The sequence below is a fragment of the Phaethon aethereus genome, assembly GCF_964289735.1.
Source record: "Phaethon aethereus genome assembly, chromosome: 2".
NCBI lineage: Eukaryota > Metazoa > Chordata > Aves > Phaethontiformes > Phaethontidae > Phaethon > Phaethon aethereus.
The window spans coordinates 120,967,590-121,028,625 of record NC_138582.1 but is presented as its reverse complement, the minus strand read 5'-3'; the positions used below and the strand labels follow the sequence as shown (position 1 = coordinate 121,028,625).

Here is a 61,036-nt window from a genome sequence, read left to right as displayed (position 1 = left end):
CAGATATACAGCCAAGAGTAGCAGCTCCCACATGTGTTTTTTCTGTTTGGATTCACTGTTCACAGTTGCTACTCTAAGCTCCATGTTTCCTTACTTTAGGGGAAAGGAAGCATCCAGCTGGATTTCCAGATTTTTGACAACTCATAGGCCATGACAACTGTTGGGTGATTGCTCTACATGTAATTGGAGATTACAGTGACTCCTCTAAGCAGTTATTAGGATTGCAATTATTCCTTCCAGCTCATCACTACTGCTTGCTTCTTAGTTCCCAACTGTAGATTCCCTTAAGGTCTGTACCCTGAAGTCATATTCAGCCTCTTAATCACCCTTAAAACTGTTTTGCATTACCCCAGCCTCACAAGAAAAGCATGCCTGAGAAAAGTCCCTCTTTTTATTTTCCTTGCTTTTCTTTAGCACCACAATTCTATCCATCTTCTGACTGTGTGGATTTTAGGGTAGTCCCTCCTTGAAAGTGTGCTCAATGTATTTCTGATTGACAGAATTGCACCCAATTCACCCAGACCTCAGAACTGGCCTGTGTAAAACAAAAGAGACACAAAAGGCATCTTACTAAAATGAAAAAAGATACCCAGCCTATTCAGTCAACTCTTCTGCTTGTCTTCTGTTCATGCTTTCTCTCTGTCAAAGCTTGCCTGCAGTTTGGGGAGGTCTCTGGGCAGCTCTCTTGTTCACCAGCAGCTGTCAGCCGTGAGCTGTCCTGACAGAGTCCTGCACCAACCACTCAGCATCACCATTGCTTACAACGGACACTCCAAGACATTACGTTAACAGGTTCCTAAAAATAATAATTAAAACAATTAAAAAATATATGTCTCTAGGTATTAAGACTGCTGATACAGAATGACGTGTATCTACCCACCTTTATAGAAGGTTGACTCCAAATACGCTGCCTAGTGGCTGAGAGGAGACTCTAATAAGCAGGGCAGATCTCGAGGAGATGAACTGCAAGACAGGGACTAGAGGAGCAAAATCCCTCCCACTGTAAGAGAAGATCAGGTTCGAGACCACCTGAGAAACCTGAACATGCACAAGTCTATGGGACCTAATGAGATGCATCCCAGAGTCCTGGGGGAATAGGCTGATGTAGTTGCCAAGCCACTCTCCATGATACTTGAAAAGCCACTGCAGTCAGGTGAAGTCCCCAGTGACTGGAAAAAGGGAAACATTGCACACATTTTTAAGAAGGGTCTAAAGGAGGACCCTGGGAACTACAGACCTGTCAGCCTCACCTCTGTGCCTGGGAAGATGATGGAACAGATCCTCCTAGAAGCTAATCTAAGGCACATGGAGGGCGGGGAGGTGATTAGAGACAGCCAGCATGGCTTCACCAGGGGCAAGTCCTGCCTGACCGACCTAGTGGCCGTCTGTGATGGAGTGACCACACCAGTGGACAAGGGAAAAGCTGCCGATGTCGTCTATCTGGACTTCTGTAAGGCCTCTGACATGGTCACCCACGACATCCTTCTCTCTCAATTGGAGAGAGATGGATTTGATGGGTAGACTGTTGGGTGGATGAGGCATTGGTTGGATGGTCGCATCCAGAGGGTAGTGGTCAATGGCTCAATGTCCAGATGGAGACTGGTGACAAGTGGTGTCCCTCAGGGGTCCATGCTGGGACCAGTACTGTTTAATATCTTCAGTGACAGACAGTGGGATTGAGTGCACCCTGAGCACATTTGCAGACAACACCAAGCTGAGTGGTGCAGTTAACACACGTGAGGAATGGGATGCCATCCAGAGGGACCTCAACAAACTCAAGGAATGGGCCCATGTGAGGTTCAACAAGGCCAAGTGCAGGGTCCTGCATCTTGGTCAAGGCAACCCCTGGTATCAGTACAGGCTGGGGTATAAAGGGATAGAGAGCAGCCCTGACGAGAAGGACTTGGGGGTACTGGTGGATGAAAAGCTGGACATGATACAGCAATGTGCGCTCGCAGCCCCCAAGGCCAAATGTATCCTGGGCTGCATCAAAAGAAGCGTGGCCAGCAGATCAAGGGAGGTGATTCTGCCCCTCTGCTCCACTCTGGTGAGACTCCACCTGGAGTACTGCATCCAGCTCAGGAGTCCTCAGCACAGGAAAGACATGGACCTGTTGGAACAGGTCCAGAGGAGGGCCACAAAAATGATCAGAGGGATGGAACACCTCTCCTGTGAGGACAGGCTGAGACAGTTGGGGTTGTTCAGCCTGCAGAAGAGAAGGCTCTGGGGAGACCTTCTTGCAGCCTTCCAGTACTTAAAGGGGGCTTCTAAGAAAGATGGGGAGAGACTTTTTAGCAGGGCATATAGTGATAGGACAAGGGGTAACGGTTTTAAACTAAAAGAGGGTAGATTTAGACTAGATATAAGGGAGAAATTTTTCACCATGAAGGTGGTGAAACACTGTCACAGGTTGCCCAGAGAGGTGGTAGATGCCCCATCCCTGGAAACACTCAAGGTCAGGTTGGACGGGGCTCTGAGCAACCATCTAGTTGAAGATGTCCCTGCTCATTGCAGTGGGGTTGGACTAGGTGACCTTTGAAGGTCCCTTTCAACCCAAAGATTCTATGATTCTATGATCTAGGTGCCTATGGAGAGTCTGTAGGCAGCCAGAGCAGGGCAGGAATTCTGGGCCAATGCTCTCACTGGGACATTGTCAAAATTAACAGTCATAGGGTAACTCCTGTGGGCACATTCTCTGCTCAAAGCCAGTTAGAAACTTTCAAAATAATAACTACAATAACAATTCTTACCTGCTCACATACAAACTTACCTTCAAATTACATTAAATTGTTTTTTAAGGTGTTTTAAAAGGTATATCCTCCTAGATCAGATCAAACTTTTTAAGCTTGATTCGTTCAGCCACGTGACACCCCAAGGTGATTCACATTTGCTTCCTGATGCAGTAAGAATTATTTCACTGTGGTGTGACAGCATTTGGTATCACGCAGAAGCCAAGAGACATCCTTGATAATGTCAGAAGAGGGAAATCAAACTGAGGAATCTTAAGAACATTTTGGCTGGATTGAAATGTAAGTGCCTGGCAGATGACTACAGGTTTCCCAAAAGCAAGGTATGTGGGAAATGTCCAAATTCCAGCTGTCCTTACATCAGTCTATCAAATAAAGAGGAGCACTTGCAGTTTAAGTGTTAATATATATTAGTATTCATCCTAGGACATTTAAAAACCAGCTATTATTCACAAGAGAAAAACAGATTAAGCAGTACTCCGGTAATATACTGTCTCATTAAGATGGTGGCATGCAGCACCGCTGAACTCAAGTCATGGTTAGAGTATAGGGTTGTTTGTGAGCTGTCAGAGTCAACATTAGTGAAGCTGAGCTGCCTAGATTTTCATTCCCATAGGAAATATTCTTCAGTCTGCAAGCAAAAAGAAACCCACCCATCTTGAAAGAGATTGGATTCCTGCAGATCAGCCATTTATAGAGAAATTTTCTTTTTAAACGTTCCCTTCAGGCATAACTAGGGAATTAACAGCTGAAGTGGAAGAAATGGATGATGTCTTATTTGAGCAGTATAATGAACTTCTGAAGAACAATGGCTGGTAAAAGCAGTACTAGAATTTACACCTCAGGGAAAGAAGTGAAATTTTAGAAACATCAGACGCTGTCAGGAGAGGTTCAGATGTCATCTCCATCTTCAAAATATTGTACCTATCTCAACAAAAAGAGAATCACTACTACGGTATTATGCTCCAGGTCTTCTTTGACAGGTATGCCATCTTTGACAGATGATGTATTTTTCATCAAGAGCTCCACATAAGACCTTTACTTAGCCATTGTTCAACGCAAACCAATGAGAGCATCACGCTGATCTCATACTCACGAAACTGGCAATCTGCAAGACAGGTAATCAAAGTCTGTGTTCCAATTTTGCCCTGCACAATTCTCTACAAGACTTGCCTTACTCATTTGAGGGCATAACAAGGTCTCTAATCACTCTTGCCTACAGCCAACTTATTTCATTGAGACCTATCCATGTACTGAAGTTGATGGTGTACTTTCTTGATGAGATGGTTTCCAAGCAGATAATGCAGGCCTATCACAGAGTCAATATTCTAGCTAAGTCAACAGCCAAAGATTTATCAGAAAAGAGAAGACCAGCAGAAGTCAGGAGATTCTCTGCCTTTCTTCACCCTTTATCTGCCATTTTAGAAATAGTAACTGATCTTGTTAAAATGAGTTTTATTACAAAGAAAAACACAATAACCACTGAGACAAGTACTCCTGTTGGTGTCAACATAATTGCTCTGAGCAAACACAGGCCACAAAGGTCTTATATCTTAAATACATCCCTATTAAGAACTTGACATTTTAGTGACTGTACAAGGGGCAAATAACACATTTTATGAATTTGACACTCCATGAGAAGTACGTCACCCCATAAAGCCCTACTACTGTGCTACAGCAATAATATCACGCTACAGACACAGGACTTTATCCCAAACCAATCTTGCTTAACCAGCGTGGGAAAAAGGACAACAAAAGAACTTATGGACTGCAAGCATAGGGCAGATTTGACTGGGGCATCACTGCTTGGGTAATTTTAACAGCTTTACCCATCTGAGAAAGAATGAGGAAAAATGATCCATTTCAGTTCAAGCAGCTCCTGAGACAAGCACTGTTAAATGCCAGTTTCTGTAACAGACACACACCAGCCTTTTCCCAGCCCTGCCACTGGTCCGCTTTTTTACAGCTGTTTGATGTGGTCTGGCTTTGAGCATGAATCTTTAATTTACATGTTCGCATTTCTAGCAAGATTCTTTACTGATCTGCCACTCCTTTCTACAGGTACTAAAAAAAGAGCTATACAAAACACTCCTATAAAAAACCCAGCTCCTTAAGGATTAAATGTTTGAAAACATAATGGTTTTATTTGGGGTAAAATACAACATACAGATGAACACGGACAGACGAAGAAGCAGAATGCACTATTAAGAGGCTGAGGACTACAAGTAGAAGACTTGAGAGAAATAAGCTGTTTTCTAGTGAGGTTACATTAAGAAAGGAGATGAAAACATCTGAAATAAGTTATTTCCCAAGAAAGTTGCTCCATTAGCAACTTCCCTGTGTGTTTTCGGATTATCATCTTAATGTTAAGAATACTGACAAAATCAGAATCTGTCTTCTGATGTTCAAATTTGTTTTAAATAAATTCAAGTGAAAAAGCATAACTTCAGTTAGTGGCTTTATTTGAAAGGGTCCAGCACTTCTGCTATAAAGCGTATGTACCTCACTCTCTAATGAACACCCTCTATCAAAATGTTACTGACCAGATTTTGCTGAGGTATGACATATCCAGTGCGAAATAATGTTACAGAAGCAGTGTGTTTCATTTTTTTCCTCCTACTTTTTACTTCCACTGATGGAATTTTCACATAGAATGCCACTTCATGGCTACATTAACAATACAAAAGTAACAACTGGAGTTTCCACCTCAGAGACATCAAAAAACCCTAATGCTTATTTTTTTCTTTTTTTTGTTTTTCTTAACAAAAATAAACTCCTTTCTTTGTAGGGAATTATCTCAGTTCTTCAATAAGCTCCTGTTCGCTATTTCTCAAGGAATGTTGATGGTTATCAATTGAAAACATAACTACAGAAACTAATACCTATAAATTGTAGGTTTACAAGGAAGTCAGGCAGGAGTTTCAGCGTGTTATCAGTATTAATAAAAAGTACTAGAAGCAAAAAATGTACCATTCAAAACCAAAATTATTGAAAAATAATACCAGTCTACATTTTCTTTCTATGGCAGCTTTCTGAGAGATTGGATGTTTTTGGTATTTTAGTCCTCCGGCTCATATCTGAGGATTTAAAAAAAAAAAGAATCATTAAAACAGAGTAGAAAATACCCAACAGATGTTTTGTTGTAAAATAAAAGAAAATAAGGGAAATACGCAACCCAAGTAATAAATTACTCCCACTAGTGACGCATTGTCCTTTTGACGTTCACTGTATGACTTAGGGCACAGACAAATGTATACACTTTTTAGACTATTTTCTCCTTTTAAAATTGGCCAGTTTATCAAATTGTAGAATGAGGGAATGACCAGGAATACAGGCAGAAATTTAAACAGAAGTCTGAAGTTCTACCTCCGTCCTCCTACAGCATAGGTCTAAGGCATCCATGGTGCCAAAGTTCACTTGACATTTGCAGAATGATAGTCTTCTACGCAATATAATGGCCAGGGTGCATCTTTACTCAATACAGGCCTAACTCTGTTTACATACCATGGACTCCTCATTCCCATAAACAAGTGTGGAAGAAATAAGATAATGCCAAAGCATCTGGTACATCTCCCACCTGTATCTCTGTGTGTAGCACCTGGCATCTTATCTACCACACCCATGAATATTTGCATCCTCTCCACACTAAATTCTCTCAATTCCTTGCTACACGGTAGCTGCTGTTGCACACATCAGTCCTATTTGCCTAGCATCCATTAAAAGGATTGGCTTGTCAAAAAATCAGGGAACAGCCTACTAGAAATTCGTTTTAAGGGAAAATTGATAGTCTGTTTTAGAGACAGCTTCAGATTTATAAAACCAAAATGGGAGCAGAACATGGATCCAGAACAAGGATCCTGTCTGGACAGACAGAACAGCACCACTTACTTGGAAAGCTTTTTACGTAGCTCCTTTATCTGTTCATTCTTCTTAGTGAGAATCTCTTTCATGTTGCGATAGGCAGCTGTTTGCTGAAATTTCTTCTCCAACTCCTACATAATAATAATATCAATATATTATTTACATATTATGAAAACCAGGCTAATATGCTTTTTAAAAAAAGATGACTTGCTTTTACACCTCAAGTTTCACAATAGTAGTTTCTCTAATTTACTTAAATTTAGATAAAGTCAGCTAGTATATTTAAATGAGATTACTGGGAGAGACAGGGAAACACAAATTGTATTTTCTAATGAAAACAGGCTAAAAGTCTTCTGAAGACTGGGAATACACTTCTCATGCAAAAATTTCTATGCAGACAAATGGGCAATTTTACAGCATTCCTCTAGTTATAATCACACAGTTGTGGTTTTGCTGTTTTACATGTAGCAGGTGTTTTTGCACTGAAATAACAAAAATACACAGGCAGAAGTGTGACACAGTAAACGCTGCATGTATGCTTGTTAAATTACTTATCAGTTAAAATGTGAGTAAGGATCTCATCTTTACATCACAATAAAATGTTAACCTTTTCAGCTGTGGATAGCTGATCCTGAACCTTGAGCAAGTCATGTTTTGTTGTCACCAAGTTCTCTTCCAAGAATTTTTGGTTTGCAGTAGAATCATTCAAAGTCTTCTCAAACTGGCATTTCAAAGCTGCCACTTTATTCTCCAGTTCAGTGATGTCCTGGTTTGCATCAGTCTTCAACAGAAGAAATATTTAAATGTCAAATGCAAGAGAAGAAATATTTAAAATATCAAGTGCAAAATTCCACATAAAGGTGGAATCTTAATTTTTAATGATTACGTTCACGTTATTCCTGTAAAGTCTAATTTAGAAGTGGTTTAACGAAAAAAAATAAAAATAGAAAACTAACTAATTTATAACTTTAAAAAACTGTTACTAAATGCATTTTAAAGATGGCTGGAATGTCTTCTCTGCCAAGTTTAGATTTCAAGTTCTTGTACTTCACTTGTTTAGGAATTAGGTGAAGCCAGTTTACAGTTTAAGATCTGAATGTCTATATCATAATGTATTTTTAAAGAGGGTAAAATATCACAGGCATTTCAAAAGCCGTTAGTGTAATACAGGTAGCAAAGGATGGAAGTGTTAAGGCTCATATTATCAATCAGGTACCAATATTGCACTGTTCTCAGATGCATTACAAAAAGAGCCTCCACAGTTGCTACGCAGCAACTTTCCTGTTTCCTTGTGAGAAGAAACAACACAAACTCTTCTGGCCATCAGTTCTGGGTCACAAAAATTATATTCATGTAACTGTTCTACAGATTTCCATTTAAAAAAAAACCTCTCAGATTTAAAAGCTCAACTTCAAACTCTCAAAAGACTCAGGATAAGACCAAACCAGCAGCACTTTAAAAAGAAGAAAAATCTAAAACCAAGGAAGCTCTGCTCCTTTTTCTATGTGGAAGGTAAGATTTGAGCATGGGAAGCCACTTGGTAATATTACGTGTACAGAAGAAAAACTTATTTTGAGATATTTTGAGAAATTTTGAGGTAGAGTCCAACGCCGCAATGTGGAAAAGCACTACACTTGTATAATGTTTCAGGTCAGAATAGACAGTGATCATTTTTCTAAACTGTGACATAAGTCAATTATGTAAAAATTCTAAATCCTCAAGTTAAACTGATCTAAGAGAGCAGTTACTCCCAAACCATCGTTCATACTTGGTGTGTGGAATCACATTAACTATTTATAAAAAAGGAAAAAAAAGAAAAAAAGGTAGAAATCTGCTGAGCTAGGAGTTGGTCCTTAAGAACCATTGTGGTTTGGCAGTCATTTGCCCAAAGAGTTTGAAAACTACTGCTTTAATGAGCAACTGGGTTCATATGATTTTATTGACACCCATCCTATTTAAATATGGAATGAAACCAGATAAAAATCAGCATTTTTTCCAAACAACTAATACTTTAATTGATTAAATAGAGTAGTACATTTCAGCACTATATCTACTAGCTAGTTTCAACAACATATATATGTCTGTAAATAGAAAATGTAAGAGTTGGAGAAGAAAGTGACATATTATAGAGAGCAAATTAGGACACGGAAGCTGAAGATACTTAGCAGCCCTGACACTGAGGCCAATTCATGTTTAACCAGAAAAGTAGCATGAGATTTGGTCCCAATCTTTTAAAACTACAAACACTATTATCCAGGATTTAATAAACCCCTTTAATATTTTAAACCTTTAATAATTTAAGGCTTAACAAAACAGATAAAGAAAATATTTGCCATGACTGATAAATCAAGTTCCCTATTAAATAACATTATTGAATACAGATTTTTAAAGTTACGGGATAAAATTATAACATATTAAGAAAGCCAAGTACATACCATAAACCAGTTAGAAAGCAAAATAAAAAAGAAACCAGATTAAAATATGAAAATTAAAGTGGAAATGTTTTAAGATATTGAACTTCGCTTCCAAATCTGTAAATATTGTAAGAATTTTAAAAAGTCAGTTTCTCAAAATAATGGGATTAAAGTGTTCCAATTTTGTTAAAAGTTTGGACTGAAATGTTTTAAATTTAAGAAATCACACATGAACAAACTTTAGAAAATTCTAATTATTGAGAAAATAAAGGTACAAACTTAAAAAAAAAATACTAAGTTGATCTGAACAGATTTATCTGTGTCAACCTGCATGACTTCTAGCTTCTCATGTTTTTCTTCTGCAGCAGCAACTCACCATGTTTGAATCCTCATTTACAAAAAAGATTAAGAACCTCAAGTAGTAAAAATAAACAGTGAACCATTTTTGACAGTACGCTGATATGGGCAGAACTACATAAAATCAAACATTTGCCATCTGACCGACGATCACTGACATTTATAGCAAAACTTCAATTGATGTTTAAGAACACAGGGCACTGGACACTTACATATAAGCGCTTAGGTTTTTAAAGTCTGAAGTGCAAAGCAGCAAGTCTGGCTTGTCCATGTCAATATCAAGTGTGACAAATGCTTAGTGTTTTATTGTTGCTATAAAACCAGGTCAGATATCATTCTTTCATTAGTAAACAGGAAGAAACAAAGAGAAGTAAATTTGTATCTGTTAATACAAATATCACCCCTAGAATATATGAACTCTGGAATACTACTTCCTGATAGCACCTGGAATAATACTGTCTGCTAATAATTTTTCATGGTCTATGTGACACAAAAGACATGTCATAACAGCAGCTAGCATTCTGGATTATCTGCTGACTGACAGACCAGCAGGAACAGATAATTTCAGCAGGAACAAGACAATACTAACTTGACCTTTGTATTTGCCAGAAAAGAAACACACCATAAAGACCAACTTTTGATGTACAGACAACCGTTGTGTTAAACGGGGCGGGTGGGGGTGGAAAGCTTAATTATATTTACCTTTTGATCTCCTTGGATCATTTGTAAATCCTTCAGTGACTTCTCTAACTTGGACTTCTCATCTAGTGCAGCTGTAGCCTGTGATACATTAAAAATGTAAAACCTCAGAAACATATTTCAATTAAAAACCTAAGAATAATAACCATGGAATTCTTATTTAGATATTTTTTAATATGTAAACAGCATTAAGTATCCAAGGTTACAGGGAATTTACCTGTGTTTCTATGGTCTTCAGTCTGGTCTTTAACTTTTCATTTTCTTCTTGGAGACAAGCAACTGTCTTTGGGTTAATGAATGAGAAAAAGTTTGTGAACACCCTTGTGCTATTTTGAATTTTCCAAATATTTCAGGTAAGGAAATATGCTCCATAGCTTAGGAAAGCAAACAAGCTTCTAAATGCTTATAAAAATGGCTTTCATAAGAAATCCATAATCCATTTATTTACTGTGTTTTCTGCCTCATTTGGCAAGAAATTTAAGTCTCTAATTCTCCTGTAATATATAGGACTGTTCACTTAAATTTGTCACATGCTTTACTAAATTGAGATTAGCGAACTTGGCATCTTGTTAGTATAAAGATTCATGATACAGAAAATTGCATGTTCAGAGATGCAGATCTCATTGCTGTTCATCATTTGTATTTTCAATCAACAGGAAAATAAGAATTTATTCATAGTTCCTATTTAAAAGAGACAAATACCAGGTTACTACCTATTACGTTCTGTGTCACAGAAAACAACCATGTTTTATCAGTCAGAGTAAATTCACCATATAAGCTTTAAATTATATTTGAGGAAAAAAAAAGATATCAAATGCACATATTCAACAAAAACTGTTATGAAACAGATTTCAAATTATTTTTGAAAGAGAACTACATTGTTCTATAAGTAAAATACAAGTCTGAATTCTTGAATGCTCTAATTATGTTAATGGGTAACAACAATTTGATTCAGACACTGTACTTGACAGATCATTTTGGTAATGCAGAAGACGACAGAAAACGCAACTCCTTGCTTAATATCTTGACTGCCCATAACGTAAAAGTGTATTGTAAGAAGCATGGCATTTTAAAAAGTTCAACTGAACTAAATGAGTTCAATACCTAATAAAAAACATTGATAGCATTAAATACTAGAATGTGTTTTGTAATTCTGAAAATCTTTGGCAAGTGGGAAATCAGATGCTTTCAAAACTAGTAAACTCCAAATTCTTTAAGTGCCTGTTTCTTTAGGAGGAATTTAACCAACTAACAAAAGACAAAAGACTGAATGTAGTAAGATTGACTTTGAATGATACTGAAAATGTCTGATAACCTAATCATTTCAGGCAGCTGCATATTTTAATTTACTTCCTTGTTGGAAAACCAGCCAGCTGCACGGAACAAACTGAATACTGCTTTCTACTAATTTACCCCATTAAATGGAAAAATAAATAATTACAGAGGCCAAAATGTCTTTGCAAAAGGAAAGTTAATACTGCACTACATGTTAGAGACCATAACACACAATAAATTTAAGATGCTTTACAATGTTTATTAATTTATTAGCATTTTACTTTACATTTCTGGGGTATATTACCTTGATGTCTATATAGTGACAGGCACATTTTACAAATGTTACTGTACAACTATCCAGTTCAGTTGAATAAGCAGAATGGTCATTGACCACAACTGCACGAACAGACAAGTTCTTACCTTGTTTAGCAGCTCTGACCCACCTTCATTTAATGGAGCCAGTTTTGGTTTAATGAGATCTGCACTAGGCTAAAGAAATAATAAAGATTAAAAAATTAAATTATTCTGATTTCTAGGAGGAAGAAAAATATTCCTTTAGTCTGTAAAATAATTGTTGACAGTCAATTCAGCTTTCTTTTGTGAAGCAAATGAACGACCTTTTATTTTAAGTTCATTTTTTACTGGTACCTTGGCTCCTAAGTTATATACTTCACTTTCAGTTAAAGTTAAACAAAAATACTGCATAGAGACATAAAAGGATTGCAAACTTGAATGCACAAAAGACTACCAATGCTGCAGCAACCAAAAGACAAAGGAGTAAGGAAAACAGAAAAAAAATATTTGAGTGATTGTAAGAGTAAAAAGTGTTTACACAGCTCCAAATAATTTTCTTATTTTAAGTATTCAAATGTAATATGTGTTAACTAAATATACCTTTACAGTACAAACCAAGTAAGGTGCAACCATAATCATACAAGATAAGCTAGAGTAATATCTGTATTATGGAACCTTCTCAGCTCTTGCCTCCATGTTGGGACAAGCGAATGTCCCAGTCCTACCCCAGTTTCCAGGGGGAAGGGAACCCAGGAGCAGACGCTCCAACACATCCCTGATCTGGCTGACTTTGGAACGAGGATTATGAAGTATGACCCGGATGTGCAGAATTTGCAATCAGGAAACAGCCAAGGCAATTCAGTGTGAGCCCTGGTGCCAAACTGCAAAATGCTACTTTTTGGAGACTTTCAAAGACTGTTTTGAAAAAGAGTGGGTTTTTTGTTTTGTTTTTCTCTCTTAAGCACAACGAGTCAGTACTAAGTATTTTAAATGTCTGTCATGACTCCACATGACATTTGATTATGATTTGATTAAAATAAAACTCTACCTTCTTGTTCGAAGATGTAAATTCTGACTTTTCAAACTCAGCAACCTGTTCCAACAATTCTCTTGAAAAGAAAAATAAAGGGAGACATTTATTTACTAAACTGTTATGCTATGAAACCCATTTTACCAGGCTGATGCTATGTTCTTTATCACATGTAAGATTCTCGTAGAAGTACAGAATGAAGTCCTGTGCAAATACAATGAATGCAACAGATCATGTCATGCAGTGGCATAGTATATGCATTAGAACTGTAAGATTTAGCATGCTTGATTAAAATATAATCTACTCCGACAACAAAGGCTTTTTAATCAAATCCTATCACCTGTTCTTAATTGATTAGTTCAAGTAAGAACATTACCAATAAAAACATCTTCCTGACAAATCTGAAGTATCAATTTATAACAAATCTGTGTATCTTGCTACTTTATAGATGGAAGACTTGAAACTAACCTATCATCAATACAATAGTAAAAGAATAGGCTTCTATGGTTAGGAAAAGAATGCAAATAGTCAACATTTTGACGTTTTCTTATAACTGAAAGGCATTCTGTATAGTCCAATATATGTTACCGATTCTCCAATTCAGAGACGTCTGTCTGTAACTTAAGGTACCATTTCTCAGCCTGCGAAAAGAGCTGCCGCAGAAGTAAAACATTGGTGTAAGTTGTATTTATGAGCTCTGACTCCACTTCACTGTGTACAACAGTCCGCAGTCCATCCAGCATGTCTGCCACCTCATCGACTGTGAAGGTCTCCTCAACCAGTCTAAACAGAACAGTCAAGATGAGTCATGTATGATAAAGGTTAACAATTTTGCATTGTTATGAGACCTCACTACAGGTATCACTCTTCTACAATGCAATGTCCTTCTGAAAACATCCACTGTCAGTAGTTATTAGATGACCATAGCATTACTAATTGGTTATTGGATTTAAATTTTCTCTTAGAAACATTACAATCACAAATATTACTTCAGCTACAGTCTTGCATCAAATTTAGACATCAGAAGCAAGATATAAAGCAATGTCATGCTGTCAATATCTATGTTAATTCCTAAGAATTTGAACAACTTAGTTTTAAAAGGACGTGACTTGTAATGTTTGGAAAATTATTGGGTCTTTCTTCCTCACTAAGAACTTAACAAATGTAAAGGGAGAAAAGTCGCCCCATCAAGCATTTAAACCTGTGATTGTTGCTAGCATATTTTGCTTTATTCTTGCTCAGAACTGCCCCTCACGGTACCTGCTGTCCTTAAGGTCCTGAAAACAAGAATCCACTGTTTTGAGACACAGGCCACGCTTGAAACGAGCAAAGCGCATGTAGTTGATCACTTCATTCTGGTGGTGCTCATTAAGGCCTAGCTCTGCCTGCAGATAAGGATATAAGCACAAAGACAAATATACACTGAAATAAGTAAAAAGGAGCCTAAGTATTGTGAAGGCTTGCCTTCTGACTAGTTTCTGTGCTTGCTTCATTGGGTTATCATGTTAACTAGTATGTTAAAAAACAACCATATTTTCACATGTGTAATCCCTGTATACCTCACAGAAGTGTTCCCCCTTTAAAAGCACCAGTACTTGGAATTAAATCCGCAAGTGAACAGTACCCTCAGAAAAGTCATGCGAAATCAGAGACAATCAGAGGATCAGAACCAGAAGGACTGTAGGGGAGAGGAAGCTCTTGGATAAATTTGTCTTTGCATTATATGTACATGTGTATAATGTAGCTGAATGATGTATCTTTTATAGCTGTACAAGCAAAAATACACAGGAAAGTATGTTATGCTTCTTTTACATATAAACTAACAAATTTTGAGTAATAACCTGAATTTGTTTCTCAACAGCCTATTGCCCAGAAACAAATATTCCCAGGGCAAATCAAGAAGGAAGCATTTTTACATCTGGCTAACTAGCCCTTCTATGTATGCCTCCATTTCAGAAGATTGACATGGCCAAGTACATTACAATAAATCTTGCTCATGCAGGTAGCACAAGTCACAAGGAGGCACAAGAAGGCACGAATGGGAGCTTAATCACAGTCCCTGGAGAGCTGACACAACCAAAGGTGAAGTCCATTTCATTTACTCCAACATATTGAGTTAGTAGTGCTGGTCTTGGAGACAGCAATGTAGCAACTCGGACAAAACAGTTAATCTGATCACCTTGTCCTTATTAATCCAACTGCACAGCATAGCTCCTGCAAAAATACAGTACTTCAACACCTGGATGAACAATACTGAAAATGTGAGCACAGATCTCGACTACCTGGAAATTAAAGGCAGTCTAGGAAACCGCAACAGCAGTAAATAAAACAAGCTCTCATAATGTGGTTGAAAGTCCAATGTCTCCCACAAAGTCCCACATCTTGCAAATCAGAGAACATACTGAAAGCTCGATTAACATTCTCTTCGCTGTTGCTAGGTTTTCTTTAGGTGAAATTATCTGTAACATCTGTATTCGTTACAGATAGAAAAGAAGACCTATGCCAGTGCCAGTGCTGAAATCTCACGGTCCAGACAGCAGCTACAAAAGGACAGTAAACTAATAAATATAGAAGCTCAGGCCAAAGCCACTCATGATCTCCAAGCGCGGCTAAGCAGCCAGGGCATCGGATCCTGCAAAAACCCCAACGTCCACTAGTCTCCGCAGAGTTCCAACAGGGGTGGCACAGATGCCCAGGACGGCAGGCGGCAACAGCAGTCCCCGGGAGCGGCCCCCGCATGACGAAGGGCCGCCTCCCTGCCCAGCCTCGGGGCCGGCCCACAGCAACGGCCGGCCGACGCGGAGAGCCTCCTCACGGCTACGGCACTACTCTGCCCCGCGGTGGGGAGCAAGGCCGGCCAGACGGCGACACCACCCTCCGCCCAGAAGAGCTGACGGCCGGAGGCGGCTCCACTACTCACCATGGCAGCCCTTTCGCCGGCGCTCGGACGGCGGCCGAGCTCAGGGCTGACTACGGGCTAACGGTTGCCATAGAGAACGAAGCCTCGCGAGTGCCCTCGCTGCGCTCCTATTGGCGGCGGCTCGCTCACGTGACTGACACTGCCCGCCCCCCCCCCCCCCCCCGCCCCGGACCCGGACGTGGCGCGCCCGTGTCCCCGGTGTCCCTCCCTCTCGGCGGCCGTTGGCCGTTTCCCGAGGCAATCGCCGTTGCCCCCCGCCAGCTCGCATCGTGTTCCGCCCCTACGGCACCAGCATCTGCGCATGCGCCCCCCATCCCGACCCGCCGCCTAGCCAGCCCAGCGTCCTGTCAGCGCGAAGTGCGGCGAGGCGCGCGTTTGGGGCTCCTCGGTGGGGCTGCGGGGCGCCGTCCTTCCCGCCCCTTCCCCGGGGCGGCCTGCAGCCCCAGGGCCTGCCGCCGGGCGTGGAGGGCAGGGCTGCCGGGCCTCGGTTTGCAGCCGCTCCGGGCTCGGCCGGTTTCGGTCCGCTCTTCCTTCACCCCGGGGGAAAGGGGGGCGGGAGCAAGCAGGTGGGAAGCTGTGTAAGGGGTTTTTTCAAAATCTGTTTTGTTTTTTTTTGGGGGGGGGGGAGGAGTGCGTGTTTGTTTTTATTGACGCCCTCATGAAATAAAGAGTTGTTCAGCTTTTGGGATTCTTTGCTTCTCTCGCTGTTCATGTACGAATGAATGAGTGAGTGAGTCTCCTGGGGACGGAAGTTCTGGCAGTTGGATGGAGGTGAGCGAAATTAATGGGAACCTCTTAAAATTATAATAAAACGGTAAGTGTGTATGCATTGATGGGCTTCGTAATCGGTAAACCAGTTTAGTTTAGGAGCTCTATTCTGTACTGAGATTTTTGAATTCGGCGTTGCCACAGGACACACAGTTACAAATTTGATCTGTTCTGGTTCATATGACCGCGGTACTCCTGTTGACACCCTGTTGACACACCTCTGGTTCTGTAGCCCGGCACTCCGGTACTACTCTGGTGTAAGGGAGGGAACACAGATCACACAGCCACAGGCTGGCTGAGGGTGGCGGGGGCCTCGGCGTTCCGCTGGCTCAACACCCCTGTTGTTGCGAGTTCGCTCCTGGTTTGCAATGACCCACCTCACATCCCGAGACGAGACACTGATTTGTTAGAGTTATGCAAGGCTGGGTGCTACATGAAACTAGCACACCTCAGTTAACACAAGGAAAATATTTATACACTTCGAGCAACAGTTATCAGTGTTTTAAAAAGTTGGCTTCCTTACCCTTGTGCCCATGGGTTCTCGCAAGCCTCGTCTCCACTGAAAGCCACAGTCCTTTTTTATTGCGCATGCTCAGTGAGGGAGGGGCTTTTGCGACTAGTGGGCTTTCCCCGCCCAGAGGCGGGTTTCTATTAGGCCGATTAGATGTTAATTAGATGTTAATAGGGATAGTTCACTCACGGTGCAGTTTTTAGGCAATTCTTCATTGCCAAGTTTAACCCATGGGGCACATACATGTGGCTAATTGGTTACAATATTTTACAGCTAATCACCCCTGACAGTTTCCAAAACCATGCTCAAGGCTCTCAAAGGCTACATGACTGGCTTAAATTCTAAGTACAGGATAAGATTCCTTATGTTCCCCTTCAAAGTTCACTTGACACTTAATTGCAGTTTGAAGACAACACCCCTGCTCAAGCAGGGCCACCCAGAGCCAGTTGTCCAGGTCCGCGTCCAGACCGCTTTGGAGTATCTCCAAGGATGGAAGCTCCACCACCGCCCTGAGCAACCTGTGCCAGCGCTTGGTCCCTTTCACAGTGAGGAAGCGTTTCCTGATGTTCCGGGGAAACCTCCTGTGTTTCAGGTGGTGCCCATCACCTCTGGTCCTGTCACTGGCACCACTGGAAAGAGCCTGCCTCCATCCTCTGTGCGCCCTCCCTTCAGGCATTTGTACATGGTGATGAGGTCCCCCCCTGAGTCTTCTCTTCCCCTGGTGAACAGTCCCAGCTCTCTCAGCCTCTCCTCATAGGAGAGGCTTTCTGGTCCCTTCATCATCTGGCCCTTTGCTGGACTCTTTCCAGTAGCTCCATCTCTTTTTTTCTACTGGGGAGCCCAGAACTGGTCCCAGCACTCCAGTGATCTGGAGTCTCTTCTTAGGGAAGCCACAGCAAATTATTGGCTCAGACAAGATTCTTAGCTTTTAAATATGGATTAATAGCACCTACTTGACTATAACGTTTTACTGTTGGACGGATACATACATTATGGTTAGTGCTTAATAAAACTGAAACCTGGACACAGGATCCTGAGTTTGGTCTTGTTTGTGCTCAATAAAGCAAACAACCAAAACCAAAGCATAAACCAGAAATCACAGTGAGAATTATCTTTAAAAACAGATGGATGATACAACGAAATAAAGGAGTATGAAAAGACCTTTCTAATTCCAGCTAAAAGTGGAGAAAAATGCTGCCCTTAGTATGCAATTAGTAAAGGCTAAGCCAGCACTCACACAGTGCCTGGCACTCCAGACGGCGTGAAGGACAGAGCTGTGTGATTGATGTGGGGCGGGGGGAGGAGGAATCAGAGGGAGAAGGAGAGGTTTGTGATGTCTTCTGTATGGAGTGACTGCAAGGCACTTGGGATGAGATATCCAAACACAATCTGGCCAGAGGCGAAGAGGGGAGGACAAGTGAAAAGAATAGGGAAAAAAAGAGAAAAGAATGGGGTGAAAATGGAGAAGAAAGGGGAAGAGGAAGGAAAAGGGGAAGAGGAAATGGTTGTTGAAGCAGGAAGACAGCCAAGTAACACCTGGACTTCCAGAAAAATATCCACCTACCTTGCCTTAGAGATGTGACCTGTCTTTTTTGATGTAGCTGTCAACAGAATTATCAATAATTTGATACTTCCAGTCGGGACTGTTGCTGGATACAGCGGTATATGGGAATGCAATCAGTAGAGCTAGAGCTCGTTATTTCAGCATGTGCTATTTCAGCATCCCTTTGCCTTGCAGGGCCCTCTGCAAGAGCAGAGCACGCTCTTAAAATGCACTGGCTACCGGTTCCTTTTGAAGCCTGACTCAAAACACAGGTTTCCGCTGCTACAGTAGGTATTGTCCGAAGTCCTTGCTCCTGACAGACGATCTTCTTCCTAACAGCCCTCTGGACATGGGGCTCTCCTGGCGAGGGAATTCGGCACGAGCCTCACTCTGCCTGCTGATCCATCGGAGCCCTGTCTGGACACGCGTCTCTTCACACGTTGGAGCTGGCATCAAATCCTTGAGAGCCTTCCAATGAATCGACATCATCTGGCAGCTTTCTGCACGTGTTGCACCAGTTTTGCAGAGTGACGAATTAGCAAGCGTGTGCTAGAGGATTGCTTTTCATCATTTCTTTTCTGAATTTAACAGAAAAAACAAGGTTCCTTTGCGCCTTCATCACCTCAGGAGTGATTTCATCCCACCGCCATTCCCAGGTGCTTTCATCTGTGCCCAGTGCATGGCCACAAGGGCAGCGACAGCCCCCCGGGCCTCCTGGGCATGGGGACTGCCTTGGGGCCAGCACCCCAAAGGCCCTCCTCTCAACAGCAGACCTTCCTTTCCGAGAGCAGCACACCTTCCTGTAGAAGAGCAACAAAGCTGGGGAAGGGCCTAGAGCACAAGGCTTATGAGGAGAAGCTGAGGGAACCGGGGTTCTTTAGCCTGCAGAAAAAGAGGCCTAGGGGAGACCTGCTCGCTCTCTACAACTACCTGAAAGGAGGCTGCAGCGAGGAGGGTGTCGGTCTCTTCTCCCACGGAGCGAGCGACAGGACGAGAGGGAATGGCCTCAAGTTGTGCCAGGGGAGGTTTAGATTGGATATTGGGAAAAACTGCATCAAAGAAAGGCTTCTCAAGCATTGGAACAGGCTGCCCAGAGAAGGGCTTGAGTCACCATCCCTGGAGGTATTTAGCTCCCCTGCCCCAGCACCACTTTCCCCACCACCGACTTTCCCCTTCAGCTCAAATGAAATGACAAACACCTCATTAGTCGACCCAGAAAATGCCTTCTTTCATACCTCTCTGCTTCTGATACCACGACTGGCCTAAGGAGAAAGGAACAGCAAACACAGCCCTTCCTCATGGGCAGTTCCTCATCCTCTTCCCCATGCGTGGAAAACACATGGTTTTGCTGTGCTAGGACTTTCTGCACGCTTCTCGGCTTCTACAGGACACAAGGGAATTGCCACCTATCATGGAAACTCCCTTCCCTAACTCTTGTAGCCACTTGGCTTCATCCTGGGAAAGAGCATTAACTTTGTTAAGGCCTCCTGGCTCAAAGTATACCCTGCAATGTAGCAAGGGAGTGGAACCTTACTGGAGACTTTGGTGTTCTTCATGCTGAAGTAAAACAAACAAAAGGACAGCCCGGCCCCGGAAAGAAGGACTTGGCTTTCTAGAAGCTCAGCGCTGCCCATGAAGGACAAAAGACACCCCTGGGCAACCAAAATCACACCACCATCCTCACCCCTCTAGCCCATCTCTGAAACTCTCTCAGCATCCTCGGGTGTCATAAGTAAGGAACCCTTGCCAGACTGACTCCAGGGACACCCGGATCGAGAGACAGGCAGCAAGAATGCTGCAGAAAGAGAGTTGCTTTGCAAAGTTTTACTGCGAGGGGTAATCTGTAGTATGGGGGTGGGTGATTACTCAAATTGTCTTGCACCTGAACGTGCCCAGGCTGTAAGAACCCAGCGTCAAATGACATTTGGGGTGCTCCAATTTTGCTGGGATCCTCATGCGCATGAGTAACTAGTTACCCTTGCAATTGTATACTTGTCTCCCAGCCTCGCTCCTCGGGTGACACGGACCACTTGCACATTGTCAAAACAGCCCGACGGAGGAGAGCTTCGCTTGCCTGAAAGAAATTCTGCAACTGGCTTCACTATGACCACACACAAAAAAGTGCTAGCATAATTAAGTGTGTCTTCTTAGCCTTTTATGACTGTCTCTAGCCCTTTAACTTAAACATAAAGAACATGGCGGGAAAGTGAGGCGATTATTTAAGAATTCAGTAAAGATGAAATGCAACACTACAAACATCGACGCAAGCACACAATAAAATCCAGAGCCAGAAATGGTGAGGTTAGTTAACAACTGAGCCAAAAAAATGCTCACGGGCATAACATGTCTGATGACCTCCCTCAGAATGCCCTGCATCCTTCTCTGATGAAAACATGTGCTATAAATGGGCCAGGAAATTAGAGTGTGAGCAGAGGGAAATGTGGGGAAGTGATCTGAGTGTGAGGAAAATTATTCAACTCAGTCGTGAAAGCATCTGCACACAAACTGATACTAGAGAAGCCGGCCACAAAAACGCAGGAAAAACCTGAGGGCGAGAGAGTTACGCACAAGTCCCTGCCAGTCCCCGGGCTGGTTGCTGAGGAAGGAGGTGCACTCTTTACTACTGTACTGCCTGCCCTGGCACAAGAATATATATATGCAAAAGTATAGCACTGAATACATAGGCTTTATTATTTTTTATTATTACTATTATTATTGACATATGGTGAAGAGGCAGGCAAATTCAGCTCTCACTTCCAGTGTTACCAATGGGATTCTAAAGTCAGAGATCCCCCTGGTATTTCTGCTGTATCTTCCTCTCCTTCATTCCTGACCATTCCAACCCGGTTTCGTATGCAGGAAGAAGTTCATGAAGAGCCAAAGTTAACTCACTCAAATAGCAGTTGTCCTGAGCGATTTATTAAATAGCTTGACTCAAGAAAAATTACCCATGTCTTTGAAAAAACAGGTAACCTATAACTGTACCCCAGAAAAGAAGAAATAATGCCATCTGATGAAAAAGGAAGGATGTTTGTAGTGTTGCATTTCATCTTTACTGAATTCTTAAATAATCGCCTCACTTTCCCGCCATGTTCTTTATGTTTAAGTTAAAGGGCTAGAGACAGTCATAAAAGGCTAAGAAGACACACTTAATTATGCTAGCACTTTTTTGTGTGTGGTCATAGTGAAAATCTGATCATCTATCAGCTATATCAAGCTGAGACAGACAGACAGACACGCCCTTGAGTTCATCTCCTCCAGGCAGTCACACTTGCACTGGGCTAAGTATTCACAAGCACGGTCATACCAGAACGTTCTCCTCTAAAGATAACTTGCCAATCAACTCGGGCAAAGGAAATGTCCTAGAGACCATCTGCCCTCTGACCGTTCTCAGCTAAACCTATCTCCTAGTTTATTCCTGCTCATGTGGCATCATGGCAACGAGTACGGTATCAACACAGAAAAGGTGTCCTGAGATCTCCATCATGCCGAATGGTTTTCCTGACATGAAAATGACGCTGCTTGTCATCACCTCCTCTCCACCTGCACAATCTCTCTCTCTCAACGAAAAGCTAGTAACAACCTAACCCAAAGAACAGACCAACAATCCTCAAAAGACAGCGGCCTTGACAAAAAAGCACGAGCCAAAGCAAGAAAGGAAACTAGTAAACAGCAGAGAGATGACACCTTCCCCCACGATACCAGTGGGGAGCTGAAAAGTCGGTATTGCCTTCCATATCTAGACAAGCCAAGAAAGCAGAGGACTGGAACATCACAGAAAAAAGGGACCCCTCGGGATCTGCTGTCACCACAGCAGCACAGGCACAGCAAGCCGTCACCAGAAACACCTTCACAGCCAGCTTAGGTTTACTTCTTTCAACCACAGTCAGCCAAGATTCCCGTTTGTACACTCTTTGGCATTTAGTCACTGTGCAGGACAGAAGAACACCTCCCTTTCCTCCTTCACTGGTGAGGTGCTCTCAACAGCTTTTACACTGCTTCAGGTACACGGGAATCGACTGATGGGGGAGAATTACCTACACACCCTCCACCCTAAGCACTCCCCAGAAGAGCCCGTAGCCAAGATCAAATCACTCCTGCCTGCTTGTCTGGAGCCACAGCTGATCTGCAGCTATTCTTTGTGCAACACCAGGGCAGCTCTGGCTTCATCTTCAACCACCCGTTAGGTAGCCAAGGCAAGAACCAGCTGGGGACAGCAACCCCCACAGGCCTCCCCACCCGCAGGCTGAACAGTGCACCTCCAGGCCCCAAGCACCTCGCTGGCCCTACAACGGAGTCCTCCCGCCGGCCCTGCATAGCAGCCCAGAGGATGCCAGGCCCTCTCCTCCCCTCTGCCCCTCTCTGCTACTGTCGGGTGCGGGGACCATGCCACTCGCAGGGAGCTGAGCGCTCGGGGGGTCAGGGAGACTCCCCAACCCTCCTGGGACACCGTGGCCACTCTCCCCTTGAGGGGACCTGGCACGAGGAGGGGGCCCGAGCCCAGGGCACGCAAGGGGAGCTGGAGGGCAGTCGTGCTGCCCCAGGGCAGCCTTTCTCCCTGGACAGCAAAATGGGCCCTGGAATGGGGCCTTCAGGGCCCCATGGGCCACCGTCCCAGCCACAGCAACGTCCATTGGTGACATCACCAGCCTTCCATTAGACCAGCAGGCGCCCCTGCAGCTGGCCCACAGCTCCCTGAGCAGCTACAGACTCGGACACCCAGTGGGCTTGGTCGAGGCGGGCCGGGCGAAGCCAGGCGAGTGCCCACATTGAGTGGGATGAGCAACAAGAGGTTCCTGGAACCACGGAGGCTGCTGCCTCTGCAGCCCAAAAACCGGATGGGGGCTGACTGGAGCAGCAGCACCTATGGCAGCTGCGTTGAGCCCATGGAGGCCGACCCGCCACAGGACGGCGATGAGCCCATGGAGGTGGATCCACCTGCAGAGGAGGAAGAGCCAATGGAGGTGGATCCCTCTCTTGCAGGCCTGGTGGGGCACTACGCCACCATGGCCGGGCTGCCTCCAACACCATGGTGCCCAAACCGCTGCAGGACCCGCGGGGGCGCTCAGAGACCCTCCAAACAGCCAGCTGCCATCAAGCGGCGCCACCCCAGCGGCCGAAGCCAGCCCTAAGTGCACCACCCACACCGACCCCCGGCAGGCTCATCAAGGCAGCCCCCGGCTGCCAAGCTGCAGATGAGACCTGCTTTCCCACCCCCAGCCCCGCCCCTCATGAAGGGGGCCATCTCCTCTGCCCTGAGCCCTGGGGAAGAGGAGAGGACAGGGGCCGACATCTTCTGCATGGCAGCGCCATAGCCCCAGGAGGAGTCCCTTAGAGCCCGCTGGAGACCACTGGACAACGCTGGAGACCATCGGAGACCGCTGAGGACCCCCGGAGACCGTCGGAGACCGCTGAGGACCCCCGGAGACCACCGGACAACGCTGGAGACCACTGGAGACCACTGGAGACCACTGGAGACCACCGGACAATGCTGGAGACCACCGGAGACCGCCAAGGACTGCCAGAGACTACTGGACACTGCTGGAGACCATCGGACACCGCCAGCGACCGCCGGCGACAACTGGAGACCACTGGAGACCGCCAAGGACTGCCAGAGACTACTGGACACTGTTGGAGACCATCGGACACCGCCGGCGACCGCCGGCGACAACTGGAGACCACTGGAGACCGCTGGAGACCACTGGAGACCGCTGAGGAATACTGGAGGCCAATAGTCACTGCTGGAGACCATTGGACACCGCCGAGGACCACTGGAGACCATCGGAGAGCGCCAGACACCACCGGACACCACCGGAGACTGTTGGACTCCCCTGCAGTGCCACTCAGGTTATTGGGGCCTGGAGGTGGCATTTCTTCCATCCGAGGATGAGAAAGCCAGTGGGGGGGTGGCTGTTCTCAGGTAGCTCTCGCCTCAGCTACTGAATGGGTGGGCATTTTGGCAAGACGGGCAAACAAACAATTAAAAAAGCTCAATAAAATCTGATAGAAAAACACTTTAAAAAAAAATGCTCTCCTTCCTCATTTGGCACTTTTGAGGCTGTATGTGGACCACTCGGACCCCTGCATCCCAGTCCCATCTCCCCAGGACAGGAAAGACACCGACATACACGGTGTGGGCCCAGCCCGGTGCCTTCGAGATGGTGAGGGGCCGGGGCACATGGCACACGAGAGCAGGCTGAGGCAACTGCCGCTGTGCAGCTGGGAGAAGAGAAGCCTCAGGGCTGGGTCTCACTGCTGCTCTTCCCAAACACTGGAATTCTTTTCCTGACCCAACACCCCATAGAAAATCATCCTCTATCTCCCACACGCACTTCACCACTGCTAGTTCTGGTATCCAGAACATAAAAAGTCTCGAGACAAAAAGAGAGAGCGAGCACCATGTCCCCCAGCTTGCATCCCCACTCCCTTTGGTAGGATACAAGCCACAGGCTCATCTCCCCTACCTGCTTCCTCAGACTGAGTGATCAAACAAGAAGTATGAGAGCATTCAAATGCGAGTGCTCTTTGCCAGTGCCCACTGAAGCAGCAGCGCAGCTCTGCTTCATGAGATGCCCAAGGAAAAAGCTTCACCTTAATGGTACCAACACAACATGGAAGTGGAGCTTTGCTGTGAAAACGGCAAACCAGGGAATGCACTCAACCGACAGTCTTGGTCCACATCAAGGACTTCATATCAAGTTTGCTCTGCACAGAAGAAAAAACACTGAGGCTATAAAAGGAAGTAAAATAACTGGGCTTATTTGGGTTTTTGTTTTTTTTCTTTTTATCTGTTGCATCATCTCTCCCCCTCTTGGAGTAAAAAAAATCCAAACTATTCTATCACTTAATCATGCATTTTCATGTCCTTCCAGTTCTCTTTTTTAACACTGGCCTAGCTTTATTGTGCCCAGAGACTGACTATGAAACCCCATTCATAGTGGGGGTGCACCGTAGCACCATGGGCTAGAATGAAATAGCACCCTGCATTCACAGGTGAGTTGCAGCTACATTCCCAACAGGCCAAGAAGCAGCAAGGTGGAAAAAGGCAGTTCTGATCATACCCAGGCAGGAGGGCTGCTGCACTTGGGCAGCTGTTGCCATCCAGCCACCTTTTGGAGCAGACTAGCCCCAAGTGAAAACTGCCCTTCTTCAACGCTATGGGGAGAAAAGGGGGATCCATTTGCTTACCATTATAATGCAATCCGCATTGCTCAACACTGTGTTCTTCTTACTGACTACAGCCTTTAGGTCATTTTCATTAACTAATGGCCCTAAAAGGAGCAGTGACCAATTCACAATCTCGTGGCAGGGTTTGAGTAGGCATCTGTAGTAGTTGCCTATTAAATCTGACCTCACTCCTATTGACTTCAGACACAATCAGGAGCAACTGACACAACTTGAGTCACAATCGAGCAGCAAGGACCAGGTCTTGAGGCAGGGAGGGCCCCGCTCCTTCCAAATACGTCTCTGGTAAACCTTGCAATTCACAGGTGCAGTCTACATTCAACACAGGAGTCTTGGGACAGGTTTATGGGAGGCACTGGAGCATGTTACTCCTCAGGGAAGAGCATCCAGGTCTGGCCTCAGAACTGAAAGCAACATTGCTGTACCAGTTCAGGGAATGCAGGAAGGCAGACCCTATGCGCACAAGGCTGTTTCCAAGCGTAAGCAGCTCTACAGTTGTTGAAACTGGTCTAAAAGACATAGCAGGAGCTGTACTTCTTAGCTTGCACCTCTCTGTCCTAGGCTCCATCACACACTACACGCTGGCGGCAGCATTTCCTCAGGTTTCTCACAGAGCTGGGCAGAAAAAAGGTGTCATCAACATACAGCGGGAGACGCCAGTATTACCACAAGTGATGTTGTCAGCTAACTTTTAGGGTGATTTCAGATATCCCATCTAAGTTACTCATGGCATCGGAAACAGCGCTGGAATTTGGATGGGCCAAATCACATGCAAATAAGGGTTTCCCCTCATCCTTTTCCTCAACAGTTCCCAGTTACGGAGCTTGGAACGATCGGGGAGCATTAAAGAAGGCAGAAGCTGCAGGAAGAGCCTCAATCTCTGCTGATCTGGGTTCATGCACGTACTCTGCACTGCAAAGTCTCCCTGTCCCTGGAAGTGCTTACTCTGGCTGCTTCTGCACAGTTATAGTGAAGGGACCTGTGCTGGTTTTGGCTGGGATAGAGTTAATTTTCTTCTTTGTAGCTAGCACGGGGCTATGCTTGGGATTTCTGCTGAAAACGGCCTTGCTAAGACAGGGACGTTTTTGTTATTGCTGAGCAGTGCTTACACTTAGTCAAGGCCTTTTCTGCTTCTCACACTGCCCCACCAGCGAGTAGGCTGCGGCTGCACAAGAACTTGGGAGAGGACACAGACAGGACAGCTGACCCCATCTGACCAAAGGGATATTCCATACCTTATGAGGTAAGCTTTTTCTTCAGAGTCTGGTCTTTTGGAACTGTCCTACTACTTCTCTTACTGTGAGAGACTCAAGGATCTCATTTGCTTACATGTTCTCAGTTCTTACTCTTCTTTCCCTCTTGCTGTCTTCCTCCATCATCTCTGTTCCACCGCCTTGACACATTCAGTAATTCTCACCTCTCATACTTTTCACTGTTCCATACATGAGCCACGGTGAATCACAGACTGTGGTGTACCTGAAAGATAATACATGCAGGTCACTACGGGAGCTAAGCTGGTACACAGGGTTCTTCAAATGCACGAGTGCTATAGCAGCACAGCTTAAAACAACTAGGACCTCTGGGGGTTAAGACTATTGAAAATCTCTGTCAAAACCTGTGCTTTAGACTCACACTGTTCTGTCTGTCCAGCGGGTTTTTGGGTTGATCTGAAATGGAATTGCCTGCTCTACTCTCCAAGAAATAGCTGGCAAAATCCATCAGTCATCTGTATTTGCTGTCCTCACGTTAACTGGATAAGAGTTTATACAGTAATCCAGAAACACAGAGACAGCATTTACTGTATTTGAATTTACACACAGCTTTCCACAGATCAGTTACTGCTGGCTTCCATATCAGTTTGGCCACACTTGAGGCTCAGCGGTTAGCCTGCCTTCAAAATCTGCTTTGTGGTTTGTGTCTCACTGGTGATACATATCACCAGTAAACATGTCAACAGGGAAAGGGGCCTTTGTTGTTCTTTTACCTTGGTCTGAGACTTGCTGCACAAGCTTAGAGAACTTGCTTTCACCTGCCAAATGTGCTAACTGGGAAAACGAAGCCCTTGAAATATTCCTGCTTGGTGGTGTTGTCTAACGTTAGGTATCCTGAAAACCCTTGTAGTTCTGTGATGGAAGGTCTTCTCTGAATGTATCATCTTGAAGATAAGATCACCTCTAGTCCTGTGCCATTGTACCAAGCTTTTGTACAAGTTTTCCCACGGGATCTGCTAGTAGAGTGCGGGGACCAAGTAACTGCATCTCGATTTCCACCCCCCTCCAAAGGCTGCTTAAGGAGGCCTTGTAACACATTATTGCTCAGAGCAGAGCCAGGCGGCTGGACACCCACCCTCCACAGACACGGGCAGGCCCGCCCGGGAGAAGGCGCCGGCCGCCACCGCCCCTGCCCCGCCAGCTCCCCCGGCGCCGCAGCGGCGGGCCCAGCACCCGCGCCCCAAGTAACACCACCCATGAGCCACGAACCGCGAATGAATCAAAAATGGCCCACGGGTAACCATCTTCCCCCGGGACAGGAGGCGGCCCCTACCAGCGGGGAGCCGTGCCCGCCCGGCGGCCACCCGCGCCCCTCAGACCTTGGGGCCGCCCCCAACAGCCAAGGTGCCGCACGGCGCAGCGCCCCGGCGCCGCCGCGGAGCGCGTGCCCTTCGGGGACAGGGAGGCGAAGGGACTCACCGCCGCCCGGAGTAGCGCCAACAGGCCGGCCAGCGGGAGCAGCAGCCGTAGCATGGCAGGCGGCGGCGAAGCAAGCCCTGCTCAGCCCGCCGCCATATGCGACGGCACGTCAGCCGAGCCCCGCCCCCCCAAGCCCCGCCCCTCCAAGCCCGGCCGCCTGCCCGCGAGCTGCCTGGCGCAGCGCGGGCATCCCTCCGTGCCTCCGGCACCCACAGCGCTGGCCCGCGGCCGTCAGCGCCCGGCCGGCCTGCTCCTGCCTCCTGCCTGCTCCTGACCTCACCCCCACCAACCTCCCAGGACACCACATGCTCCAGCCTGTCCAGGACCGGGGACTTGCCGCAGCTCCTCAGAGGGGACGAGGGAAGCGCCTCCGACCCTGGCTGGGCAGAAACGCCTCCTCACCCCTCCACGCACCCCAGCCCAAGGAGGTGGAAGATGCGTCTCCCAGTCTACAGGCCAGCACCAGGGGCGCAGAGGCAGCAGACCACCAGGCCGGCGGAACAAAAAGGGATTTCCATCTGGCAGCCGATTTCCACAGGGTGTGCGAAGAGGCTTTAGGAGGAGGACGAGGAAATCCAGGGCAAGAGAGGAGAGGGAAAAAGCCCAAAAGGGGAAGGAGCAGAAGCAAGAGGGTGTCCCCGGCGGTCTCCCATCCCGGTGGTAACCGGGGCCGCCCCTGCTTAGCTTCCAAGGTCGGGCATCTTAAGGCTAGTGTGGCTCCACACTGTCCCCCGCCAACACCGCCGCCAGCGCCGGTCTTAGCCCGCCCTATCCCGCCCCAGCACCGCTTTCTCCACCACCCATTTTCCCGCACGGCCGCGCACACCCTCCCCGGGGCGGGACCGGGCCGGCTTCCCCCGCCCCCCGACCCGAACCCTCCCTCGGCCTCGGCCTCGGCCCCGGCCCCGGCCCCGGCCCCGGCGCTCCCCTCTCCCCGCGGCGGCGACGTGGTGGCCGGGCGGCGGGCGGCGGCGCAGCCATGTGGCTGGCCCTGGCGGCGCTGCTGGCGGCGGCGGGGGCGCAGTACGAGCGCTACAGCTTCCGCAGCTTCCCGCGGGACGAGCTCATGCCGCTCGAGTCCGCCTACCGCTACGGCCTGGACCAGTACAGCACCGAGAACTGGCCCGAGAGCGTCAACTACCTGGAGGTCAGCATGCGGCTCTACCGCCTGCTGCGCGACAGCGAGGCCTTCTGCCACCGCAACTGCAGCGCCGCCGGGCAGCCCCCCGCCGCCGCCGCCGCCGCCGCCGCCGGGGGAGCGCTGGCCGAGCTGCGCCTCCTGGCCGGGGTGCTGCGGCGGGCCCAGTGCCTGCGGCGCTGCAAGCAGGGGCTGCCCGCCTTCCGCCAGGCCCAGCCCGGCCGCGACCTGCTGGAGGACTTCCAGCGCCGCGAGCCCTACAAGTACCTGCAGTTCGCCTATTTCAAGGTGAGGCCCAGTCCTTCATCCCTCTTCCCTTCCCTCCTGTTCCATCTTTCTGACCTGCCTCCGCTCCCCCTAAGCCTCGGCTCCCCAAAGTCTTGCCTTGTGCTGTGTCACCCTCACCAAGCCAAGGCAAGCCAAGCATGCCTGTCGGCCACCCCCGTCAGTATCACGGCAGACGGGGACAGCACGGCGTGTCCCTGCACAGCTTCGTTGGACATGGGTGCCTCGTGCGCCCATTGCTGGAAAAGCCTCCTGTCATGCCAACCTCTCGCCTGGCCCTCCGAGCAGGTTACTCTGGACTGTAGCCTCATTCCCCATCGCCTCCTCCACATCAGTTTTGCTTCCAATTGTCGTCCACCCCACCTCCATTTCTGTCCCTGTCGTCCTGGGCTGCCAACCCTGCACATCATCATCTTCTCCCCAGAAAGTCTTACAGTCCCATCCTCCCACCCACCTCATGTAACCCACAGTGGGACCACTGTGTGCCCTGTCTTTGTTTCTGCTTGCCCACATAGTCGCGTCCAACTCGCCCTTTACCAGTTTTTCCACAACTCATCCAGCACATCCCCTAAGATTAGACCCTCCGTTTCTTCCCAAACCCCCAGCCACTGGACCCTGCCTCCTTGTCCTCTAGCTGTGCTGTTCCTACCCCTACCCCTCGCATCTTTCCATCCGCCTTTCTTTGTTCTAACCTTTTCTGAAAACTTTTTCAGACTCTTCATGTCACTGTTCTGCTATTGCAAGCGCTCTTCACTGCTTCCTCTAGCTCAGCGTGTCCATATTCCTCGCTTGCTCTATCCTGGCCCGGTTCTTTCAAGTGCAGCAGCCCCCAGCCTGTGACTCGCAGATAGCCTGGTGCCTGCAAAACGCCAGTTTTGTTACAGCTACGGGAAGGAATAAAGCGAAAATTGGCTGCTGAATTGTGACACTAATGCTGGCCCTGGAATGGTATTTACTTTTTTCTTGTGTCAGCCAAGACTGGGGACACACACCTCTTTTAACAGATTTCATTCTGTTTTTGCAGCTTGTCATCCTTCTGTCCAGGATCTAATTGACAATTTTCTCTCTTCTCATCTTCATCTTCTGTTTTCTAAATCAAGGTCCGTTCCTCATGGCATCCCCTCAGATACTGCAGTTCCTTGCATTTCACATAAATGGGACACCAGTGATAGGAGAAAACAAGCCGAACTCTTTGGTTAGATTGTTTTCTCTTTTAGGGATTCACTCCCAACATACCCCAGTAAGCATTATATAGGGTTATGTGTGTGTGTATATATATATATAATGCTTATGCATTCTTTTTGAGATTGCTGCTGGAATGAAAACACACATCTTTGTAACTGTTCCTGTGTCTTATTTGTAGGAGTGTTGTTTTCTCATGAAAATATTCAATGGTTTTCACAAATTACACAAACAGAAACAAGGAAATGTGTTCTCATGAAACAGGAGCAGTATCCGCATGCACACTATCACACCAGTGTAATTCTGTGCATTTAAAGCCATCCCGAAGACTGTACAGAAGAATTTACCTTTGTACATTAAAGCCTCTGCACACACAGAAGATACCAAACAGGGGATATTTCTTTTGAATTACGGAGTGGGCAGGCGCTGCTCGCATTCTCAAAGCCATGTACGAATACAAAAATGACATCACCACAAATGTTTCCGTTTCTTGTCTTAAACTATTCATTCCTCCCCTGTGGTACATACAAAGTTTGGAATGTATGGATTACAGCAAAAATCATTCCTGCTTACCGTTTCTGATACAGTTAAGTAACTGGCAGGTAGGAATGTGAGAGCAAAATTGGAGAAATCCCTCCTCCCTTTAAACCGTTTTTCAGTCACATTTGCAGTCGGTTTGTGCGTGCAGTTTGACAGTTTTACCTTTAAGTGTCAGTTGTTCAAATTGTCTTTCTTATTAGATTGTAGTCCAGCCCTGAGCTCTTATCACTCACATGGGGCGTTCTGAATGGGCCTTATAGAGTACAAATTGCTACCTACAAAGGACTTGTTCCTGGCTGGTGGTTTTCTGAAGAAAGGAATGTCACTTCCCCCACTCCCCCCACCCTGCCAGCAGCATTTATAGTATAGGAAGAAGGCGGAGGGAAATGCTTTAGGTCATTTTTAGAGTGACCATGTGTTTATTCAGGTGGATTCCACAGTGAAATTTTGCCACGTCTTAGATCGTGGGAGTAGCTGTTTCTGTGCTGCTGCTTGCTCCTCTGGAGGGAGCTTTCTCATAGCCACTGAGTTCACTTAGGAATGTGTTTCTACAAAACTTTTTTTCTTTTTTTTTCTTTTTTTTTTTCTTTTTTTTTTTAAGTGGTGAAAGTTGAAACCAAGCGTGAATTATGGACTAAGAAAAATGAGAGAGACCTGTCAGCCTACCAATAAATAGGGTTAAAGCATAAAGCACAAAAGAAACCAGGCATTTGACGAAAGTGCAGCTGAGATTTCCCTTTGCGTTTAGCACTGTCTGGACTGACTGGAGGCGCATAGTTTTGGGACAGCAGGAAGGGCAGCTGGCGGAGTTCCAGCGCTGGGACACGTACAGCGGCACAGCAGCAAGAGCTCATGTTAGGGTTGAAGTCTTTCTTCGGTGTAGTCGTCTCTCAAGGTTCTTTCTGAAATGAAAGGGTACGTTTTATGGGGCAAACAGAAGAACGCATGTGCATACGTGCTTGTGATTCTTGCTCGTAGTTTTATACGTACCCTTCCATAAGCTATTTCAGATGTGAGGTGGAACTCTATATCGCCTACACATCAATACACTGAATGGGTTGATATGGATCTTTGCTTACAATGGAAAAGGTTTTAACATTTCACAAATACTTCAGACTTACTTTCTCTCTCATTCTTCCTAAATATGTGTATATATACTATATAGTTTATAAAAACATGAATATATATAAAATAAAAAACAAATGCATGCACACAGAAGTACATCCATATTTGCCACATGCAGTTGTAGCTGAGTAATATGTACTTCACAGAGTATCTCTAATGGGCTTTAAAGTTAATTTAAAAATGGATACAGAAAACCACATAGTACATTAGGCATTAGGACACAATTATTGAGCAAGTCTCCGGTGTTTGCTCTAACTTCATAACACCATGAGGAAGATATGTTATTGTAATATTGTCTTCTGTGTTGCCAGGCAAATAAGTGACATAAACACCATCTAAACATGGTACGTGATGATTCCTGCCCAGGAGCCATAGATTAGCATCAGTAATTTCTGTGAGATTAATTGCACACAGAAGCAACAGTATAATCTTGTGCCTTGTCAACTTTATGAAGAGGAGAGGGGGAAGGGAAAAAAAAGTCTTCTTTCTGGATTACAGACATTATCTATGCTATCTGCAACAACAATAGACTATTAAAATTAAAAAAAAATGTTCGTAGTGATGCAGCTAGGACTAAAACTGAGGAGAATTATATCAGTTTTACTGTACCGTTGTATCTGCTGAGACTGTGGTTTCAGTAGAAATAAGTTTGTGAAAATAGAGGCTGCAGGAAAGTTCATTGACAAAAACTGTGAAACTTTGAACTGTTTCTTTCCAGTTAACCTTTTTTCTCTTCTTCCTCCTCTCCCCATCCCTGTTTAGGCTAATAATCTTCCAAAAGCTATTGCAGCAGCTCACACATTTCTTCTGAAGCATCCAGATGATGAAATGATGCAAAGAAATATGGCCTACTATAAGAGCATACCTGATGCTGAGGAGCATATTAAAGACTTGGAGACAAAGCCTTATGAGGTAAGCTTTTTCAGAGTCTGGTCTTTTGGACCTGGTCCTACTACTCCTCTTACCGTGTGAGATTCGAGGATCTCATTTGCTTACATGTTCTCAGTTCTTACTCTTCTTTCCCTCTTGCTGTCTTCCTCCATCATCTCTATTCCACCACCTTGACACATTCAGTAATTCTCACCTCTCATACTTTTCACTGTTCCATACATGAGCCACGGTGAATCACAGACTGTGGTGTACCTGAAAGATAATACATGCAGGTCACTACGGGAGCTAAGCTGGTACACAGGGTTCTTCAAATGCACGAGTGCTATAGCAGCACAGCTTAAAACAACTAGGACCTCTGGGGGTTAAGACTATTGAAAATCTCTGTCAAAACCTGTGCTTTAGACTCACACTGTTCTGTCTGTCCAGCAGGTTTTTGTGTTGATCTGAAATGGAATTGCCTGCTCTACTCTCCAAGAAATAGCTGGCAAAATCCATCAGTCATCTGTATTTGCTGTCCTTACATTAATTGCATAAGAGTTTATACAGTAATCCAGAAACGCAGAGACAGCATTTACTGTATTTGAATTTACACACAGCTGTCCACAGATCAGTTACTGCTGGTTTTCATTCCTGCCAATTTTTCAGAATCTCTTTGTCAGGGCTGTGAGAGCATACAATGGTGAAAATTGGAGAACATCTATCTCGGACATGGAACTGGCTCTTCCTGATTTTTTCAAAGCCTATGATGACTGTACAGCAGCCTGTGAAGGCTCCCGAGAGATCAAAGATTTTAAAGACTTCTATCTTTCCATCGCAGGTGAGTAGTTAGGAAACAGTAAGGAAAGATGTCCCAAAAGCGCATTTCAGTTTATCCATAGGATTGGCTACCAAAGTCCTGTTCCTCATTTTCCAGTGTGAAATGCACATGGTGCCCCCTGCTCAGTTTGAGCCAATATGAGTTTATTAGATTCACTGAAAACTGCTTGAATTCTGGATTTTTTTTTTTATCCCAGTAACATAAATGAGGGCTGTCAGAGAATCATAACAGAGAGTTCTTACGTTAACATGGAAATTTAAGAGTGTGTTAATAACATAGATGTGTAAGTAATAACAACTACTCCATCCAAGTAGCAGTAGTTATTCAGACAGGTACCTTGACCATCATTTCAGTATCAGTTTGGCCACCTTTGAGGCTCAGTGCTTAGCCTGCCTTCCAAATCTGCTTTGTGGTTTGTGTCTTACTTGTGATCCATATCTTCTTTCTCAGAAATACGAAAAGTTTCTGTTGCATATTATTAATCTTCATACAGGAGAGTTTTGCTGGCAGATAAGATTTATTTTTCATGTGTAGCTTAAAAAAATAAATCCATTGCTTTGCAAAGCAAAAGAGAAGCCACTTTTTTGATTGTTGTCAAAATGGCGCATACATATTTCCTATGCTCTTTTGTAGCGAAAGAAACAAGTCATTTCTCCAGCACTGTGGGCTCAGTGTTGTTGACGATATTTCTGTGGAGAATGCCTGCATTTTTTTCTCAACAAACTTAAAAACATGAAAAATGCAACAGAGTTTCTTAAGTTGCCAGAAGGAAAACCAGCCCAACCTTTTGTCCTAAAGCCATCAGATGTGTTGGTGAGGAGGAAACTTTTGTGAAATATGTTGATACATCAGCACCTCCACAGTTTCTCAGTGTGGAGCTGCTTTCCATCAGTACAGTGGACATGGAATAGCTCTTGCAGGCTACTCATCAAGCCTGGCTTTACGCTTGGGCAAAGTGGGCAGGTGCCTAGGAGAGCAGATAAGGAGTGAAGGTCAAATCACAGGCAGTACAGCATGAAACACAGGCTTTCTTCCCCAGAGCCCTGACATTATGGATGAGGGGGAAGGCCAATGAGGCAGATATCTTGCTGGGAGTCTGTTACAGACCACCCAACCAGGACGAAGAAACAGATGAGACATTCTATAAGCGACTGGCAGAAGTCTCACATTCACTGGCCCTTGTTCTTGTGGGGGACTTCAATCTACCGGACATCCGCTGGAAGTATAACACGGCAGAGAGGAAACAATCTGGGAGGTTCCTGGAGTGTGTGGAGGATAACTTCCTGACGCAGCTGGTGAGTGAGCCCACCAGGGGAGGTGCCTTGCTTGACCTGCTGTTTACAAACAGAGAAGGACTGGTGAGATGTGGTGGTCGAAGGCTGTCTTGGGCTTAGCGACCACAACATGATAGAATTCTCAATTGTGAGCGAAGTAAGGAGAGAGGTCAGCAAAACTGCTACCATGGACTTCCGGAGGGCAGACTTTGGCCTGTTCAGGTCACTGGTTGAGAGAGTCCCTTGGGAGACAGTCCTGAAGGACAAAGGGATTCAGGAAGGCTGGACAGTCTTCAAGAAGGAAATCTTAAAGGCGCAGGAGCAGGTGGTCCCCATGTGCCATAAGAAGAGCTGGCGGGGAAGGCGACCAGCCTGGCTGAACAGGGAGATTTTGCTGGGACTCAGGGAAAAGAGGAGAGTTTATCACCTCTGGAAGAAGGGGCAGGCAACTCACGAAGAGTACAAGGATCTCGTTAGGTCAAGCAGGGACAAAATTAGAAAGGCAAAAGCCCAGCTAGAGCTCAGTCTGGCCACAGTTGTAAAGGATAATAGAAAATGCTTCTACAAATGTATTAACAACAAAAAGAGAGGCAAGGAGAATCTCCATCCCTTACTGGATATGGCGGGGAACATTGTCTCCAAGGATGAGGACAAGGGTGAGGTACTTAATGCCTTCTTTGCCTCAGTCTTTAATAGCCAGTCCAGGTATCCGCAGGGTATTCAGACCCCCGAGCTGGAAGATGGGGATGGAGAGCACAATAACCTGCCCATAATCTGGGAGGAAGCAGTTAAGGACATGTTAAACCACCTGGACACCCACAAGTCTATGGGGCCTGATGGGATCCACCCAAGAGTACTGAGAGAGCTGGCGGAGGAGCTTGCCAAGGCACTCTCCATCATTTATCAGCAGTCCTGGTTAACAGGGGAGGTCCCAGAAGACTGGAGGCTTGCCAATGTGACACCCATCTACAAGAAAGGCCAGAAGGAGGATCCTGGGAACTACAGGCCTGTCAGCCTGACCTTTGTACCAGGGAAGATCATGGAGCGGTTGGTCTTGAGAGTGCTCACAGGGCATGTGCAGAACAACCAAGGGATCAGGCCCAGCCAGCATGGGTTCATGAAAGGCAGGTCCTGCTTGACCAACCTGATCTCCTTCTATGACCAGGTGACCCGCCTAGTGGATGAGGGAAAGGCTGTGGATGTTGTCTACCTGGACTTTAGTAAAGCCTTTGACAGTGTCTCCCACAGCATTCTCCTGGAGAAACTGGCAGCTCGTGGCTTGGACGGGTTTTCTCTTCGCTGGGTGAGGAACTGGCTGGATGGCCGAGCCCAGAGCATTGTGGTGAATGGCGTTAAATCCGGCTGGTGGCCGGTCACAAGCGGTGTTCCCCAGGGCTCGGTTCTGGGGCCGGTCTTGTTCAATATCTTTATTGATGATCTGGTTGAGGGCATCGAGTGCTCCCTCAGTAAGTTTGCAGATGACACCAAGCTGGGTGGGAGTGTTGATCTGCTGGAGGGTAGGAGGGCTCTGCAGAGGGATCTGGACAGGCTGGATTGATGGGCAGAGGTCAACTGTATGAGGCTTAATAAGGCCAAGTGCCGGGTCCTGCACTTCGGCCACAACAACCCCATGCAACGCTACAGGCTTGGGGAGGAGTGGCTGGAGAGCAGCCCGGCGGAAAGGGACCTGGGGGTGCTGGTTGACAGCCGGCTGAACATGAGCCGGCAGTGTGCCCAGGTGGCCAAGAAGACCAACAGCGTCCTGGCCTGTATCAGAAATAGTGTGGCCAGCAGGAGTAGGGAAGTGATCATGCCCCTGTACTCGGCACTGGTGAGGCTGCACCTTGAATACTGTGTTCAGTTTTGGGGCCCATCACTACAAGAAGGACATTGAGGTGCTGGAGCGTGTCCAGAGAAGGGCAACGAAGATGGTGAGGGGTCTGGAGCACAAGTCTTATGAGGAGCGGCTGAAGGAACTGGGGTTGTTTAGTCTGGAGAAAAGGAGGCTAAGGTGAGACCTTATCGCTCTCTACAATGACCTGAAAGGGGGTTGTGGCGACGAGGGTATTGGTCTCTTCTCCCAACTAACTAGCAATAGGACGAGAGGAAATGGCCTCAAGTTGTGCCAGGGGAGGTTTAAATTGGATATGAGGAAAAATTTCTTCACCGAGAGGGTGGTCAAGCATTGGAACAGGCTGCCCAGGGAGGTGGTGGAGTCACCATCTCTGGAAGTGTTCAAAAAACGTGTGGATGTGGCGCTTCAGGACATGGTTTAGGGGACACGGTGGCACTGGATTAATGGTTGGACTTGATGATCTTGAAGGTCCTTTCCAACCTTAGTGATTCTGTGATTCTGTGACATTAGGATAACCCCCAAGCCCCATAAAGAGTACAGTGTCCATGCTCAGCTGTGGTTGGCACTTGCCATCATCCTTCCTCCCTGGAAGGAAAGGACAATTCCCAGCAGTAGTGGTGAGAAGGAAAGGTAGGAGTTACTGAATGATGTCATCACAGTCCTGTGCATGTATGTCAAATATTTTATTCTTGAAATAAGAAAATTGAAATTTACTTGCACTGCCTGGGCTGAACTGTGCTCTTGCTCCAGAGAAACGTATCCCACCTCCAAGGTTTTTACTGTAGAAAGTAAATGTAGCAAAAAATGTTAAGCAGAAGTATTTGGTGATTGCTTTAGGTAAGTATTTATCCCTGAGCAATGAGTTATGTCTGGAATCCAGCTGTCCCCATTGAATGGGATTACTTCACTGAGGGATTTGTGTCTCTGGCTGTCATGTGCTGGCTGGAATTGAACACTACTGTGTCTGGAGACATCACTGCTCTTGTAAAAGATGGGTCTGGCAATTTAATTTGGCCAATCATTTTTAGTTAGCTTCACGGCTCTTCGTGTTCAGAGTTGTCAGAGATGAAAACAGGGGAAGGGGCCTTTGCTGTTCTTTTGCCTTGGTCAGAGACTTGCTGTGCAGGCTTGGATAATTTCCTTTCACCTGCCAAATGTGGCTAACGGAAACTAAGGCTTTAAAATATTTCTGTTTGATGATGTTGTCTAATGTTATGTATCCTGAAAACGCTTGTAAATCTTTGCTGGAAGGTTTTCTCAGAATATATTGTCTTGAAGATAAGATCACCTCTAGTCCTGTCCCATTATAGCAAGCTTTTGTAGACCGGGTAAGCTTGTGACCTTAACATTTCTGGCTGAAAGTTGTTCTGTAGCGAGCAGCATATTTGTGTCTTTTTTCTCTTTTAGAACATCCAAACTGCAGGCACAAAATGAGGTCATCTCTGGAGGTTTATTTTGCAATCACCTGCTGTATTTCTCTGTGACACAGTTGTTCTCAGTAAGATGTGGACCTTATTCATGCAATAATTTAATGAAATTGCAAAGGCTTGCAAAATTAGGGAAAAAAAAAGCACTGTTAAGTTCACAGTTAGAAAATACTGTGATACTCTTGTAACGCTCTGTATATACGCTACCACCACAGGCTGCCTGTAGGTGTCAGGGAAACCTAACTGCTTGGTTCTCTGGAATTGCCGCGTTGATACATTTGAAGTCCAGACCCCACTGATTTTTACAGAAAGGCTGAGTACCAGTACTTGATATGTGCTTAAGATGGAGTTAGAGATGCTCAATACTTCCAAGCAGCAAGATCCAGATGCACAGGTCCCAGGAGAGCATTATAAGGCCAAATTTTAATGGGTAGCTAATGGGAGGGGTTATAACAATTCGCTTGTACGCTATCCATATCTGTGTTGTTGTTTCTTCTTTCTAGATCATTATATTGAAGTCCTCGCGTGCAAAGTGCAGTGTGAGAGTAATCTGACACCCATTATAGGAGGCTTTGTTGTTGAGAAATTTGTGGCCACCATGTACCATTACTTGCAGTTTGCTTATTATAAATGTAAGTAGTGATTTAATGGGCTTAAATAACATTGGGATGATGTGGGACAGTTTCCATTTATAATCTTTTCCCTCCAGTTATAATGCTTTAGCATGTAAATAGTGGTCTTCAGAATCTGCGTTTTAACCTGTTCTGGGACAGAAAGTCTGAGCTGTCTGGCATCTTTTTTGCCCTGTAGTTAGCAGAGATGCAAGATAAATGTTACATATAGAGCCCATGCTCATAAAATTGGCCATGACAAAGTAAATTGCTGAACATAAGTCCCGTAAGGGCTGCATTTTGCTCAGGGCAGGCCCCTCTCTTTGGAGCTATGTATGGTTGTGACTGGTTTCCATTGGGTGTTTGGAAAAATGAGGCAGTTACAGAGTAAGTATGATCTGATCCATCGCTGCCCTTTGTTCTTTATATGATACCTACTCTCAGCACAAGTTGTTTACCCTTTTCAGAGTTTCATATAAATGATAAATGTTCATCATATGTATTTTAGATGTTTAAATGATACACCAACTCTTCTGCCTTTTTGAAGTAACTCATAACATCTTTGGGTAAACAGTGTCAGCCACTTCCTATACATTGGAACATGTGCAATGACACAGACCCATTTTGTACACCTGTGTTCAAAAAAACCATGGTTTCTGCCAAAAAGCCATGATGGTCAAGCTGTCAGGCCCACATGGTTGTTAAGCAGCTGAATGCATAGCTCTAACATGAAGATTTTTCTTCAAATTTTAACTCATTCAGAGAGAAGAAAGATTGTGACTTCAAGGCAACCCATTTAACATAATACCACTTACTCTATTGATTAAATAGTCAATATTCAATTGACTATTTGGAATTTTTTCCACAGACAAACCTACAGAGTATTTCATACCTTTCGCTTCTTCCTAATATTCTTATAATCCTGTCAGAATGGGGCGGATGGGGCTAAATGGGTTTTGAAGAGAGAGGGGACTACTTAGCAGAAATTGTAGTGTTCTGGTGCTCAGTGATTATACATTTGATGATAGGTAAATCATTCAGTGAATTTTGTGGTTTCCTGAGGAACTACCTGCACTGTAAAGAACATATGTAGCCCCTACTGCTACTCCTGCAGGCTCCAACACCAAAGGGAAGACACATCCAGCCATGTAGAATCAAGCCGTTAATGACTTTTGCTTATGTTGTTTGACTACACGTTTTACACATTGAATCTTCCCTCTTTGTCCATTCTAGAACAAAGAAGTGGGGTTTTTTAATTGTTTGTTTGTTTGTTTTTTAATAAATGCCCTAATGGGAAACACTGATACCTCACTGATCCTGGGATACCTGGGAGGGACATATGGTTAGGATTTTCATAGAAAACCATCAGAGATAAGTCCCCATTTTTGAATCATGGCCTTAGTTGTTTCAGAACACAAAAATAGCATATAGTTTCTGAGAAGAACATTTTTTTTTTTTTTTGCAGCTGGTGAGGAGGTAGAAAATGGGTCCTGTTTCCATCTGAGTTTTTCAGAGCTTAGATATTAGTATGAATTTGTTCATTTACCTTATCTGGATTTTTTTTGCTTATGTTTATTAATTAGTGAATGACATGAAGAATGCAGCTTCTTGTGCTGCTAGCTACCTTCTGTTTGACCAGAAAGATGAAATAATGAAACAGAACATGGTCTATTATCAGTACCACAAAGACAAATGGGGACTTAAAGAAGAGGATTTTCAGCCCAGATCGGTAGGTGGATTATTTAAAATGCCTTCTAGATACATTCAGATATTTCCCTGAAACGCAGTGGGTCAGAGGTTGGGAAAATGGGGGTTATCTATTGGTTCTGGAATTAAACACATACTGTTTTATTAAAACCATAAAGTTGCACACAGAGATGTACTGTGTAATGGAGACAGTGAATGTAATTATAGTTCTTCCCTTTATGTTGAAATACACTACAACAGGATATAATACGATATGATGACAAGTAAATTCATGCTGGTACTTGTCTGCCACTTATGCATATTTATATCTTTATCTACCTCAATAAATACAGCAGCTGGCCCCTGAAATCTCCTGATGAAAAGATCACTCCAGTGACATTTGGGCTTTTGTCAATCACTTATTATTTGCCAACATGTAGTTGCCCACCTGCTTGTTATTTCAGGTTCTGTGGGCATTGGAATGTGTCCAGATATGATAACCCCAGCTAGACTCACTTTCTACTTACTCCTCTTAGAACATAGTTGAGTAGATGAGGACAGAAAAAGGCTCAGGACCATATTGCATCTAATTATCTCAGAATACATGCTGCAAAGATCCAACAGTAAACATCGGTCCATCCAGCAATGATTGTGATCTGGCTTCAAAAAATTACTCTAAAAATGGGTTTCTATGCTGTTCTTAAATTTCCATGTCCAAGGATATTTTACATATAAAAGCATCTTTGCTGTGTTTCTGGAGTCCTGCAGCCTGGACTCTGACAATCAAATTGGATTTTTTGTCATTTCTTGTTACCAAGATTTCTGTAATGCAACTGAATTAACTGCTTTGTGGCACCTGAGTGACTCCTTAGGCATCAGTGGTATGTGCTGTACAAGTAGTTAGTCATTAGCGATACATGTTCCACAAATTAAATTTAGTGCCTTCTCTTTCTCTTAGGGCATGACTTCCCCATGGAAGAGTCATTTAAGTTAACCTAGCTGAAGCAACAGCGGGCACCCCACAGCGTAACTTCAAGTTGCCTTTCCCGTGTTGCTTCTTCAGACACCTCAGTCACCGAGACCTCTACTGGCCCAAAGGCATATCCCTTGATTCTTAATGCTGCATTAAGCTCAGTACATACATGTAGTGCTTAGGTGACTGTCTTTACCTGTAGCAAAACTGCAGAGCAGTTCACGTATGCACCTTACAGGTTGCACTGATTTGATAATTACACTTTCCTTCCTCTCAGGCCAGCTAGCTGAAGTCAAAAATACCACTCCGTTTGAGTTCAGTGTTTTTTTATTTGTGGACAGCTGTTGGGTTATGTGCAACACACCTTATCTGCACACTGGAAACCCAAGCCTGCCCTACAGGGCCAACGGAGACTGAAGACAGCAAAAATGCATTTGGTTCTTTCAGGCAGCAGCAGCAAGTCTGAGCTCACAGGGGAAAGGGAGCACTCTTTTGTCAATGCTTTTTGGAACAGAACTGTGCCATATAGCCATATTGGAGACAATGTTTGGCAGTGGTGGGAGTGAGGGCTAGCAACAGTGTAAAACTGCAAACAGCAGGCAGATTTGGCATACATGTGCAGAGAGGACAGAACAAGGGCCCTACACACTAACTCTGAATGTTTCATTCATAACTTCTCAGGAGCTGGTGATTACAGATAATTTAATTTTTAAATATAAAATATTAAATGCACACAGCTGTATTTTCTTGTACTTTGATCCATGTAACTATGAACAGAAGTTGCTTGCTGTCCTAATCACTTGCCATGAAAACCATAATGCCTCTGGTTTATTTTCACAAAGTGGAACGGAGTGACAGCAGCATTTGGCTCTGGCACTAAGGTTTAGATGTTCTTGTGAAAGACGAAGTCTCCTGTTTTCTTCCCCCAAAAGAGTTAAACAGGATAATGAAAGCAGATTACTGTTGGTATTCACAAATGTGAGAGTAGACGGCTGAGCTAAACTGTGCTGTCCAGGCAAACGGCCGGGGAGGTGAAGTGGGACAGGTGGGTGACCCTCCAGAATTTCCCTACCCCAGACTCAGGCTGTGGTGGTGAGTCATTATCATGCAAAATAGCTTAGTGTCTCTTTTTCCCAGAACTGCCTGCTGCCGTACGCCAGCGCACAGGGAGACAGAGGCTTTCTCACGTCCAAAGCCTGCTGGAATGCAGGCACAGGCTGCTGCTCAGCTCTGGCAGTCTCATTCCTTATTCTCACACTCGCCAATGCTTTGAAACATGAGAGAGTAGAGTGCTTTGTTCTTCTCACACCGATGGAACCTGTGCTTAGAAAGATCCACAGAAGACATCAGATACGCTACTTGCTGTTCTGTTGTTTCCTTTCTCAAACTTTATAACCCCCCCTGGGATCTACCTTCTACTAAATCTGGCTCTGACTTCAATGGAATAATTTCAGGTGACTTGTGATGACACTCCCTTGCCTTGCTACCCTAAAGTAACACAGAAATTCTGCTTTTTGATAGGAGGCAGTTCGATACCACAACATAACCACGCTCCAGCTGGAAATGTATGACTTCGCAAAGGAACATCTGATGGATGATGATGAGGTGAGTTTTCTAGAAAGGAAATCGTGGTCAAAAAAACTAGCTATCACATTAAAGTGAAGATGATACATATATGGAAGTCCAGGATTTGGCTAATACGGAAAAATCTTCTTGTAACCATGGCAAATTTGTCATAATTTTTTCTTTTGTAAATAGAATATAAGAAACAAACCCCAAAAACATCATGTACCATTTGAAAAAATACGGGGCAGTATTAACGCAGGGGTAAATATAATGCACTCAGCCCACAAAAGAAGAAAATCCACTTTGCAAGCTATAACACCAGGGGGCAGAGGAGTAGTATATATATTTAAACAAAATGTTTTTCTGTTTGATTTTTTTTCCTGAAAGGTTGTTTAAATTAGATTTAAGGATCCTTACAATTTTGTCCAGAAGTAACCCCCTAAATTGTAATTTTTGTCAAAAGGAAGTCTTGTTATCTGTTATCTTTTTCTGCACTGTAACATTTTGGTCACCCAGTCTTCTTAAATGATTGGAATTCAAGGCCAAATAACATATAATGACTACTATTAGACTAGAAATATGTAAAGTGGATTTTTTGTGCAGAAAAAATAGTTAAATTGTTGAAAGGGCATTTCTTTGTTTCCCACAGCTGAAATTAAAGTATAAATCATGGAGACTTTGGATTTCCTTTTGTTTTGCTTTGTTTTCAGAACCTTTCATTTAAAGGTTTAAAAAAATCTTCAAATGGTAGAATAGTTCGTTGCTGCCATTGGCAAAGAGCTATGTTCTGTTATTGCGTGGGGCATGGTGCTTGTAATGAACACTGCTGAAGTCTTTTTTAGTTAGAAAAGAGAAAGATGGTTTATGTTAAAAAAATTAAACTACCTTTGCAATTTTTATGTTATCCAGCACATAGGGAGAGATAATATTTTATAGTAGAGAAGTAATAACATGTCTGTGCTGCCTTCAGTATGCTAGTGACCTGAAAACAACTCTATACCTAAAATTCCATTGCAAGGTTACCAGACTTTAGGAAGACTTTCCATTGTGATAAAACTCTATGAAAGACAGTTTAATAAGCTTGTTATAAGGTTAAGCTTAGATGAGGACTAGTCTGTATGGATTTTCATCAGGGTGTGAAATACTTGGGCATTTTTTTATATTCCCTTGTTGGTTTGTGCTTTGCTGTAATGTTTTCTTATGTTAGACATAGACTTAATTTATACTTTTTCCCTCCTTTCACATCTGCTGCTTCAAAACACAGGGATGAGTAATTAAGGAAGGAGAGAAGCAGTCTATTGTGAGGGCTTTCCCCATATGTTGTTACAAGAAGGGATTATAGAAAAAATCTTCAGTCTCAAGCACTGTGTATAGAATAAACAAGCATTCATTTGCTGGCATTCATTCCTGTAGCCCATTTCACCTGTGCAATTACAAATGACCTTGCAATCTGCAGGAGGGAAGTACAGTGAAAATGTCAATTAAACTTTTGGGGAAGTGTCAAGGAAGTCACAGTACACTGGATTGCGTGCTTGGGTTAAACAACCAAAATTACTGGGCTTGGTCATGCCACAGATATCCCTACCTCACACTCTCATCATATTAGGAAAGTTATCATTCTCCTCTCCTGAGGAAAAGCTGAAGGACTTCTGTGCCCTCCCTTACTAGGGCTGAAGAACCTGGGAGGGGTGGAGGCTGTCCATGCCTCTGTCTTGGCTCTGGCTTTTGGTAGTGAACTCATAAATCCCTGGCTACCAGAACTTCTCTTTGGCTGCAGGAGCCTTCCAGGGAGTCCAGACAGAGCAGGAATAGCACAAAGGTAAAATCGCTACCTTGCAGTTTCTGCTATATGGGCAGGACCTGGTAGTGTAAGTGGAATTTTTTTTAATATTTCTCCTGGCATGGATAGAAAAGTTTATTCTATAGGAATGCTGAAAACTGATGAAAAACCCAGATAAGGTGTTACAGCAAAATCTTTATTAAAAATTGTTAAGGATGGAGGCAACCTCTCTTTTTTAGTGCACTCTGTTTATTTAAACCATGTGCTTCTTGGGCCATAGGCCATGCCTTTTGTGAGTTTCTGTGGTCCATGTTTGCTGTCTGTGCAGTTGCTTTTGGGCCAACAACCCCATAAAATAATCTGTGGAAAAAAATAATTCTGTCTCCTTGAGTGAAGCAAAAGGATTGATGTGGCAAAATAATCTCTTCCTGTGTGAATATGCCATTATTCCCAAGTGGAGAATCTCATTTTATTCAGATTTCTCAGTGCTCCTGTATCCCAGATCATCCATGTGTCTTTTTAAATCCCATTAACAAAGCAAGTGAGAACATGTGGCTTCTTCCAGTAATACATTGCAGTAATTGCAGAGGCTGGAACAGGCAGTAATGATTTCTGCATATGTCACTACAAGAAATACTGTCCTGTTCTTGGTAGTTTATTAATGTTTTTCCACAAGGAAATGAAAAAACCTAGTTCAAACATTAAACACTGTAGAGGCGACAGAGTATTAGCGCCAACTAGCTACAAATTATTTTTTCTTAAAAGTAATTATTAAATATCCTTACAGTTTTCCACAGTGAAGTTAAAAGCATTACACAGTGTTGTCATCTTAGTTGGCCGTGGATAGTCAAGCTTCTTGATTTTTGTTCAGATGTGTAATGCATAAAGGCTATAATATATATAACTCCTAATATTGCACAGATTTAAATAGCAAACTGAAATGCCATTAGGAGCCAGGTACTCAGCTAGTGTAGATATAACTTCAGCAGTACACTAATTATATGAGACATGTTTCTGCACCATAAATTCCTTTTTCTTGAGGATTTTTTTTTCATGGATAGCTACTTAGCTGTTCTAAATTACCTAAGAACCACAAGTATTTGGCTGGGATGATCCTACAATGTGATTTTTCTTTCAGTACTTAATCAGTAGGTGAAAAACTGTTGGCAGCTTTGACGCACTTTTTTTGGCATCCTGTTCTTTTTATTTGTATATAATTTGTGTGTCCATTTGTATAGTAGCTGAAATTCAAATGCTCCATTCCTAAGTGTGTTGCAAAGGACAATACGTGTTGAAATAATGTGACTGGTAGAAAGAGAAGATGTGGAATAGCATCAAAGCACGAGGACCCAGTGGACTACTGTTAGCAAATAATAATCTGAATTCAGCCTATTTCTCTGTTTAGGAATCACTAACAACATATTTTCGGCTTTATTAACTCACTTTTTCCATAAGTTCAAATGATTTATACAAGTGCACTCGTAACAGCAAGTTGTAAGTGCAGACCTATAAACCCTGCCCTGCCTGTGGCCTCAGACCAACACGGCCGCAATAGCACCATTACACTGGGAAGAACTGGTGGCAGCTGTTTCAGAGAGAGTTGGCAGCTAATTGGCATTGTATGGTCCCTGTTCAACATACACTTCTTTAAAGGAAAAAGAAAAGGAGATTTCATCATCATCATTTCCTAGTAGAGGCGCTGCCCACGTGGCTGGCTCTCCAGAAGCTTCCTGCTTAACCTTCTCTCTTTTTTACCACTAGATGTGTATTTTGGTCAAAGGTGTTCCTCCTTCCATTTAAATCACCAAGCAAGCATGGTTGAGCTTAAATGGCAGGATGTCCCCAAGCTGCAGGTACTGACATTAGGAGGAATTTTTACCTGCCCAGATTTTATTAAGCTTCTGCGTGTGGCATAAAGCAGCCAAGAGAGCATAAGCAGAGCTCAGAAAGCCACTAGAACGCTTCTGTTTTCAGTGCAATGGGAGCAATGCTGAAGTTGCTCTGAAACTGGCTTGACTCATGTTTTATAAGCATTATAAAAATGTTAAGAGGAAAGCACATTTATTGGATTACTGTAAAATTCTATTGTAATAACTGCAGTGTACTGTGATCTCCCACAGTATATGGGAAGAGAACAATTACATGTTCAGAATATATCATTAAAAAATGAAATGGAAAAATATTTGAGAAAATAAGTTAACATACATGTAAAGAACAACTAAGCTCTTCTAATATTTAAAAAAAACCCCAAAACCAACTAAAAGCATGTGACAGTGGATCACACTGTGGACTCAGCATCTGAAAAATAAACAAGTTAAGGGCCAAATAATTTTTCTGCACAAAGAATTGAGGGATTTTTTTTCCCCTGCTAGAATGCGAGGAATGTCCAGCCCGATCTGTACTGCTCGTGGAAGATCTGGGAGGGCTTTGAGGTGGTTACAGTGAACTCGCGTGTTTTAACTGAAGGTTAGATCAAGGAACTTTTTCTTGGTCAAAGGCTGAATAAACCTTTCAGGCTGAGCCACTCATCGACACATGCCTTACTGTTATCCCAAAATAATGTCGTTCTGCACCAAAATGTCACTGGCCAGTGGGCTGTGTGGTGTGTGCTTGCAGGCTCTATCAGGCCCGTGGAGCACATATCCTCCACAGTCGGCCATATCAAACCTTTGCCTTCTCCCTTCCAAGATGGTTATTTATCCTTGAACAAAATCTGCTGTTTTCCATGAACTTAACTCCTTGTCACTCCTCCTATTAGTTACTCAAATTAGTTACCAGGCTAGTTACAGGGCAGCCACTCATTAGTTACAGGGCAACCTTGACCTCTTCTCACAGAGGCCACCCCTGCAAGCCCTTGCACTGCCACAACCTTGCCACCTACACCCAATACATAGGTGAACAAATTCTGTTACTCTCAGTGTTGAACAAGTTTCCAGTCATTAAGATCTTTGAACTTTATCAAAATCTGAATTTTTGCTGTGAAGAACAGCCGGGGCACATTTTGTGGGATAAATATTTTCCTTCTAGGTCATAGATTATAAGGAAACAAAGATCCAGCCAATTCTTCTTGCTTGTGTATCACCTCTTAAGACTCAATTTGTTGGATGAGTTAGGATAAAGGCTGTTTCTTGTTCATTCACTGATAATCACACATGAAAGCAAGTCCATAATAATATTTTTCTGTAGATTTTAATTCATGCTAGAACACTATTACTTTAATATTCTCACTCACTTCCCTGAAGAACAGGCTATCCCACTGCAGTGCATATGGAATCCCTATAGAAAAGGCCATCAGCAGATCTGCACGGAAAGTATGGCTTCTTTTTCCCCAGAACTTTTCCAGTTCGCACTGAGAAGGGACAGAACAGATTGTAGGTGGAGGCAAGGACCCATGAATGATTAATGTTTGCTACGCAGAAGGCAATGCTTAGTCTTAGCAACCAAAGGCAAAGCGTCTGGGTCTGTCAGTAAGCAGTATGACAGCTACTGGTTGCTACTATTTTTAAATGCTGCTGTCGAAAGAAAAGTTGGTGCTGGACCATCAGTTTCAAGTGGGCCATAACTGAGCCATGTATTGGTAGCTTTTCCTCTTTGCTGTTTAATATCTGGCTAGGCGTTTTCAAAGTACAGATGTTTCTTCTGAAAGGTTGTGTTTTGTGTGTGTGAATGCAGCATTTAATATCGCATAAGGAAGGGCCAGAAACAATCCCTGGCCCGATGTGTAGCTTGGTCTTGGACACTCAGCTTGCAGTAATAAGTGAGTAGTTCTGCATTTTTCTCCTTTTTAGGACTTATTTTTTCAAATGCTCTAGCTTCGCTTATGATAGTGCATCAATCTCACTAGCCTGGGTTAGCTTATTCAGAATTGACCAAGAACTCTGTTTTAGAATTATTTATTATTATAATCTACCTACTCATGTACCCTCTGTAAAACCTTCTTGAATTACTTACTGTAGTACAAAACTTGTTCTTTCTGTTTGTGCCCCTCTTCAGTTGTTAATCTAAGCCAAGGGCACTCAGCTTGCAAATCTGACAGATAATTAGAGGCTCCAGTTGATCAGATCAGCTTCTCTCATTCTTCCTACCACTCACACCAGTCTGGGAGCATTCCCCTGCTGCTGTTCGATATCATGCCTCCCATATATCAGGCTATACCTGTTCCATCTTTTTCCCATACATCCTTGCTGTCACTTCCACTTTCCACTGACTGGCCCTGGATTGGGAGAGGGAAGAGGCTGGTAGCACAGGGAGGAAGGTCATGGGTGCCAGCAGAACTGTTGGACCTGCAGCGTGTACGTGGCCTCCAGTGCAAACCAGGAGGCAGTGACTGTGGACCGAGGGCCAGCTTGCTAACAAGGACGTGCTTCGCTGTGGCTGACCAAGCAGCCCAGATGCACGTACTTTCCAGTTGTTGGCGGCGTAACTATCAGGCATGTACTGGTCTGGCGGCAAACTTCTCTTCCCCGAGCTTAGTCTGACTTCACATACTGATTTACTAGCTACCAGCCAGACAGCTACATCATGCTTTGGGCCATATATTGCTCAACTCTGATTTACGTCAGCACCGTGTCTGAGCAGCATATTTATGTAATCTGCATTAGAACTGGGTGGCTGTTGTCCCCTCTAGTAGCTGGCAGCTGAAAGAATAATGGTTTTGCAGCTGACTTTGCATGTAAAATTTGCTGTCCTTCCTGTCATGGTAGGTGGGAGCCAAAGAGCACACCAGATATCAGGAGGAACTGTCACGCTGAACGCTTAAATCATATCAGAACAGTTTTCAGACTTCAGGTCTGCAGGTCAGCATGAAGGTATTAGGTATCTGCAGGCGGGAGGCTTTTTCCCTGGAATGAACACCTGTGAAATATTTGCTGGCTTCAGTCATGCAAAATGCCTGATGTGGTGTCAAGTGAGTGCTAATGGGGCAAGCATAGTGATCAATCAGGTCATAGCTGCTAGTGTGACAATGTGATCCGCTCTTCTGACGTGGCATTATCGCCTTTTTATTAGGCTGCCAACCACAGTATGGACAACTTGCAAATGTTTTACATTCTGACCATGAAGGTGCAGCCAAAGATATTTTAACTATGGGGTTTGTTTGTCTTTAACTGTAATCTGAAGTTTTTGCTTTTTCAAAAATAACCAACATCCAGGCAATTATTCAGTTGCATTACAGCATATTTTCTGTATGTTTATTGTTTTGCAACTATTTTTATATTTTTGCCATAATTCAACCCCTCTTACTCCCCAGTACTTCTCATTAGACCACAACAGCTTCTGTCGTACATTCCTTTAGAGATCAATTTCAGACACTGGCAATTTCTGATTTTAGTCAAATTTTTTTCAGATACTGTTACTTTTAAATATGCTTTTCCATTTAAAAGTTGGGCTTCTTATGTGTTTCTGGATCTTAAAACATACCAGAAGAAAAAACTCTGAATTCTGTCTGGATCTTCTTTGTCTTCTGAAATATCCTACCTTACTGATGCGCATGACAACAATATGAATTGAATTAAATTCCCATATGGTTGAGTTACCAAAGGTACAATATTGAAATCCCCATGTCTTCCTTATACTTAATTCTGGGTCATCTAGTCAGATCATATAATCATAGAGTAGATGTTTATGCCTTTCACCCTGCCTCTTAGACTCTAACCTTTTGAGGGTTGTCCTTGCAGGTAGACTGAGGAGAAAAATCCTTTTAAATATCCATTATTCATTCATTAAGCTATGATCCTGAGGTGTAAAAGAACCAGTCTAAATTAGATCTTGGAGCACTGTAGTAGCCACCTCTATTCCCAATCTCATAACTCTGTTCGGAGTTAAGGGCACCTACCTGTCTGTAGTCCTTCAAGAGGCACGCAAAATGCTTGTGCCCACAGTTTTAGGAGCTGTGCTATAAAACTTGACCTGAAGTCCTCTGTGCCTCTGTTTCTGTAACTTTCCAACTCTTTGCATAGTGACTGTTGGACCTAGTGGCTATTTTCTTCATGTGCATTTGTGAAGTGGTATTGAGTTCCTTCCACGACTGGGCTCCGTAGGCAATCAAAATACTTCTAACAAAGGAAAACGTGCAGAAGTGTCGAATTCCTGTTTTCCAGTTGCCAGAGTTCCTGCAACCAGGAAGACAAGCGGGGAATATGAAAGTGCTGGCATTTTTTCTTGTATTTTTATTGAATTGGATACTTAGATGTTTTGAACAAATTCAAAGCCAAATAAATTGCCATCCTTCAGGACTTGCTAAAACCACTTCATAGTTGCAAAAACTGAACAGTCTTTTAAGATGGAACTGTGAAGCAGGGAACAAGAGCAGCAGTTATTTCAGCCAGCTTTCCTCCCGCTTTTATTTTTGTTTGCCTGGCTCTCATTATTTCTCTCCTTGATAATCACACTTCTGGCAAATGTGATGTTAATATTTTTAATCACCTTATCCATAATACAATGGTTGTATTCAAAATAGACAAAAATTCTCTATTTCCTCTTTTAACTGACAGAGGTTTTAATGCCCTTTCCTCACCAGAATAGAAGACTGTAAAATTTTGAGTCTCAAACTGCGTGTGTCTAGAAGGTGCTGTCTTCATAAGGAATACCTTTCTAGACAAAAATGTGCTTAGAATTTAATTAAGATGGTAAAGTATTGTTTGCAGTCTTCATCGAGCAGACTCAGAAGCTTAATACAGTTCACAAAGACTTGTAATGGGGGTGAAAGGAAGAGGGAGAATGAGCATCCAAGCAAGGATGACTTGGTTTCAACATAACTGTTACAGGTTCTCATTATTTTAAACATGGAAGTGAGTAAAAGCTGATCAGATTTTCCAGCAGAATATTCTTCTATCAAAAAGTGACGATTTGTTTTTTGGAAAAAAACTAAATGACGTCTTAAGACCTTTTTAGAACGTAGACTTAGGTCAAGAAAGGAAGGACAAGAAAGTTTAAAAAAGCACGCAGTTAAATTAAAGCAGTTTCACAGAACATTGTAGTTATCAGAATAAAAGGTTGGGAATGTAACATTGAGCATCCACATCTTTCTTACAGTTTGGTATTTGAGTTGCATCAAAAAGTGAAAATATGCACAGGCGTTCCCATGGGGTCTCCCATCTCAGGCAGTGATGTTTCTGAACTGTGCATGGAAAGCAAACCAGAAAATACTAGTGTTTCTGAGCGTGCCAGCAGATGAGCTGCTACAGTCAGTTTGGAGTAGTCTGAGATGCTGCTGCCCATTTGGTGTTAGCTACTTGCTTTTCACTACTAGAGGTGTAACCTTGGGCTGAAAGTGATTACAACAGGTTTTAGCGCAGTTACTGTGGCTTGATTGACAAGACAGTAAATTCCAGCTGCTGGGGGCTGTATCATCCCACATGGGATCACATACTCAGGCTTGACTGCAGGAAGACATTTGACAATGGTATATAACATATAACTATGTCAGGAGTAGTTTAAATAAAGAAAGTTGGATTGTTATGTTCTGTTGGTACCCTGTATTAGCAGAGTGGAGCTTGTAAATATAGTATTTTCTGGTGTGAATGTAAACCCAATATATTTGTTTCCATTACGGAAAACATTCTAGTATCTCTGGTTCTTTACATTTTTGCTGCATTGAAGCATGGCATGTGGTTGAAAATGGAGAAGGTGTGTGTTGAAGGGTGTAACAGAGGACATAAACGGTTAGAGCAGACAGATGCAAAGTCACAGTTTTGCAAAACACTTTTGCTTTGAATTTCAAAGCTTTCTAAAATTCTTTATAATGCTTTACGGTATTTTAACAACTTCCTAATTTAACAAGTGCCTTAAACTTTTTTGCCTCTACTTTCTGAGTTTGAGGATTTCATTGTCTATTTAAATACCTGAAAAAGTACAACAGGATTTACTCTGAAGTTGTCCTGGTGTAACATTTCCTTCTTTGAAGGTCTGTATGTCACTGCAAGTACTTTGGCTACCCCGGTATGGGTCATTTACTTGCATTTTATAGGCTTGTTGTGCTAGCTTCTTTATGAAGGGTGTTAAAAAATATTTAGACATCTGTTACTGCAGTTTATGTTTTGATTTAAATGGTTTAAATTTTCCACTGATTTTGCAATACAGGTTTAACTTGTTTCTGTTGAATTTAATCCTTTCAGGGTGAAGTTGTGGAGTTCCTTGATGAGCTGTTAGAAGTAGAAGAAAAGAAGGAATCCTGATGAGTGAAATCACCACAACATATTTTACAAAAGTGAAGACTCACCATTGCTCCCTACTATTGTTTTTTGTCACCTGTAGTTCCAGTTTAGATATACCTCAAAGTTGCCCCCTTAAGCTCCACCTTATGTCACAAGATCCACTCCTGAAAGATCACTTCCATGCTGCACTGACTGTTCCGTGAGCATGGCTTTTCACTGTGCATTTACAGAATTGGTGCTTATGGGTTTTCCTCTTGAGCTCTCTTTCCTTTACACAACCACAACAAAACAGACTATTTGTATTTTCTGAGCTAACACTAAGGCTCCTCATTTCAGTGCTATTCTACTAAGTTATATCAAGACAGCTAAATTCCGAAGACCTTTTGTCAGATTATGAACCACAGAAGACATAACAGTTCCTCTAGACTTTCTCAGTTATGTATTGTATTATTTATGTATGTCTTTTTCTGTGATGATGAATAAAGTGATACTGAATCCCAGTCCACCTGAAAGATGTTAAGATAAGATACATTTAAATAGCTGAAATAAGATGATTAACAAAGCACAACTAGTGATCTTGTAAAAATTGCTTAAACTATTCCTTAAGCAGTGTTGATCTTTCTCAAAAACGAAATTAAATTCCATGGTGTGAAACTGAGGTCACTTAGAACTGAATAATAAATAATTCCTTCTTCCTACCAGTTGTTACTTTTTCTGTTGAAACAACTTGTGGTTCCCGTGTGAGGTGGTGCCAAACTTGTGTAAAATAATGATGATCAATCTGTTTAGTATTCTCTTTTGTAGAAAACAGTTTGCATGTTTTTTTCAGTCTGGTGGGACTATCTGCATAGTTTTCATCCAAAAGTAAGTATAGGTGGAGACTTGAGGCAATTTTAAGTGGAATCATGAAAAATATTTGCATGTGAATTCCTGACATTTTTATCAACTATATGGCAGAGTCCAACACAGAAGTGCTTTGAAGGCTCAAAAAATACCGTGTTAGAGATGAGAAGTGAATTGATCCACAAGACTACTGAAGAGCAGAAATCCCATTGACCTCAGAGGAGTATTCAGGATTTCATCCTTTGCTTTCCCCTTTTGTTTTTAAGGATCAAGTCCACTAATCTGCCAAAGTCGATGGGCAAACGGTTTTATTCTCAAAATGAAAATCTATCAAGAGCCTTTTAACTTTAAGAGATTTACCCAGCTCTACCTGTGGTAACGAGACCAGAATCTGGCTTGCTGTATGCCTTGACCGTACAGAGGGTATATCAAATTTCCTTATGCTTTTTGTTCCACACAGTATTAGCACTCAATTTATTGTAATTTTATGTAAGAATTTAACTTTGTTTTTAAAACTTACCAGCAGTTGATTATAAACCATCACTTACTTCCCCATGAAATACATGTATTCTAATACCCAGCTGGGGTAGCTTCTTCAGTTTGTCCCTAGTGTTCTCTTGCTGGAGGTATGTGTATGCTCTAGGGAGAGGTTACTGCTCTGGAGGCCTCTTTTGTCCTTCTGCTCTCCAATCTGCATAGGACAACTCCAGATTTCCTCCTCAGGAACTCAGCCGTTGATGAGCCGTTGATCATATGCCCAAATAACTTCATCTTTGATACTCTAGCTTTCGAATCCGGAAGTCCCACCATTAAAGGACATGGAGCTGTTGGGGGTGGATGTGCCCATCTATATCGCCTTAGTTTTACAACATTTTTAGTTTCCTTTTTTCTTATCACCATTTACCAAACTGAATTAGGAGCTCTACCAAGCACCGACTGTTGTCTGGCTATTTGTTTCTGCGGTGCCCTAGCTCTGGTGTACTGTCTGTAGGCACTGCAATGCAAAACCTTAAAGACCTCAAGAGAGGTGCCTATAATAAGAGGTTCCTGGGCCTGAGGTTTTCCATAACTATGCATCTTGTGTGGAAATACCAAGATGTATGCATAAAGCTTCTAATCAGATTTTGCCTGTTTGTGAAGCAAGTAGCATAGATTACCTTAGGTAGGTATGAGGCGACAGAAAATCAGTCCCAGGGTCTCTTTGGTTTGCCGCGCAGAATTATTTCTTTCCAGTTGAAGAATTTCCTTCCCTTCTCCTCTCCAGTGCTAATTGCCAGAGATTGCTATGATCTTTTTTAAAGAACAAAGTATGCGGTAAAATATTTTCATCCCACCAGTAAAACACTGAGCACCAGAGTTAACCTGTTTTGTGATTCATTGAACTTCAATGAGTTACACTGGGGATACATTTAGCACCTATGAATCCTAGTTTTTCCTCTTTATCAAACAGTTATTCAACCATTGCAGGTCTCTTGGGTATTATCAGTTTTCTGGTAAGCTTGCGATTCTGTCTTTAAGGTTTCCTTCGCTGATCTTTTTTCATGTTCAGTTATTTCCTCAGCTCTTGATCTTACAGCTAAAATCCCCTGCCATTTTGCCTTCTCAGGTGGGGATTTCATGATTTACTAAGATGTCCATTAGCCATTGATTTGTTTTTCTAAAGCCTACATTAAGTCTGATGTCCTTTACCGTTCCATTTAACTTGAGGAGGCAACTGATACTTTTGTGGCCTCCTGAAATGGCATTGTGATCCTTTTTTCATTTTGTTCAAGTGGCTGTGGATTTTTTCTGGCTTTCTTAATTTCTACTACATATGGTCCCAAGCCAGTTCAATCTTAATAAGTACAAGTAGTTCTCAAACCCTTGTTCTTTTCTAATGAGAAATAGCTCCTCTTCCAGTTCTTCAGTATTTATTGTGGCTTTTTTCAGCATTCTCAGGTTCTTTTAACTGATTTTTCTTTTGCTGCTGCTATTGTTAAATGCCAACATCTACATGTGACTGTAATAAATTAGTGTCTTTTCTTCCACTTCTCTGATCCTGCCAGCTCTTCTTGGGAGGCGTGTGGGAATACGATTCTTGCCTCCCTTCTGCCACCCCAAATTCTTGCAGTTGTGAGTTGTCTGCCTCAGATGTTAGCAGCTTTTGCCTAACTCAATGGGATATTTAGACTTTGTCTCCATTTCTTTTTTTGACAAGGCTTACAGCATGATGCTGATGCTCAGGGAAGCGTCATTTTGTTGAAGACACCATGTTTCTTGTGACTGACTCGAACGCAGCATTGGTCCCGTGTGTCTGCTGACCTTGGGCTGACCCTGGAGATGAAGTTCATGTTGACCTCAGTGGTAGTATTGTTTGTTGTAGAGCCATACAGTTAGGCTTTTTAATAGTTGCTCACATTTCTAGTAACAAAGCTGGCTATTTGGGTAGCTGTTGTTGGCTTCTGATCCTCCGCTGCTGCCCACAAGCAAGTCTGCAATAATTCTGAGCATGTCATTCAGTCACCACTTACAGGTGAAGGGTAGGTGAAGTCCATCTTCTGGCAGATAGCTAGCACAAGGATCTGTACATAGTGTGGGTCCTGTGCTTCATCTCGTGTTGGGTGGGGTCCTCTGTGATGAGGAACTGCTTGAAAGCTGAAGATTAAACTGAGTCACGAACGCTGGTGCACTGAAGTCGGTATTTGGTTATGTGAAAAACTGGCTGTCAGGACAATCTTTTCTTATGTAAGAACCAAAGCTTGGGCAAGGGAAGAGACTCTCAGGTTGGAAATCGGGGTATCTGACAGACTGTGCTAAGCATATAATATTTTTCAAATTAATACATGCTCTTACTGATAGTTATTCTTCATGTATTACCAGCTTCTTGCTAATTCATCCTCATAAACAGCAATATTCATTAAAAAAGGAAGAAGGGTGGTAGTGATTTTTCTCCTCGAAGTTTAGTTCTGTTCCCATATAACAGCATCGCAGGCTCCATACTTCTGTGTCTCAGCAATTCTGATAACCAATAAAGTCAGCTACAAAAAAAAAGTACTTTTAGAATGATCAGTTCTGGCAAATTCAATGGGAATTCAAATGTTCTGCTGGGCCCCTTCATTCATCAGGGCGATTCTGCAAGCAGACCTTCATTACTTCTGTTGACAAAGCATGAGCCAAAAGCAAATTCAAACTGCTCCATTTTCCAGAGCTTTACTGCTTTGGAATGCTAAAATATAAACCCAAAAGTTAGTCGGATGCTGTTCTCAGTTCACCTGGAAAGCCCGTCCAATCAAGGAGGTGCCATTTCTTTATACTTGCCAGGATAAGCTTGAGGTAGAATTAAAGGTGGGTCTCCTCAACACACGCTATTCCTCTGAGAATCCTATAGCGTGTCCGGCTTTACAAAGCTTTTTCTCAATACGCCATTGCAGTTAATGCCCACTGTGTATCTCCACACCCTTTAGCGAACTGTTGTTCTATATTGATAACGAAGGCAGACATAGAAAACCTTCAATTTCTAGACAGTCTTCATGAAAAATGGTTTAAATAGCATGCAGATTTTACAGCTCTGAAAACAGAGTTGTGATTAGACAAAGATTTGTTGGATTATAAAAGTACAAGTGTTTATTATGGCTGGTACTGAGAATAAACAGTTGCCTGCACATGCCAGCTACTATGGAAATATGTTTTTAAGTTCTAATGTGAGCTGTAAACCAAAGCTACTTCAGTTAAAAAAATTCAATACTTAAACTGTGGGGAGAAGTAGTCAGTGCCAGAGAAAACATTCCCATTTAATAATGTTTGAACATAGAGCTGTGATGCAGTTTGTAGCAAGGCAGTGAGAAAAACCCACAACTAATCCTTCATTGCAGCTGTCTGAACTTTTGGTTGTCTGCCATACTTTAAACAGCGACTTCTTTTTTCTGGTGACTCAAGACTTGAATGACCTAGTGTGGAGAGTTTAAGCTATATACAAAAAAGAAGTTAAGTAAGAAATAGCCGAAGTAAGTTGGGTTGCACACCCCAGCAAATCAGGGTTTTGTATCTTAAGTCCTCTTCAGTGCCTAGGAAAAAATATTAAAATAAATAGATACCTATTTATTTATTTATTTTTGGCAAGGAAATATTCAGTGGTTTAGACACCCATGTCTCCTCCCTCCCCTCTTCCCTCTCCTTAGCGTACTGATGATATATGGAAACTAAATTCTGTAGAGAGTTCTGAGTTTTTTAAGATTATAAATGCTAACTTTTTCTGTAGAAAAACTTTCTAAGTTTTCTTTGATTATTTTTAACTTTCTCTTCTCTTCGATGTACCTCATGGGTAGGCCTTTTAAGTGGCACGAAGTAACAGATGTGCTTTTTTCCTGATTAATTCTTTTGCATAGTAATGGAACTTGCTTACTTTCAAGTGGAAATATGGGGGTCAGAAGTGTAACTTTATCTAACTACTAACTTTAAAGAAAAAAATTTGTGCTTTATGACTTTGCCCCATTCTCACTATCACTTAACTGAGAAGGGATGAAACATTTGTGTATTATCCTGAACTAGCTTGAGAAGTCTTATAACTAATAATTTCTTGTTATGACTAATTTTTAAAATTGTCATAGCTACATATTCTGATATTTCACAGCTACATATTATGTCGTATCTTTGCATTACGAATTATTGGATATAAAAAAACCCCATAAATTATTTTCACTGAAGGAAAAAAATCTATGCTGGCTTCAGTGCCTGTGGCAACAAATCCCCAACATAACAGCTTTTGAGGCGCAGTATGCAATAAGGCCGTACAACGCAATAAACCCTATATTGTCATCTAGCTGGCGAATGAAAGGACAAGCACAGAAATTGAGGGGATTTCAGACTGAGAACTTACTGAATACCTAAAATCCGTGATCCCAGTGTTTCTGTACAAAGGGGAGCAAATAACTCTTGGTTGCAAGGGCTTCAACCCTCAAACACTGCCTGTAGCTTTGACGTTACATTCGCCTGACAGCAAATTTATACAGGGCTCTGCCCAGTTGCAGCAGCACATGATGTATATGAAATGGGGGCCCAGCTAATAGGCAGTTGTTAATAAAGAAAAAGAGAGGAAAGGGAGATCATATCTCAGTCTTCTGGACATGTTGTAATATGTTGTAATATGTTGTAATACGTGCCTTCCCTAGAAGAGGATGATACATGACTTTTATCACAGAGCAACAGATCGATCTCTTAATGACTGAATGTCACCATCATAAAATCACTCCCAATATTTCCCCCTTTCCTTTCTCCTTTCCTAATCTCAACCCACAGCTGGCACTTTGAGTTCTTAAGTCCTGTAATAAGTAACTTATCCCCTACTGTACTTTGACCTTATCATCTTCAGATTTTGTATTTACTGTACTATATTTATTGTTCACCACCCCTACTGTCTTTGCCTAGCCAAGTTTCACACACAAAAGGACGTCTAAATCAAATGTATCATTCATGGGCTGTTTATGCCCATCTGTTTATTAGTTTTTCCAAACTCCCTGAGTCATTCTGGTAAAGTGAAAACCATGAGCACAAACAGATGCTGCTGCAAAAGGGGGTAGATGGTCTTCTGAAGCAGAACTGGGCTGGCAGCCTAAGCTAAGCACTTCTTTGCTGATTTTTTTAGTATCAAAGTGTCTTCTACAAGAACTATCCAAGCGGCAGACCTATCTTTTCTCCATAAACATGTGGGCAAACAGGATGATTTGCACAAGAACACACGCAAGCGCTTCCTTTCCCTTTTTTGGTAACTTGATTTTTATTTAAATACCTCCAAAGCATTATGTTAATGTACATTTTCTTCTGGTTCATGAATAACAAGTATTTCTAAGTCTCAAATAAAATCCCTGTACAATTTGTGTTTGTAATTATATTTTGAGTCTCATTTTCCCATGTTCAGCTCCTGAGCCAAATAGTATTGACTTTTCCTTTTGAATGATGCTACACAGAACTGTAACACATACTTGTACCTTTCAGTTAAACAATATTTTTAATGGATGTTCCTGTGTTTATTTTTCAGCGTATTTCCATGAGATTACAGACGGTATGTTTTCGTTAACAGTCTCCATAAAGTTGCTTAGTGCGAAATCCATTGTTTGTTTGTTTTTTTTAAATGTTACTGCATAAAAAAATAGTTTACAACAGAAATTCTAGGTTACTTCATAGTCTAGAATGCATTAAAAGCATAAAGTCATGCATATGTCAGAGAACACAATATTTACAAATCTGTACAGTTTCTGTCCTTTATTTACTGCGGCTCTTGCCAGGCAATTAGATTCAACTCTTACCGCTCTGAGGTCAAAACCTCCAAGATAATGTATAGCCGCCGTCTAAAAATCCTTTGTTTTCCTTACCAGCACTGAGGTGATGGCTGTACGTATGACGGGCCCAATTCTGCACTCCGTTTCGTAAAGTCTACCTCCTGCGGAGTTAGAGACGCTTACCACTGTGACGCAAGGCAGAACATGGTAACGGGTGAACTCCACCCAGCCACCTTTTCTTACTCCAATATTTTGACGTGTTGAACTACTGGCATATTTTGGCTAAGGCTGTACAACAGAGTGGCAGATGAATTTATTTCTGACCTGCAGATTATTCCCAGT

The 61,036-nt window shown here is 43.4% G+C and overlaps 2 protein-coding genes across 2 annotated transcripts; one reads left to right on the top strand and one right to left on the bottom strand.

Moving 5' to 3' along the window:
* Positions 1-6,631: 6,631 nt before the first annotated feature.
* LZTFL1 (leucine zipper transcription factor like 1) lies at positions 6,632-15,685 on the bottom strand (the record flags this gene model as incomplete). Its single annotated transcript, XM_081996972.1, has 9 exons — positions 15,598-15,685; positions 13,938-14,062; positions 13,266-13,460; positions 12,696-12,756; positions 11,774-11,842; positions 10,296-10,361; positions 10,082-10,159; positions 7,216-7,389; positions 6,632-6,739 (listed from the first exon to the last, which is right to left on the bottom strand). Exons 1-9 carry the CDS (start codon positions 15,598-15,600, stop codon positions 6,632-6,634), a joined length of 879 nt encoding a protein of 292 aa, XP_081853098.1. The 5' UTR covers positions 15,601-15,685.
* Positions 15,686-29,168: 13,483 nt separating this feature from the next.
* Positions 29,169-53,618, top strand: CRTAP (cartilage associated protein; the record flags this gene model as incomplete). Its single annotated transcript, XM_082015019.1, has 7 exons — positions 29,169-29,720; positions 33,327-33,476; positions 34,101-34,272; positions 39,332-39,460; positions 41,023-41,168; positions 43,620-43,703; positions 53,559-53,618. The coding sequence occupies exons 1-7, from the start codon at positions 29,274-29,276 to the stop codon at positions 53,616-53,618; spliced, it is 1,188 nt and encodes a 395-aa protein (XP_081871145.1). The 5' UTR covers positions 29,169-29,273.
* Positions 53,619-61,036: the final 7,418 nt, after the last annotated feature.